Here is a 72,089-nt window from a genome sequence, read left to right as displayed (position 1 = left end):
ATATGACTATTCAAAGAAATATAGTAGGGAGTGATAAAAATCCATGATCATGAGAAAAAGAGACCATCCTCTTCAGAGGATGACTAGCATCAGGGCTATTAGATTAATCTAAGTGTATGCAGACTTTCTAGAGTTTTTCAAGATTTTTAATCCACTTCCAAACTCATTTAGGTTGCAGTCCCCATTTCCTTGCTGGCCGTCAGCTAGGGCTACTCTGTGTTCTGTCACATAGGCCCTCCATCTTCAAACCAGCAATGGCATGTGGAGTCCTTTACTCACTTCAAATCTCTCTGACTTCCTGTTCTGCTTCCAGCTGAAGCAAATTCTCTGGTTTTAAATGGCTATTGTGATTAGACTGAACTCATCCAAATCATTTCCCTTCTCACTACTATAAAGTCAGGTGATTAGTAATCTGAATTGCATCTGCAAAAATTCTTTTTTCCATGTAATTTAACATAATTATGAGCGTGATATCTCATAATATTCACAGTCCTGGGGATTATGGCAGGAAATCTTTTCATCTTTTTTCAGAAAAATTTCTATGTACATTCACATCCATTTATCATATTAAAAGAGTCTACACCATGGTATTATTCAGTGAAAACAACCAATTCATAAACCATGTTGTAATCACAAAACCTTGGCTAATTAGTTAAAGTAAATACAATGATGAAAGCTAAGTTGTGAAAAAAACTTCAATGAATTTGACTTCCGTAAATACATGTATGATCCTGGACTCATTTATTTGTTCACTTTATTCACCTTATTAGTGAGTTGAAAATTACTAAGACAGTTACATCCATATTGTGAACCACTTACCAAATAAAAGCTTTGTATTGTGGGAAATGAATTACCCCAGTGGCAAGAAGTAAGAAAATACAGATTACTTTGTACATAAATTTATAAAGCATTTAGTAATAAGGAAGGAGCTAGATTCTGGAGCATAAGGTCATCTTTATTATTGTTTTTTCCAAAGAAGGGGCTATAGTATTTAGAAAAGAAATTAAGAAGATTTGTTTTTATTTAATTTGTTTATTTATTTTTTATTTTTCTATGGCTTATATAGTTGTTTGCTTGTGTTTGATATAACGTCAATACATGAACCCAAAGTAATTTTAAGGGGTATCAGGATTAATTGAAGATCCTGATTAGTTGAAGGTTAGGAATGACTCCCCCCTCTCCACTCAGGAACAAATATCCTTCAGCACATTCTCCAACAGTCCTCTTCTTTAAAACAAAACAAAACAAAAAACTGTAATAATATACTTGAAGAAATTTTAACAAAAAGAAAAAAATAAAGAATTTCATAGTTCTATGTAAAAGTCTTAGTAACATGTAAATACTTTGAGAAATTGATGCAAAATGTGGTTGACATTAGACACAATTTAAGGGAATGACTGAAGGCAGACTTATTACCTACTCAAAAAGTAACATGTAACAATTATAAATTGAGTGAAAGTCCCTGATTATATTAACAAAAATGTAAGTGAGTTGTGGGATGGAGAGGGATGGATTGTTGATTTGTTGTTGTTCTTTAATTGTTTGGGCGGTTAGTGCATTAGTAATTGCTGCACAACAAATTAGCAGATCTCAATGTCTGAAAACAGTAACAAATTATTTTTTATTCTTCACCCACCATTAGGTTCCAAAGACACTGCCACATTTTCTACATGCAAACCCTGATGCTAGATATTTTCCTCCTTGAAGGGTATGGAGGATGAATTTCTGACTTACTTGTGAAAGGATGCAGAATTTGCCACCCCAAAGTATGCTCCTTTGGCATTAGGATTATTTGGGGCTGGTTATTTTTAAGAAACAGCAGATACTGGAGAAGCTCTGAAAACTCAGTAGAAGTTACCCTATGTAAGAGACATTTACAGTTATAATTGAAATCGCCATTTGTAAGGGTGTTTCTCTCTCTGCACCAGGAAGAGGCTGACCAAATCGCTAGAAATGCCTATCCATGGAGAAGGCAGAGACTTAAATCTGCATTATCATTCCATTCTTTATGGTGCTTTGCCTGATAACCTCCCCTTACTGGCTCCCCTAACCCCAACATATGCTTTTGTCTTTAGCTGGAGATGGTATTTAAGGTGGTGGCTTGGGCCATTTTGGAGAGTTACTCAGTTTTCCTGAGTATCTCTCATGTGTACAGTAGATATACATGTTATTAAAATTCTATTTGTTTTTCTCCTGTTAATCTTTCTTTTATTATTGGGGGGGTCTCAGGCAGGAATCTAGAAAGGTAGAGAGAAAATTATTTTTCTTCCCCAACACTTGTGAAATATCCGTACAAAACAGCCTGACCCAGTGGGAAAGTGACCTGAGGAATCTAGTTTCACTGGTCCAAGCTTGAGGCCCTTGGCTCCTGGCAGAAATGAATCAGAGGATTTGGGGGAGGGGAATAAATCCAACAGATGACTGATCATTGAGTCTGAGTTTTCCACGGATGTCCCTCATGGTTTCCAAAGCCTCTGTCCCTACTGGGACTACTCTGGCTTTCAGAACCTGCAATGTGATGGTTGATGATTGTATGATGATGCAATTTTCCCTTTCCTTTCAGCTGGATATAAGGGAGCCATGTTGGCCCAGGAATTCCCATTTAAAACTCTGCCTGGAACTGAGATTCCTTCTTGTGTCTTTTCAGGCATGTTGGAAATCTCCCCCTAAGTCCATATGACTCTTCTAGGATCAGGCCCAAGACTTATGAGTGGCACTGAGCTTCAGGATTCTAAGAGTCCATAACATCAACTTCAATTTCATCTGAGCCTGGGCTTAGCACAGGGGCTGATATTGATTTATCTATTTGCAATGGGCCTTTCTGTCTCTTATCTTTTTTTCTGGGGACAAAGCCATTGAAAACAGCTTATGTTTGTTCCCATTTTCATTTAGGTAGGAAATTTGAGTATTCTCTGGCAGGACTGGTGGAGTCTTACTTTCAAAGATCTCAAATAATTTGCTGACCTGGGCAGGGTAACTCTTTCCTCTGACTTGGGCACCTGCAATCTTGTCTGCCCGTCGACATACTCTTGGACTTTGGGGCCTCTATCATCCTCTTTCCTAGCATTGGGACTACATTCCTCTGGTTCTTCCTTGTAGCCTGTAGCTTTTGGTGGTCCCACTAGCACAAGCTGCTCCCTCTGGCTTCCTTATTGGCACCCAGCACCTGGGAAGCTGCCAAGTCCCCAGTGGGTCCACTCTAGAGACCAATGTCTGAGATAGCTGGGAGATAAGAAGCCAGCAAGGAGGAACTGTTTGAAGTGGAGTTCAGTAGGATTGGAACTGACAGTACAGTGAAAGTGAAGTCTGGTGGTAGTGATGTACGGAGAATGGGTGATGGAGGGTGACAGTCATGAATCACTGTGATTCATGGGATGGGCCTGAATGGTATGGTAACTAGTAACTTGGGAAATTATAAAGAGGTAGGTAGGCATCTGTGTGGTCCAGGGGCTGCAGCAAGGAATGCCACACACACATACAAACATAACTATGGGCCTGAGAAAGGGTGTAGTCAAGGAAAATGATGAAGTCCAGAGACATAGTAAAGTCTAGTAAGGTGAGGGAATCTGGAATCTCAGTGTGTTCTGTGGAAGAGAGGAAAAATCAAGTTGTGGGGGTGAAAGAAAGTCCCTTGAAAATGTGGAATTCAGCAGCAAAAAGTGCAGTCTGAAAGAGGATGCCTTAAACCTTTTTCACCTGTGTGGTCTCCTCTCTTATCCACCCTAGACTGCTCAGGGATCCTGGAATGACATAGACCATGCTAAAAAGGATGAAGAACACTTTTTGTGAAGTGTCGGCATCTCTGTTGTCATCACAGCTCCTCCCCAGCAAGGTCTCCAAGAGGGAAACCAGAAGACTGGGCTATATGTGGTAAAGGTGGGAGTCAATACATCTTCTCTGGATCTGCATATAACAGCCCTTTTGGAGAGACTATTGGTCGTTTAGATTCTAAGAGCTCCAGGAATGAGTGCACAATGTCAAATAATCAATGGAAATAATGGAAACTCTCACACATGTATGTTTTATCATTTACCAAACACCTTCACACAAATTATCTCACATGATTTGTACAAATACCAAGCTGAACAACTATTATTTCAAAGGCTGAGTCTCAGGTTTAGTACAATTAAGCTACTTGTCCACAGCAGAGTGTAGAATTCCTTCCTCCAAAACCAACCAAGCTTCCTTCACCACATCTCACACGGGCACTATTCTCAATTCCTTCACTCTTTCATTCCCAAGGAGAGGAAGAGCAGGGATATCAGAAATATCCCAAGTGCTGGTGCCTTTCCTGTGACCTTCTCTTCTGGGTCTTTGCTCTGTGAGGGGCAGTTACTCTAACACTGACATCTACAGATAGTGTGCAGGTGGCATGTGCTTTCCAGGACTGGCAAGACTACACTGCACCCTTGGAGTGAGCATGTTGGAAGAGCAGAACCTTATTTAGCAATGCACTGTTTCTGCTATCTTCCTACCTCTGCATTGATGCTGAAAATTGAGAAAAGAAAAGAAAATTCTTAGTCTCCCTTTTCTAGGCTACCTGCAGAATATTCATTTTTATGAATAATGAATTCTTTGTCCTTTGCCTGTTATTTATTTTTAAAGAGATAAACTATTTTCTATTTTTCTAATGTTTGAATAATGCAAAAAAAATGGCTTTCTGGAAAGGGTCCTTAATTGATTTTTGGTCACCAGTCTTCTTTTGAACAGGGCACACATTTGCTCCATCAGTAGAATGCTACTCCCTAAGGTCAGAGATTAGACTATAGCATCCAGTCAGAACCTTTCAAAGGTTCATTTTTGTTCTCCAGATCAGCCCTATCAGAAAGAAAAGACTTGACCCAGAACCACCTCATATGAGAAGGGGGCCAGTGAACAAGTGTTGGTAAACTCTCTTCTCCTGTGGGTATCCCGAATTTCCTAAATATTATAATACATAGCCAGTGGATAACTGTGTTCAGGACTTTATTCTGGAGCCCTCTGCTACACCCACATGGATGGTCTAAGAGATTTAAGTTTCTCTCTAATATCTGCTTCTCTCAACCTGTTCCCATAAATGATAGTCTTTTCTTTCCAAAGAAATCAGCTAAAAGAGTCTCTCTTGGCCAACACAGAACAGATAGTTAGGAAGCAGAATAGGAGAAAAAAGTGAATTTCTACTGTGGGCTGGTCTCATTGCTGTCCAGAGGTTTCATAATAATATAATAAGCCCTAATATCATTTAATTGGATATGTAGAGAGAAAGAATAGAGGGAAGGTGAAAGAAGTAATATTTATATACTGAGAATTTTCTAGAATTGATTTTAACAATCCTTAGTTTGAAGAAACACAATGAATTCAAAAATATATTTCTAGTTTCATTGGAATGGAAACACAGATACTGTGCAATCTCTTCAAAAAACTAAACTAAAGTCATTTTTCAATAAAATTATTTAATAATCAAAACTATCTTTTAGGGGGCTGGCCCCATGGCTGAGTGGTTAAGTTTGCACACTCCACTTTGGCGGCCCATGGTTTGCCAGTTTGGATTCTGGGTGAGGACCTACACACTGCTCATCAGGCCATGATGTGGTGACATCCCACAAAGAAGAAGTAGAATGACCTGCATCTAGGATATACAACTATGTACTTGGGCTTTGGGGAGAAAAAAAAAGAAGATTGGCAACAGATGTTAGTTCAGGACCAACTTTCCTTTAAAAAAAAAATCCTTAAAGGGCTGGCCCCGTGGCCGAGTGGTTAAGTTCGCGCGCTCCGCTGCAGGTGGCCCAGTGTTTCATTGGTTCGAATCCTGGGCGCAGACATGGCTCTGCTCATCAAACCATGCTGAGGCAGTGTCCCACATGCCACAACTAGAAGGACCCACAACGAAGAATATACAACCATGTACAGGGAGGCTTTGGGGAGAAAAAGGAAATAAAATAAAATCTTTAAAAAAAAAATCCTTAAAAAGAAAGGAATGAGCAGAATAGAAAACCTCAAATAGTTGAGACGAACTTAAAAAAAAGTAAACTATCTTTCAAGAATGAATGATGAATTCTGGAAAAATAATAGCAATCGTGGCGGAGTTTAAGAATCCCAATGTAAAATAAAGACAACTCAGTTAGATAAAAAAGTTGAAATTGCGTGACAGCATTTCCCACTAAAATAGGTAACAAGGCATTATGACAAATTCCCAAATACAAGAAATAAGACAAAGTACCAAGATCCATGAGCCGTGCGTGCTATCCATGGCTATACAAGAAGAAGCAGAGGGAAGCCACTGAGCCTCCGAAGGACCTGAAAGCAAGAAAAGCACAAGAAAGTGAATGGATATTCACTGGAAAGCAAAGTGACTGCTTATGGTGAGAGGAAACTGACCAAATCACAATGAGGGGTGAGGGAAAGTTATAAAATGAAAGTAAAGTCAAATAGTATTATTAGGGATAGATAGAACTTATCCAACACAAAGATAATGGATTTTATCCAAGTGGAAAACTGAATGATCAAATAAATGACATATTAAAAAGATGATCCAGGGAAATTTTCCTGAATGGGAACAAAAGGCAAACCTACAAATCAAATAGTCCAGTGTACATATAAGGAAAATTGTCAAGAAATGATTACCATTTAGTTAGAAGAGACTTCATTATTGAACTTGATTAATTAAGAAACAGTTTTTCAAGCAACTAGGCAAAAAGAGTAACCCATTTAATAGGGAAAAATCCGAAACGCGATCACCAACAATTAACCCCCAAAGTCCACAAAGCCAGGTTTAAATATTTCTCAGGAAACTGTATCCTAATAGTAGTATTATTTTCAATCAAGTTGTTATTCTAGTGTGAGGACAATGAGCAAACATTTAGAAGCATTATGATAAAATGACTAAGAAGTATAACTTATGTGCTCCCATCTTTATAAAACAAAAATACTGGAATGTGAAATTCATCTTCTTTAGTGTTTCACCAAGTCAAATGGCCCAGAAAGAGAATAGCTGGGGCGGGGGGGTGGGGGGGGGGATAGGAAAAATTAAAGAACACTCAATATTGTAAAGATCTTGCCAAATGCTTTTCTAAATTCAATGTAATCTCAACCAAATTTCCATCAGGTTGTGGGTATTCATAGCATCATTTTTCAAAATGGTCAAAAACAACTAATTGTTGACCAATTAATGAATGGATAAACAAAATGTGGTGTATCTTTACAAGAGTATATTATTCAGCAACAAAAAGGAATGAAGTGCTGATACATGCCACAGCGTGGATGAACCTGAACACATTACACTAAGTAAAAAAAGCCAGTCACCAAAGATCACGCAATGTATAATTTCATTTATATGAAATGCCCAGAATATGCAAATCCATAGGCACAGAAAGTAGATTAGTAGTTGACTAGGGCTGGGGGTGCTGGGAGGATAGGAAGTCATTGCTAAAAGATACAGGATTTCTCTTTGGGGTGGTGTTTTAAAATTAGATAGTGGTGCTAATTTAACAACCTGTGAATATACTAAAACAAAAACCTGAATTGTGCACTTTGAAAAAGGTGAATATTATGATATGTGAAGTTTCTCTCAATTGAAAAAAATGTGTGAGAAAAACATATTACATATATTAATTACAATCATATATGAAAACATGGGATGGAATGGATAATAGGATTGGCTGTCCGCTCTTGATTTTTTTACCTAATTTTCCATTTTTTAAAGCATGAGGCAAAGTGGAGTAAATGTTCTAATAATAACAATTTCTGCTTTCTGAACCTTATAAAAAGCTCAATAAGCAGGAAAAGGAAAATATTCTGCAATTTGTCTGATAATTTTTTATAGTATTGGCAAATCTCTTTAAATCTTCTTATGCTTCAACAAAAAAGACCTTGAAGGCTATTTTCAAATAACAATATTTCTGTTGTTTATTAGTTGTCATGTTTTATTAAAATCCTAATGGTGATGTTTTAAATTTTCATTATTTCTTTCCTTTAACCTTCCTATGTTGATGCCATTAATTATCATTTTCTAATTAAAGAAAAGTGATATTTATTTTCTAAAGCAAATGTGAAAATAGGAAAAGGAAAGAAAGGACAAAATAAAAATAAACCATCAAAACAACAGAAAACATAACTCCAATGTTACTTCTTACTATACGAAGGGAATTCTATATAGAGAATGATATCTAAAAATTTCAGATAGTTTAGTAACTGGTTTCTTTACATATCAGTTCAGAATATCAATAAATATCCTTCTATAACCCAGTTGTTGATGGCAGAATGGGGTCCAATAGCAATGCCTTTCTATAGGCATTGAGATTGCTTCAATACTATAAATACTACAAACATTTGTGCAAAGTGAGTCTTTGCACATTTATCTTTGTGCACATATCTTATTTTCTTAAGATACATTCCATAAGTGGAATTTCCACATTAAAGGGCATATATATTAGCAAGACACTTTATAAATATTGTCAAATAAACAACTCTAAGTTATACAGTCTTGGAAACAGTTTATTGGTTTGTCAGTTTCTGGAATTCTTGAAAACTCAGTTACCATGTTTTTAAAATAAATATTCTCATCTAAATGACAACACCTTAATTTGTCATTAATTACATGCATATCTCATTTGGCATGTATGTAATAACGTATAATATTGAACAACTTATGTATTATTATGTCACTATTTCTCTTCTGGATAATTGTCTGCTCTATATTTTGTTTGATTTTTACTGGTGCTCTTCTTATAGAATATTAGAACTGGAGGAAAACTTAGATACCGTTTACTCCAACACCTTTCACAGATTCATAGAAAGTTACTTTCCTGAAGTCAATGTGTGTGTGATACTATGTGTAACCTTTCAGTCACAAATAAGAATCTATTACTCAGTAAATAACTTATTAATTCAATCACCTTCTTAACTTCACCACTTGAAAGGCTGTTATGGGTCAAGTCCTGTGATCGTTTCTGAGGTTTCCACAAAGAATAAACATGGCCACAGTCCTCAAGGACAAAAGAGTAGATAGAGATATTGAAGCTGCAAGTGCACATGCCTGCTATATAGAGACGTATATAATCTGATAGGGAGACTGAAAACGTAATAGAAGGATGTCCAATGTTCCTTTGAAGCTTCAAGGGAAAAAAAAACTTCACAGAAGGGATACTATTTGGCTGAGTTGTAAAGTATATGTTTTGGTTTGTAGAGAGTGAACAAAATACTTTTTAATTAATTGGTATCAATATTCGAACATTCAAATTTGTATATTAAAAAAAGAATCGTTTCTGAAATGGAATAAGAACAGTCAGACTTAGGGATGAGTGTGAAGCATCATGGCCTATTTCTCAGAGTATAGCCCTAATATCTGGCTCTTACGTCCAGAAAAATTTCTATGACCTTCTGTCCCTTGAGATCACATTGCTCTTAGGTAGTCTTGTCAATATTTAGTACAAATAGTTCATGTAGTCCGCTACTCAAATCCCTCTCAAAAAAGGTTTTACTCTGCCGTTTTAAATGTCAAATAAAATATTGATAAATCTTCCCTTTTTTCATGATTATGCTCCATGTAACAAGCCAAACAATAAAAAACTATATATTAAAAAATTGAATAGTACCAAGTATTTTCTATATCGATAGTGCCTGAAAGAGAGTGGGAATCCAAGGAAGAGTGAACGGTGTCACAGCCCATTTGTAATAGATACTCTTCCAACACTACCCTCTAATTCCTTTCATCTGCAGTATCCATTATTAGTAATTTGTGAATAACTTTAACCTGGACATTTAAACACCCAGCTATCAATGTGAAAACATTCCATTACAATTGCTTCTTTATAAAAAATAAATTGCGTCTAATGCTTAAAATAAGCTTAATTATGGGTTGGGGTGTTAGGGTGAGAAATAAGAAAAATGAAATGGGTGCTGGGCTCTGTTAATAAGTTTTACACATATGAAAGGGAACACCTCATTGAAATTAACAAGTATACATTAAATTTATGGCCCTTGATTTTCTGGAATTAAATTTTTCAGAATCCCTTAGACTCATTGGGTAGGAGACTAACAGAGCACAAAAACAGCCATTAACAGACATAGACAGAGGTCTCGGTTAACACCAGCCATCAATTCATTTGCTGGCTTAACCAAATATTTATACTCAGCCCCACAGATGCCTAACAAATAATTTGCAGTTCAGTGTAGGTACAAATAAAGAATAAGACAAATATGACAGCACTAGTAGATTGTTTTTATAGGATATACTGTCTTTGAAGTAATATGGTATCATTTACATTATGAATAAGAACGCATCTTGGATTATCTTTAAGAGTATCCTAATACTCATAGTGCACAATTTATTTTTGTTTTGTTAGGGACTTGATATTACCTATTCATTCTAATAAATTTCCTTGAAATTGGACAGAGGGGCTGTTTTGGTTTCTTTCTTTCATTTTGTTTTCCTTTCCCCCATAGAAAAAGACCCTCTGGGATTAGGACAAGCATCATTTTATTACATTTCCGTCTCCTTTGTATCCTTAATTTCAATAAATATGATCTTCTGTTTCTATCTCTATTGTATCAGTATAAACCTTATATTTTGAAGCATTGTTTATTTAAGTGGAATTTGAAATAGTCAATAATAACGCAGTTTTCTTTCTTTTACTCTAAACTCACTTTCCAACCTATAACACTTCATTGCAATTCCAAGTATCCCAGGTGAACTTTTCCCTACAACTCATTTTCCTTTACAAGTGGGAAGCAAAAAACCCTCAGTTGGGTAGTTATTTGCAAGCATTATAGTAATTTTGAATAAATAATGGATGAAAAGTAAATTAAAATAATGAAAACATTTATGAGTAAAACAAATAAAAATAAGGCAAAAACTGGAAAAATATTTAAAACATTCTAAGATCTTTTCATTTTCAGAAATAAAAATAAATTCACTGAATTTCTTCTTTGCAAAGTTATTTAATTTTTTAAAAAGTCTTTATAGTGCTCACTACATAAATAGCAATGAATGTATACCTTCAAACCAGAAGCAGAGGATGGAGGACTGGGAAAGTCTTGTCAAATTAAAAGGTACTATATAACAAATAGAGGATGTCTTCTTAAAAAGATGGGAGATAAACACTGAAACAAACATTAACTTGAAAATAATGTAATACATGAACGTAACATTGAATACAAATATAAAAATTAATAAATTAAGTTTAACGGAAAAATATAAAACATAATTATCATGTAAGTTGGTAGAGCCATTATGGAAAACAGTTACTCAAAAGGAGGTTACTCAAAAAATTAAAACTAGAACTACCATGTGATGCAGCAGTTTCACTTCTAGGTATATATCCAAAAACACCAAAATTGATATCTCAAAGATATATCTCCACTCTCATGTTCGTTGTCAATTCAAAACTGACAAGATATGGAAACAAAGTGTCCCTCAATGGATGACAGGATTAAAAAAATGTGATTTTATATACATATATAATATATATATACAAATACTATTTACCCCCCAAAAAGAAGGAAATCTTGCCATTTGCAACAACATAGATGAACGTGTAGGACATTTTGGTAAGTGAAATAAAATTTGCTAAGAGTGGCTCTTGAGCATTCTCACCACACACACAAAATAGTAACTATGTGAGATGATGCATGTGTTAATTAACTTAATTGTATATGTATATCAAATCATCACATTGAACACTTTAAATATATGCAAATTTATTTTTCAATTATATCACATAAAACCGGGTAACAAAATTCCCTTGAACTTTTATAATGTATATTTTATGTAATAAAGTTAGGCAATTTTTCTACCTTTTTCCAGAAAATATAGGACTTCAGAATCTTTCAACACTAGTCACCTACCCTAGCTTGAATGTTTCTGTTGTTAAGTATTTTTGATCATTTACTAACATCACATATATTGTAATACATGTTTTATTGAATGATGATATTTGTAGAGAAAAGTGCACAAATCTTAAATCTTCAGCTCAGTGAACTTTTACAAAGTGGATATTCTCTACTGTAAACAGGATCCAGAAGCCTGACTCTGTAAGCGCTACATCCATGTCATTTTATTTTGAACTCAACAAATCATTACTACTTTATATAGTTAATAAAGATTATTTAGTCTTCAAAAAATAAAAAGATTACCAAAAATGATGATAATATTGCAGCATTTTGCATGAGATAAACGTCTATTAATTCCTTTCGGATGCAAAGGAAACTACCTTAATAATAATAATAATAATTCATTGGCTCACTCAACTGCTGTCTTCAGAAAGTACCACTATATAATGGACTAAAAAAAATAACTAAGGTCCAGCCTCTATAGTCTTAGTCACTTTTAAAAAATTTTTGCTTCTCTTTGCATGTTGAGCTCTTTATGTCCTAATGAAAATGACTTCTTTTATATAACCATGAAAGACAAGTCCTCCTTAGATTATGCTTAAACTTTGTGGAAGAAATCTTTACTTCTTACCAAAAAGTCATGTGCTCCCCCGGGATCTTCAAGCATCCTGCAGTTAGGTGGTGTCACAGGATTTGTTCTGGCCAACAGAATATGGAGAGAAGTGATGACTCTAGTTTGAAGCTTTGAAGCGTGTGTGAACCCAGTGCACCACCCTCTAGCTTTCATTCCCCATTATGGGAACCATGGTAGTCTCTTGTTGATGATAGGAAGCAACGTGGATTGCTGTTTATAACATGGAAAACTTGCCCTGAGAGAGTTTATCACTTCTTTTTGAACATACAGCCAGATAACAGGAATGTGCTCACACAGAGGAAAGGTTGTGTGAGGACGCAGTGAAAAGACAGTCATTTCTCAGCCAAAGAGAGAGACCTCAGGAGAAAACAAACCTGCTGACAACTTGATCCTGGACTTCTAGCCTACAGAACTGGGAGAAAATAAACTTCTGCTGTTTAAGTCCCCCACTCTGTGGTATTTTGTTATGGCAGGCCTAGCAAACTGAGACATCAATACATAAAAATAAACAAAAGTTTTCTAAATAAACTAATGCTGCTATCTCAAAATACATCCTTAAACATACTCTGTGCTCTTCAAAATAAGCAACTCAAATACCATCCACTTATTGTACCTGTTCCAATTCAGGAACTCTAATTAATACATATTTCTTTGATCAGTTTCAAGTGCTACCCCCTTAAGGTCCATAATCTATAGCTAAATGATAAGATTTACAGGGAAATTCTAATAATCATGAATCTTTAATAGAAAATAGCATTACTTTCAAATACATAAAGCAAAACACCTTTAGCATACATAAATAAATTTGCTGACACTCAATAGCAATGGGAATCTTTAAGACATCTCCTTCTTTGAAGGATAAAATAGACAAGTCTAGATGATATAAATTATATATATGTTATGTTATATGTGTTAAGACATATGTATTAAATTATGGGTTGATATAATTAAGACATATATTAAATTAGGAACATTTCCAATAAAATGTACTTTGATCACACATTAAAACAGACCTTGCTAATCTTTCAAATGGGTTACAGATGTTTTCAAATATTGCTTCTCTCAGCCTTCTGCCAGGTTGGTTAACACCCTTGTCTCTGCTAATTTTGATGTGACATACAATCATTGAAATTTACTATATATGCCACAATGTGAAAATTACTGGGAAATAATACACAGAAAACCTCAGTAAATTCCAAATGACTAATAGTTCAGGCTGCCTTATCTAACTATAGCATAAGAAAAATTGAAATGGTCATATTTTCTCAATGCTTAAGTCTATAAATTTTCATTTTTTTAATTTTCTGAAATTGTGAGTCTTACAGTCACTTTTAAAAAGTTGTAGCCACCAGGCAGAGGAGTAAGTTATAATGGACGGGTCAATTCTTGTGCAACTATGAATTAGACATAGTTTAAAAATAACTCTAAACATAGTTGTCTCTTCTATTTAGGTTTCTGCAATAGTAATAAAATAGAATGTTAAAATGTAAATCTTTCCATCTCAGTTTCAGTTGTGTCCCCAGGAAAAGAATATACCAACTTCTCTTAGACTTCCAAAGTGAGGTACATGGTCACCAAAGCAGGACTTGATAATGGAGATTCTGAAAAACTAGTTTGGTGAGACTTAACTAGCCGCCAATATTTAGCTTATGAAGTAAATGGAGACTCTGAGAAGGGAATTTTTAAATGACTGACATGGTGCAAATAACACCCATTGACTATGGTGAAAAATGTTTTCTCTTACCTCAAATTCAGAGAAAAGAGACTCAGAGAGGTCATTCTAAGAACTTGATATGTTTATACTGGAGCATGGAGTAGAGATACGACGTCTTTTAACTGAATTCCGATTTGTGTCTGAGAAATCTAAACAGCTGATGACTGCATTTGGTTAGATGTTGTGGTGATAAGCAAGGGAATGCTTACTTCTGTAATGGGGGAAGCTTGGGAGTCAAGAGCTTATTGGGGTAAAGAAGGCATGACAGTTTCCCATCAGCCAGATATGAGCCACGTAAGAAAGATAATCATCCTGAAGTTGTCTAGATGATGTCCAGCGTCACTTCTTAGAGGGATGAGACTGCCTCAGTAGCAAGAAGCTGGAGAGGAACTGCCAATGCCTAGAGGCTGAGAAAGTGGCTTAGGCAACTGATTGGAGGAGAGGCACTTACCTCATAGCAAGTGGAGCAGGGATTCAGTGCTAAAGAACTCATCACCCAACTTAGATCCAGTCAACTTTAAACACTTGCCAAACCTAGAGGATCCAGTAGGAAACAACTCCAACAAAACCTGAAGAATAAGACCTTACCTACTCTTACCTCCTCCTGTTTGGCCTGATTCAATCTTAAAAGAGTTACTCAGATACCAGAGTGGTGGGCATGAAACAAAAGCTCACTATACCCCTTGTCCCTTCAAGGGGCCTGTTTGAAATAGGCCTAAGAGGGAGGAGGAGAGAGACTTCAGGTGAATTTTAAATTTAGGCTATGACGTTGGAATCGGTATTTTTGTGAAGTGAGACTTTTGTCAATAGAAGTGTTTTTTAATTACCTAAAAGTAGGTAAAGAAGGCATGTGGCTTGCCCCAGATTTCAGCCGAGGTAGTACACAATAAGCTCCCAGATAATGACACGAGTAGATGAAATGGGATGTATAAAAATAAAGTTGGTCTGATGGTCCTTGCAATGAGAAGTTGTGATTTTAAATTAGCAATACATACATATGGATGTAAACCCATTTAAATTTCAATATCTAACTTTCACTTTAAATTGTCTCTTGAAATGTTATACTAACATAGCATTGAAATGAAAAAAATATTTTGTATAAAGAAGATTGCCCATTGAATATGATGATTTAGGGAAATTTTATGCTTGTGTGATAATATGCACAGCCCTGCTGGCCGAGGTGATTTAAAAGACTGTTCAGTCAGGGAATGTAAAGAAGAATTAGATTGAAACTTTGATTATCAACCACATCTATTATCAGTATTTTTCCTCCAAAATAGCGAATAATTAAATTGATAGTGCCTTTTACAATTATCGGTATTTGAGAATTGAGAAAATATGTTGATAAAAGTTGTAGAAAAAGAATAAAAGTACACCACTTGTAAATAACTCTTTTATTAAACCGTAAATCAAAAGTACTTCTACAGATTACTAGAAATCAGTAATAATGACAACAATAAGTACCACCAAAGGAGGGTGGTAGCTACAGGGGATGCTTTTATTATATGATAAGAGGGAAAAAAAGAAATAACTTGAATTTCAGCATAGAGTTTAAGGTATTAAGAAGGGGACAATGAAACAAGCAAGAAGTAAGTTGGAGGAGAGGCTGGCCCAGTGGCATAGTGGTTAAGTTTGCACACTCTACTTCAACAGCCTGGGGTTCATGGACCTGGATTCTGGACACAAAACTATACACTGCTCATCAAGCCAGGGTAGGTGGTGTTCCACATATAAGACAGAGGAAGACTGGCATAGATGTGAGCTCAGTGACAATCTTTCTCAAGTAAAAAGAGGAAGATTGGTGATAGATGTTAGCTCAAGGCCAATCTTCCTCACCAAAAAGAAAAAGAAGAGAAAATTGGGTCATAATAAACTCACCCCAATTTTGAGTTATAGATTGATTATGGATTATTTGCATTGACATTTCTTGGCATAATCACGGCAGGATTTATTTATAGCCAGTTTCAGGAGGTGCTTTTGGTGGGGGAATTCACCTGTGGAAAATAAAAGAGGATTCTACAGGAAGTGATATGGTATTTACTTGCATTCTTGCTATATAGACCAGGTTTCAGCCCTCTTGGTTGGAGGTCAAAAATTATTAGAACTATTCAAAAGTTCTGCCTTATGAAATCTGGGGCACAAATATACCTACTACAGTGCTCAGGATTCAAAGTGTGACAGAGTTGTTGAACAGACACTTCCCTCTGTCTCTCCATGGAACCCACTTTGGGCACCACCAGGAAAGGAAGCTTTGAAAACATGGAGTGCAAAAGCAAGAATCATTGATGATAAAGGAGGATGATAAGACCTCTCTGAATGGCCTTTCAGGCATAAGATTTAGAAAAGTAGGATCTAGAGCAGGAGAGAAATAATCAGTTCTGAGGTAGAAAATAGCTTAGTGCATCAAGGAACTGAAAGAACCAATTTGGCTGGAGCAGAGCAAGGACATAAATTCCATGCAACGAGAAGTAAGAGGTGGGCAGGAGTCAGATTATCTGGGGCCTTGTGGACTCTGTTAAATGAAGGTGCAATGGACAATCATGAGGGACTATTTACATAAGTCTAAGATTTATGAATCCAAGCAGGGAAATTATATTATTTTCCTTTGTGTTTCTTGAACTATATGTAAACACAAAAAGGAAACACTCATTCAATTTGGTCAATGACATACTTTGTTATTCTGAAAGGTTTCCCAATAGTTGAGAACTTCTTAATTAATTAAACTCTATTATATTTGCCTTATTTTAGATATTGCCTGATGTACCCATAAGACATTCAGAATTATCAATGTAGATATAATTTTATCAAACTTGAAATATCAAATATAAATGTTATGTCGTTGTAACCTCTATCAAATCTTATCACTCCTTACAATCATTCAAATTCCAACGGCCCATTTGTGTTTTGCTATTTAGTAAGCCATACTAAAACGTGTATCCTCATTATACACTTCACCCGATTCATCAGTGCACATGCTACAAGTGTTCACTCAACAGTCAGACAATTATTTACTACAGTCTTGAATTTATAGCTGAATATCTACAAATTAAGGAAAGCAGTTGTTTGCAATGTATAATGTTAATGATGCATGAGAATGCTTACAGAAGGCTGAACTAATAAAGTTTGTTTCATATCAGCCCATTAAATGTATTTCCTTGGTTCGAATTGGCAAACAAACCAATAAAAGACCAAAACAGAATGAGGAAATAAAACTTCTTGAAACATTGTTATTCTTTTAAAATAATCTCTTTGTAGTATTAACTTGTGTGCTCTACAATGTGATTTTCATTGACACATATTTTTCTCTAGTGTCTTTGTTATGTATTTATTGCAATTTTATAGCACCATTTCAAGTTGATAGAATAACTGCAGAATATGTACTTCATAAGTGTAAGCATATTTTTCCTAAACAGATAAATGTGTTTAAACATATATATCATACTTTCAAACACACACAAACTTAAATCTACAGTTCAAAATTAATAATTGTTTTGCTTGGTTTTTCTAATACTCTCTTAGGATGGTAGAACATTCAGATTTGAAGTAATTTAACAAATTATCTAATCCAACACTTACATTTTATAAATGAGTAAACTATAACCCATAGAAATTAAATAATTTGTCCAATATTACATAGCAATCAACTTGCCTATTCCGTGTCAAAATATCCAGTTTGTATTTTTCTGTACATACTCCATTCTTCTCACCCACTTTTCTTTCCTCTCTACTCTTTACAGAGTGAAGTGTGTAGCAAAAATAAATGTCTTAAAAGATAAATAGAAAACAATATTTATTGCTACAGTCACTACATTTAAGACCTTTGATTTTAGATTGGAACATTAAGGCGGTTCTATAAGGATACCGTCCAAATCTATAGGTAATTTAAAATTGCAAAATTTTGCCTGGAAATCATATTTTCATTTATTTAACAAAAAATTAAGATTCGCTTACTATATGAGAGGCACTGCGCATTTTCCTGAGAATATAAAAGCCAACAAGGCAGACATGTTCACTATAGAGTTTATATTCTAGTGAAGGAGACAAAATAAACGAGTTAAAATTCACTTAAAATGTCTATTTGTAAACAATACCATTGGAGGAAGGAAGGTTAGTGGGTGTTGATTTAGAAAATTAGCTACAATTGGCAAGGAAGGCCCTCTTTCTACAGGCTGGTCAGAGAAGCTCTGTCCCACAGGTGTATTTTATTGAGGCTGAGAACAGTGAGCTGTGTGGTCAATGGGGTCAATAGTGACACAAGATGAGGGAAGAGCTTGAGTTACTGGTGAGAGAAAGTCGAGGACATATTTGATGACCTTCTGATGTCCAGTGCATTTGAAAAGTGGTAAGCAGGGAAGGGCGCATCACTGGAGGAGGTATGGAGGACTCATCAGTAGCAGCCATTTCCTCAGAATGCCCACTTTTCTTTCCTCAGGCTTATGTTAGAGTAATGTTACCTCCCTAACTTCTCTACTTTCCTCAGAGAGGACTAGAAATTGGAGCGGCCTTTGTGTCTGATTAGTCTTACCATGAGTCAAATCGTATTTGTACAATTTGCATTTTAAAATGTTAGAACATTTGTCATTTTATTTGATCCCCGTATCAAGTTTCTGAGGCAGCCAGATCAGGACTTTAGAGTGGCATGTACACAAGAGTGAACTGAAGTCAAGGGTGAAAATTTTTCTTATTATGTATTTTTGTTATCCATGTTTTAACGCTACTCTAGTGAGCCCCTTGCATTTTTGTATTTTGTTTTCATTTTCAAGTGTAACTACCTTGCACTGTGGTGTGCAGAGATTCCTACCTTGAGGAGACTCCCTGGTGTTATCAAATATCCTTTGAGAGCAGTTTTCAACTGCCACATTTGCTAATGTCAGCTGTTTTTGTGACTTTTTCTGACTCTCACATAAAAAGCCATTTTTATCTCTGATAAACCCTTTAGTTTCTATGAAATTCCCTTAGTTTTACATTGGAAAGAAAAATCATGAAATATTCAGTCATACCTTCAGCTATTCTCTTAGAGTCTTCAGTGAGTATGTCCAGAGGGATTCTCCCAGCATAGAGGAATTGCTCATAGGGACTCCTGAAAGATAAAGCCCCTGATTCCCAGCCTGGCACCGTGCAGGGAACTCTGTGCTAACACTGCATTCTTCTTCATAATGAGCTCCCCCAGAAGACACAAAGTAGTAAAGTCCAGGAATCGCTGTGATATTTCATAGGTCCTTATACTAATAGGAAAAGGTAGAGTCACAGAAGAACACAAGAACCTTCTGACCTTCCCTATGGTGTTATAATATACTTGGAGTTCCTAAGTAGGAGAAGGTTATTTTCCTCTGTTTTTATTCCTAGAGTTCTAATATTTTCCATTAGGCAGAACTAGAACCCTGGAATACATACATTTGCTTTCTAGATAGGGCCAGTTTATACACAATCATTCATTCACTTATTTTTTTTTTAATTAATGTTATGATAGATTACAACCTTGTGAGATTTCAGTTGTACATTTTTGTTAGTCATGTTGTGGGTACACCACTTCCCCCTTTGTGCCCTCCCCCCACCTCCCCTTTTCCATGGTAACCACCGATCAGATCTCCTTATCAATATACTAACTTCCGCCTATGAGTGGAGTCATATAGAGTTCGTCTTTCTCTGACTGGCTTATTTCGCTTAACATAATACCCTCGAGGTCCATCCACGTTGTTGTGAATGGGCCAATTTTTTTTTTTTTATGGCTGAGTAGTATTCCATTGTGTATATATACCACATCTTCTTTATCCAATCATCAGTTTCTGGGCATGTAGGTTGGTTCCACGTCATGGCTATTGTAAATAATGCTGTGATGAACATAGGAGTGCAACGGACTCTTGAGATTTCTGATTTCAGGTTCTTAGGATAGATACCCAGTAATGGGATGGCTGGGTCATAGGGTATTTCTATTTTTAACTTTTTGAGAAATCTCCATACTGTTTTCCATAGTGGCTGTACCTGTTTGCATTCCCACGAACAGTGTATGAGGGTTCCTTTTTCTCCACAACCTCTCCAACATTTGTCGCTCTTGGTTTTGGATGTTTTTGCCAATCTAACGGGTGTAAGGTGATATCTTAGTGTAGTTTTGATTTGCATTTCCCTGATGATTAGCGATGATGAACATCTTTTCATGTGTCTCTTGGCCATATTCATATCTTCTTTTGAGAAATGTCTGTTCATGTCCTCTGCCCATTTTTTGATCGGGTTGTTTGTTTTTTTGTTGTTAAGCAGTGTGAGTTCTTTGTATATTATGGAGATTAACCCTTTCTTGGATAAGTGGCTTGTAAATATTTTTTCCCAATTAGTGAGCTGTTTTTTTGTTTCAATCCTGTTTTCCCTTGCCTTGAAGAAGCTCTTTAGTCTGATGAAGTCCCATTTGTTTATTCTTTCTATTGTTTCCCTCAACTGAGGAGTTATAGTGTCCGAAAAGATTCTTTTGAAACTGATGTCAAAGAGTGTACTGCCTATATTCTCTTCCAAAAGACTTATTGTCTCAGGCCTAATCTTTAGGTCTTTGATCCATTTTGAGTTTATTTTGGTGTGTGGTGAAAAAGAATGGTCAATTTTCAATCTTTTGCATGTGGCTGTCCAGTTTTCCCAGCACCATTTGTTGAAGAGACTTCCTTTTCTCCATTGTAGGCCCTCTGCTCCTTTGTCGAAGATTAGCTGTCCATAGATGTGTGGTTTTATCTCTGGGCTTTCACTTCTGTTCCATTGATCTGTGGGCCTGTTTTTGTACCAGTACCATGCTGTTTTGATCACTGTAGCTTTGTAGTATGTTTTGAAATCGGGGATTGTGATTCCGCCGGCTTTGTTTTTCTTGCTCAGGATTGCTTTAGCAATTCGCGGTCTTTTGTTGCCCCATATGAATTTTAGGATTGTTTGTTCAATTTCTGTGAAGAATGTTCTTGGGATTCTGATTGGGATAGCATTGAATCTGTATATTGCTTTAGGTAGTATGGACATTTTAACTATGTTTATTCTTCCAATCCATGTGCAAGGAATGTCTTTCCATCTCTTTATGTCATCGTCAATTTCTTTCAAGAAAGTCTTGTAGTTTTCATTGTATAGATCCTTCACTTCCTTGGTTAAGTTTATCCCAAGGTATTTTATTCTTTTCGTTGCGATTGTGAATGGGATTGAGTTCTTGAGTTCTTTTTCTGTTAGTTCATTGTTAGTGTATAGAAATGCTACTGATTTATGCACGTTAATTTTATACCCTGCTACTTTGCTGTAGTTGTTGATTATTTCTAATAGTTTTTCTATGGATTCTTTGGGGTTTTCTATGTATAAGATCATGTCGTCTGCAAACAACGAGAGTTTTACTTCTTCGTTACCTATTTGGATTCCTTTTATTTCTTTTTCCTGCCGAATTGCTCTGGCCAGCACCTCCAGTACTATGTTGAATAGGAGTGGTGAAAGTGGGCACCCTTGTCTTGTTCCTGTCCTCAGAGGGATGGCTTTCAGTTTTTGTCCATTGAGTATGATGTTGGCTGTGGGTCTATCATATATGGCCTTTATTATGTTGAGGTACTTTCCTTCTATACCCATTTTACTGAGGGTTTTTATCATAAATGGGTGTTGGATCTTGTCAAATGCTTTCTCTGCATCTATTGAGATGATCATGTGGTTTTTGTTTTTCATTTTGTTGATGTAGTGTATCACGTTGATTGACTTGCGGATGTTGAACCATCCCTGTGTCCCTGGTATAAATCCCACTTGATCATGGTGTATAATCTTTTTGATGTATTGCTGTAATCGGTTTGCCAAAATTTTGTTGAGGATTTTTGCATCTATGTTCATCAGTGATATCAGCCTGTAGTTCTCCTTCTTTGTGTTATCCTTGTCAGGTTTGGGGATCAGAGTGATGTTGGCTTCATAGAATGTGTTAGGGAGTTCTCCATCTTTCTCAATTTTCTGGAACAGTTTGAGGAGAATAGGTATTAAGTCTTCTTTGAATGTTTGGTAGAATTCTCCAGGGAAGCCGCCTGGTCCTGGACTCTTATTTTTGGGGAGGTTTTTGATTACCGTTTCTATTTCCTTACTTGTGATTGGCCTATTCAGATTCTCCATTTCTTCCTGATTCAGTTTGGGGAGATTGTAGGAGTCTAGGAATTTGTCCATTTCTTCCAGGTTATTCAATTTGTTGGCATATAGTTTTTCATAGTATTCTCTTATGATCTCTTGTATTTCATTGGTATCTGTTGTGATTTCTCCTCTGTCATTCCTAATTTTATTAATTTGCGATTTCTCTCTTCTTTTCTTGGTGAGTCTGGCTAGGGGTTTGTCAATTTTGTTAATTCTTTCGAAGAACCAACTCTTTGTTTCATTGATCCTTTCTATTGTCTTTTTTGTTTCAATATCGTTTATTTCTGCTCTTATTTTTATTATTTCCCTCCTTCTACTGACTCTGGGCTTTGTTTGTTCTTCTTTTTCTAGTTCTGTTAGGTGTCGTTTGAGGTTGCTTATGTGAGCTTTTTCTTGTTTAGTGAGGTGAGCCTGTATTGCGATGAATTTCCCTCTTAGGACTGCTTTTGCTGCTTCCCAAATGATTTGGTATGTCGTGTTCTCATTTTCATTAGTCTCCAGAAAAAATATGATTTCTTCTTTAATTTCTTCAATGATCCATTGTTTGTTGAGAAGCGTGTTGTTTAGTCTCCACATTTTTGCACCTTTCTCTGCTTTTTTCTTGTAGTTGATTTCTAGTTTAATAGCATTATGATCAGAAAAGATGCTTGATATTATTTCACCTCTCTTGTATTTATTGATGTTTGCTTTGGTTCCCAAAATATGGTCAATCCTTGAGAATGTTCCATGTGCACTTGAGAAGAATGTGTATCCTGCTGTTTTTGGATGAAGTGTTCTATATATATCTATTAAGTCCATCTGGTCTAATTTTTCATTTAATTCTATTATTTCCTTGTTGATTTTCTGTCTGGATGTTCTGTCCATTGGTGTTAATGGTGTGTTGAGGTCCCCTACTATTATTGTATTGTTGTTGATGTCTTCTTTTAGTTCTATTAAGAGTTGCTTTACAAATTTTGGTGCTCCTGTGTTGGGTGCGTATATATTTATAAGCGTTATGTCTTCTTGGTGGAGAGTCCCTTTTATCATTATATACTGTCCCTCTTTATCTTTCTTTATCTGTTTTGCTTTGAAATCTACCTTGTCTGATATTAGTATAGCGACACCTGCTTTCTTTTGTTCATTATTAGCTTGGAGTATTGTTCTCCATCCCTTCACTCTGAGTCTGTGTTTGTCTTTGGGGCTGAGGTGTGTTTCCTGGAGGCAGCATATTGTTGGATCTTGTTCTTTGATCCATCCTGCCACTCTGTGTCTTTTGATTGGGGAGTTCAATCCATTTACATTTAGAGTGATTATTGAGATGTGGGGGCCTACCACTACCATTTTGTGTCTTGTTTTCCAGTTTTCTTCAGTTTCCTTTGTTTCTCGTCCCATGGTTTAATCTGTTCTGATGTAGAGCTGCTACTCTCTGTTGTTGTCCTTCTACTTATCTCCTCTGCTCTTGGTTTTGTAGCCCCTTTCCTTTTTTGGATTTTTCAGGAATGAGGGTTTTCCTGAGGATTTCCTGAAGAGGAGGTTTTGTGGCAATGAACTCCCTTAATTTTTGTTTATCTGGGAAAGTTTTTATTTCTCCATCGTATTTGAAGGATATTTTCGCTGGGTAGAGAATTCTCGGCTGTAGATTTTTGTCCTTCAGATTTTTGAATATATCATTCCACTCTCTTCTAGCCTGTAAAGTTTCTGCTGAGAAATCTGCTGATAGCCTGATGGGGGTTCCTTTGTAGGTTAGTTTCTTTTGCCTGGCTGTCCTTAGTATTTTCTCCTTGTCGTTGACTTTTGCTAGCTTCACTACTATATGCCGTGGAGTTGGTCTTCTTGCATTGATAAAGTTTGGAGATCTATTGGCTTCTGTCACCTGAAGATCCATCTCCCTCACCAGATTTGGGAAGTTCTCAGCCATTATTTCTTTGAATAGGCTTTCTGCCCCTTTCTCCTTCTCTTCTCCCTCTGGTATACCTATAATCCTTACGTTGCATCTCCTAATTGTGTCTGATAATTCTCGGAGAGTTTCTTCATTTCTTTTTAGTCTTGCTTCGCTCTCCTCCTCTGCCTGCAGCAATACTATATTGCCATCTTCCAAATTACTAATTCTTTCCTCCATATTATCAGCCCTACTGTTCAGAGCATCTAGATTTTTTCTTAATCTCCTCTATTGTGTTCTTCATTTCCAATATTTCTGTTTGGTTCTTCTTTATCGTATCAAACTCTTTTGTGACATAGCTCCTGAACTCGTTGAGTTGTCGGTCAGAATTCTCTCTTAACTCATTGAGTATTTTAATGATGGCTGTTTTGAAGTCATCATCATTTAGGTTATATATCTCATTTTCTTTGGGATTGTTTTCTGTGTATTTGTTCTTTTCTTTCTGTTCTGGAGATTTAATGTATTTTTTCATATTGCTTGATGTTGTTGATTTGTGCCTCCGCATAGAGATAGAGTTTAGTTGCTCCTTTCACTTGTTTCAGGTGCTGCGGTGGGGGAGCAGCTGTTTATACTGCACCAACCAGGAACCCTGTCCGCAGTTGCTAACTGGGCCTGGGCCCCTCCTCGTAGTCACAGTGGTCCTTTGGATTCCCTCCTCTGCCATGGGGGCTGTCACAGGGGGGCTTCAGGCTGCTGGTGCCTACTGTTGTAGCCCACCTAGACATGCTCCCTCCTTGGGGTCTGCAACAGTGTTATGGGCTTTTCCAGCGGCCAGGGGTGGGATCACTTATATTTGTCGCTCCATCGCTGTCGGCACCCACAAAATCTCACTTGTCCACTATGGGTCGCAGGAGAGCTATTGGCATCTTCTACAGTCTGTGGTTAGTTCACCTAGCTATGCTACTTTTGTCCCGGGGTCTTCCAGCCTTGTGGCTGCCGGATGGGTGCTTTCTATTAGTGCTGTGCAGAGGCTTTCCCTGAGGCTGCTGTGAGCCTGTAGGGTTTCCCCCTAGGCTACGGAGCTGGGTCACTGGAACTCCCCCCAGCCCCAGTCGTGTTCCCCAGGAACTCGGGGAGCCCTTTGCCCTGTCTTGGGGGGATAGCCGGAGATCCTGATTACAGTGGTAGCTGGTCAGCTGCTACCCTGCCTGATATTCTCCTCTCCGGGACCCTCCTGGTATTGTGGATGCTGGGCGTGGCCCCTCTGCTAATAGCAGAGAGACAGTTTTGTCTGCTGCCCGGGCAGAACTCTGGAGCCCATCTTCCCCTCTGGGGCGCGGAGCCGGCCTCTGGAGCTTCACCCAGCCCCAGTCCTCTCCAAGATCTCCGGCAATCCCTAGCCCCACGGGGCAGGCAACAGCAGCTGGAGGTCACTTCACCCTCTGGGATTCTCTCCAGGACTTTCCCAGAGTTGAATGCTGGGCGTAGCCCCTCCGCTAATGGCAGACAGAGAGTTTTGTCTGCTGCCTGGGCAGAACTCTGGAGCTTCCCCTCCGGGCCGCAGAGCCGGCCTCTGGAGCTTCCCCCAGCCCCAGTCCTCTCCGAGATCTCCGGCAATCCCTAGTCCCACGGGGCGGGCAATGGCAGCTGTGGGTCGCCCTGCCCTCTGGGATTCTCTCTGGGACTTTCCCAGAGCCGTGAATGCTGGGCGTGGCCCCTCTGCTAATGGCAGACAGAGAGCTTTGTCTGCTGCCCGGGTGGAACTCCGGAGCTTCCCCTCCAGGGCGTGGAGTCGGCCTCTGGAGCTTCACCCAGCCCCAGTCCGCTCGGAGATCTCCGGCAATCCCTAGCCCCACCGTGCCGGCAGTGGCAGCCTGGAGACCTCCGTACCCTCAGTGACTCTCTCTGGGACCCTCCGGGCGCTGCAAATACCAGGCACGATCTCCCCGCCAATGGCGGGAAGAGACTCTCCCCACGGGCCCGGGTGTGCAACTCCAAAGTTTCCCTCTGCGTTTAGGACTAATTGCGGGGGGTTTAGGTAGGGTTCTGGTCACCTGTTTCCACCGTCACTCCTCTGTTGTGTGCTCGCTCCTGCCCTAGATGTGTGTTGATCTTCTGGGGGCGTCCGTTGGAAGAAAGCCGCTTGAGGGTACTAGGCTGTTCGGTCGGGGTCGGAGAGTTTTCACCTATTTCCACATCCTCCCGGAGGAAAGTCCGCCCGCCTTCCAATGTAAAGTCGTGTGGGTCTCTCAGACGTCCTGAGATGCTGTCTGGATATCCTTTGTTAAGTGATAAGTGTCCAAATAATTGTAGACTCGAAGGGGGAGAGACAAAGAGGACTACTCACGGCACCATCTTGGATCCCCCATTCACTTATTTTTTATTGAGATATAATTGACATATAACATTATATTAGTTTCAGTTGTCCAACATAATAATTTGATATTTGTATATATCATGAAATGATAAGCACAATGTCTAATGTCCATCACCATACATAGTTACAATTTTTTTTCTTGTGATAAGAACTGTTAAGATCTACTCTTTTAGCAACTTTCAATGTATAATACAGCATTATTAACTACATTTACCATACATCTCTAGGACTTATTTATTTTATAACTGGAATTTTGTACCTTTTGACAACCTTCATCCATTTCTCCGACCCCCCAACCCCTGCCTCTGTCAACTACCAATCTGCTCTCTGTATCTATGAGTTCAGTTTTTGTTTTGTTTTGTTTTTTAGATTCCACATATAAATGAGATCTTGTGGTATTTGTCTTTCTCTACTTGATTTGTTTCACTTAGCATAATGCCCTCAAGGTCCATCCATGTCGTAGCTAAGGGCAAGATTTTGTTCTTTTTTATGACGGAATAATATTTCATTGTATACATATAGATATATATATACTGCATTTTCTTTATCCATTTATCTATCAGTGGACACTTATATTGCTTCCATGCCTTGCCTATTGTTAACAATGCTGCAATGAACACAGATGTGCATATATCTTTTTGAGTTAGCATTTTTCTTTCCTTTGGATAAATACTCAGAAGTGGAATTGCTGGATCATATAGTATTTCTAGCTTTAATTTTTTGAGGAACTTCCATGCTATTTTCCATAGTGGCTGGACCAATTTATATTCCCAACAACAGTGCACAGGGGTTCTGTTTTTTCCACATGCTCATCAACACTTGTGATTTGTTGTCTTTTTTACAATAACCATTCTAACAGGTATGAGATGATATCTGATTGTGGTTTTGATTTGCGTTTCCCTGATGATTAGTAATGTTGAGCACAGTCATTCATTTATTAATTGAAACTGATTTGAGCACCTTCTATTGTGAGTACTATTCTTAGTGCTGGGATTACAAAGAAAGATTTATAAAGAAGAAAAATACAGAGAAATTGTTCTATAGGAAAATATAGCAAGTAATGGTAGCCAAATAAACAAATTTAAAATCAAATATAATAGGAGCCACCCCGGTGGCACAGTGGTTAAGTTCACACATTCCGCTTTGGTGGCCCAGGGTTCACTGGTTCAGATCCTGGGTGCGGACCTACGCACTGCTCATCAAGGCAAGGTAGGCATCCCACATATAAAGTAGAGGAAGATGGGCATGGATGGTGGCTCAGGGCCAGTCTTCCTCAGCAAAAAGAGGAGGATTGGTGGTAGATGTTAGCTCAGAGCTAATCATCCTAAAACAAAATCTAATTTAATACATGCTGCAATGGTGGTATGCACAGCATAATTTTGGATCATATAAGAGGTCCCCTTGACCCAGACTGTCTAAGTAAGTTGAATCCTGAAAGATAAGTGCAATGGACTGAATGTTTCTTTTCCCCCCAAATTCATATGTTAAAATCTTAATCCCCAATGTGATGTTATTTGAAGGTGGGACTTTTAGGAGCTAACTAGGTCATGAGGGTAGAGCCCTCCTGAATGGGATTAATGCCTTTATTAAAGGGACCCCAGCGAGATCTCTCACCCTCTTTCTGCCATATGAAGATTCAATGAGAAAATAGCAGTCTGCAACTATGAGGGGCCTCATCAGAACCTGACCATGCTGGCACCCCAGTCTTGGACCTTTTGCCTGAAGAACTATGAGAAATAAATTTCTGTTGCTTACAAACCACCCAGTCTGTGGTACTTTGTTGTAGCAGCCCAAATTGACTAAGACAACAAAGAACAGGTTAAAATTGAATCTCAGAAATTAAAGCCTTTGATAGATTTTATATTAGGAAATCTTAGTAATAATAAGCAAGAGACATAACATAAGTGTTACTGAAAGTTTGGTCTCTGATGCTGATGCCAATCCTAATAACGAGAACAGAGTCTTGGGTGAAAAACGAAAGGCTTTACTTTGCCAGGCAGAGGGAGCAAAGCAAGGGCCAGTGCCCCAAAATTTGCTTGCTCCCCGTCAAGAAACGAGAAGGGGTTTTTATTTGAGGTTTTAGGTAGGGGAGGGGGACCATGGACTTCTTGGTCAGCATTTTCCCATCAGCCTATGTCAGGACTGCTGCCCTCAGAGGAGACAAAGGATTTCTCAGATGAGTGTCCTTGGCTGTTTATCTCCATGGTGGAAGGTAGGCTCTGACATCAGAAAGCTGAGGAGTTGGGCCTGGGAAGCTTCAGTTTCTTGATGTTCTCTGGACATTAGTTTCTCTGTAAAAGAACTTCAAGTTCCTGTGATTAGCCACAACTTTAGTGGGAGCCCAGCGTGAGGTCATCTGGGCTTTAAAAATTTCTAACTTCTATTTGGCTCTAAAGCTCAGGGAGTCAGAGGTTAAAGAAACAAATATTTACATATGAGTGTATCTAAAGAACCAGGGACCTGGGAATGTGTGCCTTCAGTTTTAACCCATATAGCCTGAGTTCACTGTAGGGGAACCAACATCAGGGCTGATATTAACTAAGAGCAGGTAACATAAGGAGTAAAATTTCAGAAATTAGATTGCCCAAGTGTAACCGCAAGTTCAGTCTCTGAATCCGATGCCAATCCAAATAACAAGAACAGAGTCTTGAGTGAAGAGGAAAGGTTTTTACTATGCCAGGCACAGGGAGTAAAGCAAGGGCTCATGCCTCAAAAATTGCTAGCTCCCAGATGAGGAATGGGTAGGGATTTTTATTTGGGGTTTTGGGTAGGGGAGGGGGCACATGTAGCTTGTGCAGTTTGACATTTTCCCACCAGCCTGCCTTTGGCCTTGAGAGGCTGCTTGCAGCGAGGCAGGGGGGATGGTGAGATAGGAGCATGGCAGGTGGTCATCCTTCGCCATTGTCTCTTGTCTCGTCTTCCTGTTTGACGCGGGTTCCAGCGCCAGGAGTCGAGGAGTTGAGGTCTGGGAAGCCTCCGCTCCTGGATATTCTTGAGACAGCGGCTTTCCTGGCAAACTCAAGGCCACATGATTAGCTAAACTTTAGTGTGCCTCCAACTCCAGGCCACCTGGGCTTTTAGCAATTTGTAACTCCCATTTAGTTGTAAAGCTCAAAGAGTCCAAGTTTAAAGAAACAGGTATTTACATATGAGTGGAGCTAGAGAAGCAGGAAAGGGGGTGGTGGGTTTTAGTTTTAACCCCATATACGCTGGGTTCAATGTGGGGGAACTGATATCAGGGCTGACGTTAAGAGCCTGTAACACAAGGACAATTTAATCACATGCCGCTATTATTTCAGCATTAATTACTGCCTAAAATAATACTGTTTTGCGTCTTTTGCTCTTTTTCAGACTTTTGGTATAAAAACATCCTTGTCTACATTTGTACCAAAATCTCTATCAAACTTTCTAGTAAGCAACTTTATAGTAAAACAACTATTATGTTTGTTTTATTCTATCAAGGATACACAGAATAGATCTCTCTTTTTGTAGTGTCAAAAAAAAGGTTATTTTAGCCTAAATTTGCTGCTGTATTAATTTTTAAAATTTGACTTCGAAGGCAAAACCCAGAAAGTAGCTTCCTGGCTCCAAAGTGCTTGAAATCTACTTACCCTTTCTTCTGTCACCCCACAAACCTATATCTCTCCATGTTATTCTCAAAATTGTTCTAAGGATCACAGTATATATCTTTAACCCATCACAATCTACTCAGAGTACTCTCCCACAGCATATAAAATGGAAGAACACTGCAAATCTGTCTTGTACACTATTATTGCCGTATCTGTTACATCTACATAAGTTATACACCACACAATGGTGTGTTAATATTTCTTTCTTTAAACATTATACTTGCCAAAATACTTTCAATCCTTTCCTATAGATCTAGTGGTATTTCCCTTTAGCCTGAATAATTTTCTTTAGCATCTCTTTTAATGTAAGTCAGCTGTCATTCTATTTTTGTTTAACTGAAGGTGTCTTTTTAAAAATGTTTTTCAGCACTTTAAGAATAATGATTCAGTGTTCCCTTTTCTTCCTGCCTCAGTTGTTTCTGGTGAGAAGCCAGCATCATCCATATCACTGCCCTTCTGTATGTAATGTATTGCTATTAAGCCCATCCAGGCAACTTTTAATTTCTGTTATTAGAATTTCAGAGCTAGAATTGTGACTTTGGTTTTTTATTTTATTTTTCTGCTGAGAATTCTATCTATTCATATTTATGAATTATGCATATAATTTTTAATTCCTTGAATATATAATAATTACTTTAAAGGTCTTGTGTCTTAATGACAACATCTGGGTACTCGCTGATTTGATTTATATTGACCACCTTTTTTTCTTGAATATTGGTTACATTTTTCTGTTTCTTTGCATGTCTAGTGATTTCTGATTGAGTAAAGAACATTATTGGTAGAGAACATTGTGAGTGATATTTGTAAAGAGTCTGTATTCTATTATGTTCCTAAAAAGAGTGAATATTTTTCTATGAGGAAGTTAATTTGTCTGGACCCAATGGGATCCAATGTGTCTTCTCTATGTTAGACAGCAGCTGAAATTTCTGCTTACTTTTTTCAGCTTCTGGTTGCTACATTTTGCTAACTCCCTATGTTACCCCAAGCATTTATAGATTATCAGACAAACATATAGCTACACGAATTTTGAATGCAGATTTTTGGTCCTGTCCTGTTTGTGGCTTCCTCCCTTCTAGAATGTCCCTCCTTGCTTTCTGCCTCCTGTTTTAGCCCCTAACTCTTTCCTCTGCTCTCAAACCAGTAAGCTTATGGTTTTCTGCCTGGAGAGCTGCGCTGTCTTAGGGAGTGCCTTCTGCCACAAAGTCACAAACACAACATTCACTCACAACATTTCATCTTTGAATGGTAGATGCCCCTTCAGTTTGTGGCAGCATTCTCGTTTGCTAGTAGATTCAAATTTCCAATAGGTTTGTTTTTAGGATTTTGCATTATTTCCTCCTGTGAGAATGTTGATACTAACAAGCTACTCTGCCATTACCCTAGAGGTTCTTTTTATAAATTGTATCTTTTTCAGTTGATTGAATCTTGAATGACTTGAATTTATTAAGGATGAATCTCTGTTTTGTTTACCTAATCAGTTTATATTTATCTAGTCTAATTTTTTGTTTTTACTTGCTGATATCTTTCTAGTTGCGGTTAGCATCTTTTGCTCAGAGTGTTTCAGATTGATAGCTATTTCATGTAAATTTAATTATCAATCTAGTTCTTCAGCTTCTTTTACTGTAGTTAGGAGAGAGCCAGAGTTATGAGTAATCTCAGCAGTGAACTTTATATTTGTGCCTTTTGTGTATGTGTAAATTCTTACCATGGCCAAGGTTTCTATGTTCAGCTTTCTTCACTAGATTCGTCTACAAGAAGGAAACATGTTGTAGTTACCTCAGCTTCCTTCCTAGTTTATTTCTGGCATGCATCATCTCAGGAATAAATCCCCGTGCCCTGTTGACTTTCTGTTTGGATTAGCTACAGCATAAACCCTGACAACTAATATTTAATTAAAAGTTTTAACGAGGTATTATTTACATGATATGAAATAATCCATTTAAAATGTGCAATTTAATGAGTTTTGGTAAATTAATATAGCCGTGAAACATCACCATGTTCCAGTTTTAGAACATTTTCTTCACCCCCAAAGTTTTCCTTATGTCAGCATACAATCCTCATTCCCATGCCCCACTTCAAAGAAAACACTCACCTGATATCTGTCTCTATAATTTTAAGTTTTCTAGGAATTGCAGTTAAATCAAGTCATACAATATGTAGTCTTGAGTTTAGGTTCTCTCACAACAACGTATTTTTGAGAATCATCCATGTTGTTGCATGTCTCAGTAGTTTATTCCTTTTTATTACTGGATAGTTTTCCATAATATGGATATACTACATTCACCAGTTGATGGATACTTGTGTTTTTCCAAGTTTTTTGTGTTTATCAGTTTGTTTGGTTTTTATATTTTTAAATGCTGTACATTCAAAATGGTAAAAAGATGCCAGTATTATTTTTGCAGTCTGATACAATATCTTCCTTTACCTCTCCAAATTATATGGATTTGTGTGTAATTTTATTTTGTTTCCACTTATTTCCCAGTAATAACACAAATTCTTAAGAGATTTGATAGTATCAGCGCATCCATTCAGTTTCTGTAGCTGATATTTCTCGAGTGTAAACAATCCCCTTTCCCACCAGGAAGAATTATTATTTGCTTGTTTGCTTGTTTGTTTTAATATTTCAATATTTCGTCCCTTTAGAGTCTGTGGCAAGAGGAAGTTAGTACCCTGCTATTTCTTTGAAAGTACTTAATTCGGTTTCCCCCAAGATTTGATAGCCAAATTTTCTGTAATGTTATTAAGTTTATGTAGGTCACAGTCTGTCTTAGGTCTTTTACAATAACACTTAATGAATATGACATTCAAGCAATTAATTACTATCACTAACAAATTATGCCTGAAGGTCTAGCTCACACTAGTGACCATCAACTAACAGTACTACATAAGGTCTTCATCCGTTGGGCGATGGTTTTCCGACAAGATATACATCAAAGTGATGGGTCAGCAGCTCCAGAAAACCCTCTCATCCAATTTTCCAGCTTTGGAGGAGTAACTGTGGGAGCCATTTTTTATTTCATTTTCATATTCGTTAGCCATAAGGGCCAAAGACAAGTAACTTTTGAATAGCACTGCATCCCCCACCATGGAAACCACCAGAAAGAATGCAAACAAAATAATTACTTTATGTTGAAAATCAAAATTTAAAACAAATCATTCACATATGACTTAAATGACATACAAGTGGAAGGGAAAGTAGTCTAGCTCTTCACATGAGAGAGACAAGATCCACTTGGAGTGACTCTGTGGGCTCCATCTATGTTTTGATTTTAAAATCTTGAGATCACTGCTACTTTTGTAACATATAAAACTTGCAAGTTGTGTACATCTTTTATCTCTTAAAATGTCATTTCTTAGGATATCCGAAGTTCTAGTCAACTATACTGATTCATTCCAAACCTCAATTGTGTGTTGCCAAACAAAAACCATGTGCAAACAATATTGTACATATATAAGTTGTATATATTGTACATATATTATATACAGTGCATATGTTGCACATATAGAGAGAGGCAACTGCAGGTGGGATTGTGAAACTGAAGCATATCTTCAACTTATGATATATGTAAATTTTCTCTAGAAGCAGGATGCCATTAAAATGGGAAATGTTAGTAAGGTTCTAATTTATGTGTTTTGTTTTTCCCCCCCTATCCTATTTGATTCAGGTGATCATAATGTATTTCTTTATGGCTCTAAAAAAAAAAATTGCCAAAATACTTTTCATATATTTAAAAGTCACTATAAGTAATATATCTTAGTAGTCTTTCAATGGAAAAACTGAAGCATTATCAAATACAATCTTATTATTGTATTGCAACACTGAAAATAAAATAAAGCAAAATGAAATATCACTTACACTTAATTACTTACAGTAGCATAGTTCACTCTCAAAACTCCTCCCTTCTTATGTGCAACCTGAAACAGTTCTGACCGCACAAATCATCCAGAGTGTCTTATTTGTCCCATTCTGCCCAGCTTTTGCAGTTATGCTACTCTGGCAAATAACTTTTAGTGACTTTTCCTTCTCAAGTGTTTATTTGACCCTTAAAGAAAATGTAAGTAAAGCAACGAAGAAACATACCAGTCATGTCACTTAGACTTAAGTGAGAATGGATAAGGGACTTTTAAGTACAGTTTGCTCCTTTTTCTCACACGGGAGATAACTGATGAGTTTGAGAAAATAAGAGGAAAATTTTTCTGGCAATAGGTAATATTTAAGGAGTGAAAAAACACTTTTTTCCCTCATTTTACTTCACCCCAAACCACAACCTAAGCTTGTGCAGGTGTACTCAATTTGCTTCTATTTTTTTTTTCCAGTAACTGTGAAAGATACACAAGAATGGCTTATCCGTCTCATTTCCAATTCTTTGCGATATTCCCCTTGGCAAGTTAGAGGCTAGAAAATTGAAGCTATTTTTTCTATAGTCCTTTACAGCTTATGTGCTACAGGTAGCCTCGCTTCTACCAAACAAATAATCATCTGTGAGATCGTGCAGGGGTAAGGGAATCTTGAGAGGTGTCCCATGAACAAGTTCATGAAGTTTTTGCACAGGAGTGCACACATTCCTCCCACTAACATTTTATTGGTCAGAGCAAGTAACATGCCTGCCTTAATTAGTTGCATGAAGTATAATTGAACCAAGGAGGGGCAGCTAATGTTGAGAACAACAATAGTACTTTTAGCAGGAGAATGACATGCTCTTATTTATATTAGGGAATGGATTGTAAGGAAACAAGAATGGAAGAGCAAAACTAGTTAGGAGATTATTTCAGAAGTCCATGCAAGATACGGTCATGGCTTAAACAGAGCAGCTGGTGATGGAGAAAATTTAATACATTCTGTTGGGAGCATCAACCTGACTTGCTGACAGAGTAGATGTGGAGGATCAAGGAAAAAGATAATTCAAAGAGGACTCTGAAATTTTTATTTCATCAAATATTGTCAGCATTAACCCAAGAAAAAGTAGGATCCAGGAAAGATAATTCACTGTGGAAGAGAATGAAATGTCCTCCACAACTATCACAGAAAAGGTGCCAGAAGAAGATGTGTCTACACAATGTGTCTCCCAAAGCACTAAGGAATATAATAGATCTATGCTGTATAAAGTGATCCAGAGCCAAAAACTGTGAATATTTTATAAAGATATTATAATTTTGACAACAAAACATAAAGAAGAAAGTGTAAAAAGGGAGGCAAATATAGACTACAAATTGAAGGTGGATTTATTTGAAAAATCTAAATGCATACTAGGAAACTAGATTCTAAATAATGTTAACAATACACAGTGACCAAATAGTCTCTAATCCAAGAACGCAGCTGTGATTCAAAATTTAGGAAATCCCTAATAAAATAATCACATAACTCAAAAGACAGTATAAATCATATCACCTCTTACTTCTCTTTGTCCTATGAGGTTTACCAAAGCCTTTGTTCCTGGAATTTCGTCTCAGAATGTTTGCCTAACTAGGCAGTTAGACAATGAAATTCAACTACTTTCCACCCAATTTTCCCCAGCCCAAGTCTATAGTGAATAATTTATCTCTCAGTGATCTGCAGAGTAATGGACTCTCAGTTTAATGGACCCCCAGCTTCTCCATGCGGGATTGGTTACCTTGGGTCCTTCCATAGACAAGGCAATAAGTCTTCCTCAATTATTTCATTTACATTTCTTGCTTCTTTATTCACTATCAATAGTGGATAAAAAAACTGGAGATAAATGCATATGGTAATCATTGAAAGCAACAAACAACACATACAACTGATGAAGCTACTAACATTAATTTATTCACACATTCATTCCTTCACGTTTAATTATTCACACATTCAATGAATATTTACAGTGTTCCTAGCATGTTCCAAACACTGACATAGGTTCCGGGAGTGAAATTTCTTTCTGGGAGTGAAGAATCTTATTGTCTTAAAAGTCTATTCATCTGAACATAGGGAGGATGTATTTCATAAAAAAAGAAAAAGACTAAGACTCAAATGAACTGGAAACAAAAAATTCACAAGATATTTTTGATACATAGGTAGATCAATAGAATATGGGATGTGATAATGTAGCCAAGTGTTTGGCTAATAATCTTGTATGTGGACCACATAAGCACAGTATGGATATATTGTACTAAGAATAGAAAACAGAGAACAGGGGCTGTCCCTGTGGCCAAGTGATTAAGTTCATGTGCTCTGCTTTGGCGGCCCAGGGTTCACAGGTTCAGATCCTCAGCCTGGACCTATGCACCACTCATCAAGCCATGCTGTGGTGGCATCCCACATAGAGGAACTAGAATGACTTACAACTAGGCTATATAACTATGTACTGAGACTTTGGCGAGAAAAATAAAAGAGGAAGATTGGCAACAGATGTTGGCTCAGGGCCAATCTTCCTCACCAAAAAGTATATGTTTAAGAAAAAAAGAAAAAGAAAACAGAGAACTTGTCTAATTTGTTTTCATATCAATTGTGGTTCTATCAAAAAACATATGGCTCAAACTTAAATTATGATAATTCATGGAGGATTTAATAAAGGGACTAATTGTAAAGATATAAGGAGGATGTAGGGAAAATACAAGATATACTGTAGCCCTTCCTGGGGCTAGGGGCAGTGTGGTTGTTACATCCTCAGATCCAAGAGACATGGTGAGAAGGCTCTTAAAATAGTCTTGGAGAAAGGACTGCAGAGAGCGGCAGCCAGCCTAAGACAACCCAACATTCAGACTTCACTTCCCTTTTTTCCCCACCAACCTCTCATTGGGCTTCCCACTAGCCAAACCTAATTAGAAGCTAGAGAAAAAGTTGATATAGTCACTACAGATTAGCTCTCCCTAAAGAAGAGAAGAGGGAGTAGGCCTGGAGGGGTAAAAGATGGATGATTTCTGCCAAAGTCATCTCAAATATGATGTAAATTTGTAAAAGTTAAATTTATAACTAAATATGTGATTATACTTTCACAGTCACGAGTCACATTATACAGTTGAAAATTCACAGAGCATTTACATTAAAAAATATTAATAACTCCCTAAGCAGCATTTATGTGACATTCTCCTGTAATTGGAGTATCCTGTTCCCTAGCACCCCTCCTCTAGACAAACAGGAGGTACCTCACTACGGAGTCCACGTCTATGTCAGCAAACAATTATCCTGATAGCTCTAAAAATTCCACGAAGTGAATACTCTTCACAGTCCTCTTTGCTTCTGCTTTATATTGGGACAGGAACACTTCTCACCTGCCACCAGAACAAGCACCATGCAAACAAGCTACAGGCTTTATTTATGAAAATAGTTGACAGAGAGAAGTAGCCTGAAAGACGAAGCCCTCTGTCTCTGCTGCTAATGTTAGAGGAAGTAGGGTATCTACGCCACATGCCTAGGACTGAACCTCTTGCTTCACTTGATGCCATTAGCATAACTGCAGATCTTGCCTAAGTTGAAATGATTCTTCAAAGTCTGAGGAGACAGTTATCCACAGCCTGTGCTCTTCAGCTAAGGATGTTCCCCACAAAAACATGGTTTTGGTTCACACTGCAGTTTACCTTGGGCACAGTCCTACCCTGGGTTCACTGCCTTCTAGGTGGAGATTCACTGTTTTTTTAATCTATCAGCATTAGCTCATTTATTGATATCATTGGATTGAGCTCTACCATTTTATATTTTGCTTTATATTTATAAGACTTCTGTTTTGAAAACAATAATATCTACTTAAATTGAAGGATATCATATTGCTCTAGTGACCTGCCAAATGCACCTTGAAGTAATTAAAGAGTCAAAAATCCTATTACTCATCTTTTTCCTTATTCATGCATTTGTTCACATAAAAGTTATTCATATATTTTTACTTTGTGCCAAACACTGAGATGGTTACTAGAGTGAATAGAACATATTTCTTGCCCTCAAGATCTCAGAATACTGAGAGAGGTAGACTTACAAAGAGAAAACAAACAACCAGAAAAGGCTAGCAGAGGGTTGCCTCACTTTTATTAACATACCCATGATATCTCTAGTTTGCCTGGGAGAAGCGATAGAGAAGAAATGCTGTCCATGGAAGTCTTCGCTTTGAAAATGACAGATTAATTGAATCTTGAAGGACGACATAAAAAGTATCAGAGATGGAAAGAGGAAAAGTAAAAGGTACAGGACTTCTTAGGCAGGATCAGAATTTGAAAATGCTGAATGTTGGGACCAGGATATAGCTTGTGAGCATTGTAACGTAAGTCTCACCTCTAGAGTGACAAGCCATAAGCCTGGAAAAGTAGACAGGGCAGTGGATCGTGAAGGATCCTGTGCGACACTAATACCAAATGTTTTAGATTTTATTGATTGTTTACGACCTTTAAACCTTTACAGTTATATTCATATAAAATAACATTTTATAACAGAAATGGTTTCCTTGTCTCATCACTAAATGGAACAATTGAGATCATTTCAGTTTAATTACATTCGAAATGGACAAATTCTAAAATGCCTCTATAATTTAACTAATGTAATATTTAGCTTTTAAATTAGTCGGTGTTATGGAGTCCAATGTCTTAAATTTATTAATTAAAATAATGGTAACATTTTAAAATATTGATGGTTGCAAGATATATTATCAAACCATTCCAGATGGATAAAATAGTAATTTTATCTGCTACAAATGGAAAATGCTAATAAGAGAAATTGAATCTCCATGAGCCAAATCGTTAATAAAACTGCAAGCAAGTTCAATTTAAATATATGTTTTAACGGTGCTGATTATCTTCAGATTTGTAGCTACTCCCTAATGATAAGAACAACATGTATAACATCTTTCAATAATAATTATAAAAATACTACTAATTATTACTAACATTTATTGAATGTTTCCTGTGTGCCAGGCACAGCAGTAAATTTTATATTCTTTATCTCATCTAATTCTCCCAAGAATTAGATGAATTTTGGTGAGGAAGATTGGCCCTGAGCTAAGATCTATTGCCAATCTTCCTCTTTTTGTTTGAGTTGACATCTGTGCCAGTCTCCATCTATTCTTTGTATATAGGATGCCACCACAGTGTGGCTTGATAAGCAGTGCATATGTCCACACCCAGGATCCGAACCTGCGAACCTTGGGTGACGAAAGCAGAGCACATGAATTTAACTGTTCTGCCATTGGGCCGACCCCATTATCTGCATTTTAAAGGGGAAAACTCTGAGACACAGAAAGTTTAAATAAGTTGCCCAATGTACTTTAGCCAGTAATTGTTAGAGCCCTGACTCAAAGCCATGTATTTCTGCTTTCACAGGCCAGGATGAGCAAAAGACTTGGGATAAGCTCATTTTTCCTCTAACTGTGGTAACCTATTTCATGTTTTGTAAAATATAGTAATCTGCTAAATTAGGAAAAAATAAAGAGTTAATATGAATTCTGTTAAAGGGAAATAATTTCTTCTTCCCTCTTACTAAATCAATTTCTACTCTGAAGCATGAAAATTAATCAGGTTTATCACAGTATGCCTAACCATGGGCTGTTATTAACAGTCGTAAAATTATCAGGACACAGAGTTTGACTTGATAACCTGGCGTGAACAAATTTCCAAAGGTTGATTTTCATGGTGCATACATTAATATTCCAATTTATTTGTTCTCAGTTGGTTGACTGCTGATTCCAGCAGAGGAGAAAAAAGAAATTCATAAGGCTACTTCTTTTTTTCTTAGAATAATATAGCCTTTAGTCACATTACATTAGCATGATGAAGTATGTGTGATAATTTAGTTATACAAAGTTTACATTCCATAAACACTGTTTAGATTCAAAGTAATTTTTATCATCAGTTAAAAGTGTTCTTTAATGGAAAGACAAATTGATTGCCTATTTTGACTTGCTTTTTAGAATCAAAATAAGCCTCTCCTATTACTGAGCATAAGAAAGTTGCTTCACCAACGTAGCTTACTGCTTTATAGATGCAGATTCAATACCTCTCATGGCAAATAAGTTTAAGGTTTTAAAACCAAAAAAGAAAAACCACACATATGGATAGCCTTGAGAAAATGAAGAAGATATATTGTGACCAGGGTTGAGCGGTGGGGACCGCTAAATCTTACCTACTGATATTATACTACAGAAGATAGGCTGTAGAGATATATTTTTCTTGCCACGAAAGCATTTCCTTTGAAAAAAAATCATGTAGAAAGAATTATCAACTATTTCTCTAGCATAGTAAATACTAGAATTTTCCCGCTATCAATGATACATTTTAAAGATCATCATAATGCCTTTATATTCTTATACTGTGTTTGCTTATTGTGTGTAAAGACTCCAGATGTACAATATATTTTACAATATATTTGAGACACTAATAAAAATAAAGTAATGATATATTTGGGCAAATTCTTCTAATGCTCACTACATCTGTCCTATCAGACACACACTTTAAATACATGAGGACTATTGATAACAACAGATTTCAGAAAATGATCAGAAATTTGAACCAGAAGAATAAACATTAAGGTTGGGGATAAAATTTAGGGCCTAGGTGTAGAAAGGAGTGTAACCTACTGATTTTCTTTCCTCTCTACCCATCCATATCCCATGGGATAGCACTCAAGTGTAGTCCCACCAATACCCTCAACTTTCATGCCACATGCCTTCCATATATAACCAATGAACACTCCAGCCATATTCCTACTTTACAGTTCTTATCATTGCTATATATATTTACGTAATTGTTTGAATATATATCCTTTTAAATTCGTGGTGTTAAACTTTAGCTAAATCCCATGATACTTGTTGAAAATCTTATTTTTGCTTGACTCTCTAGTCATTTCCAACTGCCATTTTCCTCAGTGGTATCTTCAAACTTCCCATGCTTTCTTCAAACTACTTCTCCAATTTCTTACATTCTCAAGATGCCCTGCAATCTTATTTAAGTAGCATCTGCGTGTATCCAATGTGATGTCCTATTCTCTTGCTAACTAACTTATTTGCTTATCATATTTTTAGTATTTCCCTGCATTTCATCATTTCTGACAAGGTCTGTGAATAGCAATGATGCCATCCCTGAGCCTGGACATCCATATTTAAGGTTTACTACTGCTAGGAGGCTTGGGGAGTCTTCAGGCAGAAAGCAGCCCCGTGAGAAGTGCGAAATGATCTACCATTCTGCCCACCACCACAAAACAATCAAAATAAACAAGAAAAACAGAGAGCGTCAAGAATCCTTATTACCCTTTGGCTGCCTACAAATTCCCCCATGAACAGAGATTGTAGCATCTCCTGAAAAGGTACATCACTTCTCCAATTTTTATCCAGGAACTTCAATGATGGAAGCAGTGACTCTAGTAACACAAGTGGCACGTGAGTCAAATAGGCTCAAATCTAAAGTATTTTGTTTTTGTTTTTTTTCCATCCACATTTGAATTGAATTTCAGCCCATAGCCCCAAGGCAGGAACAAGAGAGTATCCGCTAAAAACTTTGAATCCAGGTAATAGATTCTGAACAACAGTAATGAATTCTGAACACCCTCCAGGGCAAATAGGGGCCTGAGATGTGGGAGAGGAATGAGACTGGTTCATGGGCATAAAGCATAGAGCCACCATCATCTGGTGGAAAAAACAGGATTAAAGAAAATAAATTGCTACTGAAGAATCTGAAAGTACTGGGCAGTGAGGCAGAAACTAGAAATGAAGAAATAGGGAGAAAACCACATACATGAAGCCAATGCTAAAAGGTGTTGAATTAAGGTAATAGAAGAGGCCTGGTGAGATTTCCTGTGGCACTGGATGATAAACACAGTTGATTTTTCTGGGGGCCTATGACTTCTGGATTGCAGGAAGAGAACCTGGTTGACCTATTTGAAAGTGACGCACTTAATTGCTGCCTTTCCTTTTACATTGTAAATCCTTGAAAATGGCTCAGATGTGTCATCCTTTTAATTATGCTAGTATCCTTTCTGAAATAAGAGAGATTGACAGATAGCCAGAGTTTTAATCCTTAATCACCTTCCTCCTGAGACCACAGGACTCATCAATAAGCCAAGGATGTGTTCCCCTCAAATCCATACAGTTCGTTATTACAGATATTGTCCACCATTCCTTGTGCACACTCTCAAGCCACAGCTGAGTTGACTACCTGAGCTATGGGATAGCTTTTGTCTCTCTGACCTAAGATCTATGCAGCTATGCATCACTTGACGATAGGGATACATTCTGAGAAATGCATTGTTAGGCGATTCCATTGTTGTCCGAACATTGTAAAGCATCCTTACACAAACCTAGATAGTATAGCCTACTACACACCAACACTATATGGTACCAATCTTAAGGGACCACCATCATATATGAGGTCCATCATTAACTGAAACATTGTTTTGCAGCACAGGACTGTTATTTGTTAATTCAATAAATACTTACTGAATACCTATGTTTTGCTAGGCATTTTCTATGCTGACGGTTACAAATAGAAAGAAAATAGGCCTATTCTCTGACGTCATTAAAGTCACAAACAAGCAGGGAAGAGACACTGTTAATTGTGTGGATAGATTAGCTAAACCTTCCTATGATGAGAATGGAAATAGTTTAATCCAAGTTGAGGGGCAACCTAGTACCATTTTAGTGATGCCCTGAGGTCTTAAGTGGGAGAGGAAACATCCATACAATCCTTATTACAATAATTTAGGGATAGGGAATATGGGCCAGTAAGGTTAACTGATCTTCTCCACATGCAGAATTAGACTATACTGTCTCCGATGATAATTAGCACTAGTTTTCATATTAAATGCTTACACATAGGTGAATAATATGAAAATAAGCCTGCTTGTAGTTCTAAATGGTAAGTCTCCTGATCTAGAGCTGCAGGGCCCAAGTGGATTAGAGCCCCTGTTCTCAGGAACCTATGAGTTGGGGAAAAGGCTGCCAATGCTGATCCAGATGAAACCCAATGAACAACATTTTTTTCTAGAAAATAGGAAGAAACAAAAAAAATGAACCCCCTTGGGGCTGGCCCCGTGGCCGAGCGGTTAAGTTTGCGCGCTCTGCTGCAGGCGGCCCAGTGTTTCGTTGGTTTGAATCCTGGGTGCGGACATGGCACTGCTCATCAAACCACGCTGAGGCAGCGTCCCACATGCCACAACTAGAAGGACCGACAACGAAGAATATACAACTATGTACCGGGGGTCTTTGGGGAGAAAAAGGAAAAAAATAAAATCTTTAAAAAAAAAAAAAAAATGAACCCTCTTCCTATAGAAGGCTAGTTGTTCCTGAGAGAGAGAATTGGGTTGCCACCTTAGGGGGGGTTATGGTGGAAAAGGAGAAGGGCACCTGTGGAGAGGAATCCAGATCAGGAGTGGAAGTATTCCACAAAGGATCTTTTTTATTAGGGGTAAGTCTGGAAATACTTTCCCTTGAGATTTTACTTATTTGTCTTCCAAGCCACTATTCCCACTTCTCTGCTAACAGTATGCTAGAACTTTTTAAGAAAAATACCCAACCCAATCATTAGATAGAGTTCTCTTATTAGAGCTTTTTTTGTTTCTTATCTCCAAGGATTAAGGGAATACAATAATGGAGAGGTATAGATTAGCCAAAAATGTCAACCTTTATTCTTTATATCCTCTAATGCCCTTCTGGAAGTATCCAACCTTTTGGATTATCTAAGCAGATAGATAGATTCTATTGATGTGGTAGAGGTTTGGGGTCAGGGTGGTGAGAGGAGGGATGGGTATGTTCTGCTCAAGTTTTCCTACAAGGCCTTGAAGAGAAACTGGATAAAGGAGCATGCAACTTTTCGTGGATGATGATTCAAGCTCGCTGGAGATTATTAGTATCATAAGAATAATTCATGACCTAGGAAGTGTCTAAGAAATTACAGGTGCTGGGGCCTAGAGCAGACCACTGAAAAATATCCCACAATGGCATGTTGGTTATTTTGAATTAAAGTTGCTTGAGAAGTAGAAGAGTGCAAAAAGGGTACTTTGACGCTACACTTTCCCCCTAGAACAGAAAGGTAAATCTTCCATGGGAAAGATACTCTCCCTGCACCCTTATCACCAGAGATAGGGAATTCAGAGCCAATAAACTTGTATAAACAAACTTTACTACTTCTCTACTAACTTAATATCCCATGCCCAAACTCTGCTTAAATTTCTTACTAATTAAGCACCCGAACCTAAGTTTCTTTGTCCTGTCATATACTCACAAATTTATTGTTTCTTTGTGTAAAAATATATATAAATTGCCTGCTTTGTTCACTCTCTGAGCATCATTTTTATGATCTCTCATGTGCATGTATTAAATTTATTTTTCTCCTGTTAATCTGGTCTTGTGTGAATTTTATTATTAGCCCAGCCATAAGAACTCAAGAGAGGCAGAACAGGGAACTTTCTCCCTCTTCAACACAGGCATGGGGAATTATGTATAAGTTTTATGAAACTTCTGTGAGTAAATGAAAACCATCTTTTGAGAAGATAAAGAGAGGGCGCTGAGTAAAACCCAGACGAAAAGATAGTTTTTAAATTGGTTAAACTAATAGGATAAATTACAGGAAAAAGGAGAGCTCACAGCTGCATTCAGAGCTCATTTGGACTCTACATTATTTTCATGTTATCTGATGCTATCTCTCAAATTCATGGGTAAGTCCTCTTTAGTCAAATCACGTTCATATGTTCCCAGGCTCTTTTTGTCTGGGAAAGTTTTAAAACAGAGGGGAAGAGAAAAGGTGGAAGTTAATAATCTACTTGTTGAGAATATTGCTGCTGAAATTCCTACTGAATAGCTTTGGTTATGCATACATCTTTCCAGCCAGAAGGTTTGCAGCAAAAGGGAGAAATCAAGCTTAAGAAGATTTCAGGGTGAGAGCAGGAACAGGTGTCACTGGGACAGATCAATACAATTCTCTCCTCTCTCTCTCTCTCTCTCCTTCTTCCTGTCAGTAGAAAAGGAGAGGCCTATGATAAAGTTCCCTGAAAAGGTATGGCAAATCCAAAGCAGGAATCTTGGTGATCAAGAGCACAGCCTGTTTGGAGGGAGGGGAAAATGGTGCTTGAGATAGTTCAAGAAGCAGAGATGTTGTGAGGATTGTAAAAGTGCTATAATCAAAATCAAGTGTTCCCAGTGACTTATCTAGTTGAGAAAGAACAGGAGGAGGGCTCATTGCCACTCTCCCAGTTCCCTCCTCCTACTTTTGCTATTGCCGCTCTCTATAAGGAATGATTAAGACGGAGAGATATAAGAAGGAAACAGATCTCCATTAATAGTCAGGGCACAACTCAGGTCTTAATATACAGAGAATTTAGCGAAGCCTCTGACCAACACATGACTACCCCAGACTCTCAGATGGTGTTTTAACCTCTAAGCAGAGTAGATAGAAGATACTTCCAAATGGGAGAGAAAAAAATCTGCAGACCAAATGGGGCTCATGGGTAGGTTTATGCCAGGCCAGAGAACAAAGGCTGACTCACAGACATGGTCCTTGTTTCTCTAACGATGACCTCAAGCTCTTTCTTTTCAATATTTGTTATATTTACTATCTTAGTTTTGTTTTTTGTTGTTTTTGTTTTCTCTTCAGTGATCTTTTATAAAAATGACCATTGTTTACAAGGAGAGGAGGGGGAGGAGAGCTAGTCGAACTAGGAAGACCTGTCTCCTGAAGCTAGCCCCTCTGATTTAAGTCACGTCCTCACAGCTCTCAGAGTGCTTCCAACACCTTTCCTCCTTGAGAGATTTCATCATCATGTCATCAGTCTAAGTTATCGACCAGCTCTGCCCTTTTAGCTAGCTTTTGGATGATCTCAATTATTTTTCTTACCTCCTTCTGGATTATGTGGCCCTGAATTAATCACTAAAAGTACAAAGGTGTCAGCATTAAAAATATACAGAAATGCTTGACATTGTTTTAAGGGTTAAGCATTTCCCAGGAGAATACGCATGAATTTATAAAACCTCTGAAGTAAGGATCCAGATGAATTCACTCAGGGAAAGATTTACTTTAAAAAACAAACAAAAAAAGCAACCAAAATTTTAGTTGTCTGTCCCCAAGGTAACTGGAATTTCTAAATAAGTCAGTAGGAATTCCTCATGGATTTTGCAATGCTTCCGTGTGTTTTTTATTCTTTTGAAGACAGACATTTCTCACTTCTGTCAATCTTTTGTGGTGCGAGATAGCTCATTTCACAGATAAATTGTTATTATAACTCACAGTGGAATCCAAAATAATCCAAAGCACAGTAGTAGAACAATCCTCTGGAGAACATGGAGCCAAATAAACCACATTTTGTAGCATTTCTCACCTCACCATGGAAACATTTCTATCCAGGTGAAATAAAGATAAATACCAAAGTCATCCATAATTCATAAGAGGGCAATATGGAAACTAAGAAAAGTATATAAATGAGAAGAATTGGACTCCTTAGGTTGAATATGGTGGTGTCCTCAAGGAAATCAAATGAATAAAAATAAATTATCCCTGGAGTATTTATATTATAAACCTTATTTTAATGGATTACGTCACAAATATTCACATTACTTTAAAAGAGACATTTAACGAGCAAGCAGAGAAAAACGATACTGAAGAAGAGCATTCTCCCAGGTGACAGAGAATACAAGATTCATCCTGGAGTCAAAGAAAATGTTTCAAAGAGGAAACACTTCCAGAAGGGTTAAGGAAGATAAAACCTGAAAAGCATCCTCTGACCTTGGCAAATTGATAAGGGGTTCTGAGAATTAAGGCAAACTTTCTTCCTTCCCATAATCCTTTTGAAGTATCTTAAAGTAATTGGTTTTGCAAGATCAAATATCTGCATTTTCCTTCCCCAGTTAATTGATTTAGAATATACTGCTTTAAAAAAAATGCTTCAGGCCTCAGACTCTTTTACTGCACCATATGTAAATAAGGCAGGGGAAGGAGATGTTTATAAACACACACAGGCACATGCACACACACACGAGAGAGACAGAGGGAAAGAAACAGAAAGACAGAGAGAATTTGCTGAACTAAGAGACCAGGATCTAGATTTTTAAAAAGTATCCTTAAACTGTATTAATTTAAAAAAACTTTTTTTTCCCTTTGAGATTGGAAGGATATAGAAAAGCATATAAAGAAATATAGGTAAGTTCAAATGTGGGAGTCAGAAGACAAAACATTAAGGAAATTCATACGTAATAGACATTTTTCCTGTGAAATAGGAAGGCAGATGATCTTTCAAAAATTATTTGGTAGATGTATGATTCAAGCAGAGAAACACACGTTTAAACTAATTTATTGAGGGGAATTATAAATGGAACCAAACAGAGACATATAGTAGTATTGGTTTGTTAACCTGAATTGTGATAGACTGAGTTGTCTGTCCCAACTTTTCAAACCTTTTCTTTTGCCCTTTAAATTTGAAGGTCCTCCTCCACTCTTGACTTTGACCTCAGTAATATGACTTGCTTTGCCGAGGATTAAATGTGATATGAGCAGAGACGTGGAAATCACATGCATTGTTAGACTCCTTGCCTTGATCCTCTGCCACAGATCTGAGAAGAACTCTCATCTAAGGAGGATGAGAGACCTGTGGGGCAAACCTGGACCGATGCATAGATAACACTAAATAGAATCACCCCATGTGACATACAGATCTGTGAGAATAAACAAATTGCTGATAAAGTTTTGGGATGGCTCGTTACACAGCATTACTGGAGCAGTATGATCTGATGCGTATGTCAAGGATCCAGAAGAATTTAAAGAACACAAAATTGTGGTAGCCACAACCTAAATAGCTATATAATTTTCTCCAATAGTGTTTGAGATCCCAGGTGTAGATATAGAAATAGGCATTATTGAATTGACCAAAGATTTGCAGCGAAGAAAGGATATAGCAGTTGAAGGTAATGGTAGAAACTGTTTGAAGTGTTATACCAAGAAAATTTAAGATTAATATAATGGGAATAAATCCTTCAGGAGAGGCCTGATCGATTGAGGGAAAGAACTCTCAAAACCACTTAAGAGACCATAGTTCTTGACATGAATAAATGTAGAGAATAAAAAAATAATGTTATGTGAGAACAGGATATTGAGTTAAGAGAATGGAACATAAGAAAGTAAAAATTCTGAAGTGGAATTATTCTGAATGATAAGTTCAAACCTGTAACCACAAGAATGATGGGGTTGTAAATTGTTGAGGTTTTGAGACAATGAAGGGTCTAAGTGATTAGATATGTTAGCAACTGATTTCTTTTAGCTATTTCTGTATAACAATAAGAGTTAGGTAGAATAGCAACCAGGGAATAGAGGCAAAATTTTTGCTCAATGAGGGATATGACAGGGAACCAATAAAAGACAACGCTAAAAAGAAATTGCTATAGTCAGTAAAAATGAAATAATAAGGAAATTTCAGCCATGTGCATTGAAAAATTATGACCTAGAAGCAACCTGGAGGAATGGTGATTTCATCCTCGTATAGTTATAATGGGATATTTTCCCCTTATTTTTTAACTTTTTTAGGGATTATAATGGAGATGCAGAAAAATGCACAAGTCATAAGTAAACAGCTGGATGTATTTCCACAAACTGAACATGTCTTGGAACCAGCATTGAGATTAAGAAACAGAAAATTATGAGTGCCACAGACACCCTCACATACTTCTTTCGAGTCACCATGTCCTCCAAAGGGAACCATCAACCTGATTTCTAACAGTTTTGATTCGTTATTCCCCTCTACTTTATATAAATGGAATCATACAATATGTATTCTCCGTTTTTTTCCATTCAATACTATGTTTGCGAAGGTGTATTTTTAAGATTATTTATTATTGTATATTTGAAGATCATTTGTTCTCATTTATTTATCATTCTACTGTGTGAATATATCATTGTTTATTCATCCATTCTATTGCTGATGGGCTTTGGGTAGTTTCCACTTTGAGACTATTTCAAATAATCCTTCTACAAAAATTCTAGTGCATGTCTTTTGGTAAACATATATGCACATTCCTTGATGGATACATAACTGCTGTATCATATAGTAAGAATATGCCCAAATTTTGTAGATACTTTCAGTTTCTTAAATGACTGTATTGATATATACTCCCACCAGCAGCATATGACAGTCTGCTTGCTCCACAACTATGACAACACGTGGTGTTTTCTATCTTTCCCATTTTAGCCATTGTGGTGAGTATGCAGTATATCATTTTGCGGTTTTGATTTGTTTTGTCTTTATATACAAGGCTCAGCTAAAGAACAACAACAATAGAAACTGTATTCCAAAGTGAGATGGGGAAATATCTTGGGGAATTTTAAGGGGAAGAAAAAAAACCTAATTATTTGAAAGTTAAAACCCACAACAATATCAGGATGTAAGTAGGTCGGGAGTGGAGGATTATAGGAGAGGATTTTTGGACAGCTCTTGACATACTGTCTTGGGAGGACTATTGATCCATCATTTCAAGTCTCAAGCAAAAGGCTCCAATAGGGCCTGTCATAGAGTTTTTAATCAGTTTCTTGTATTTTGGGAGACACAGTAAACTAGTGGGTCGCTGTAGCCTGAAAAATAGAAGAATAGCTTCTTTGATAGCTGACTTAAGAAAAAGTGGCAAAACTGGCCTCCCTAATAATGTATCCGTATTGGTTCATTAATTGTGACAAATGTACCATAGTAACATAAAATGTTAATTATAGAGGAAACTGAGCAGACAGTGGAGTATACAGGGACACTCTGTGCCATTTTTGCAGTAATTCTATAAACCTAAGATTGTTCTAAAATTAAGAATTTATATACAAAAAGAGAAGAAGCATCAGTATTTTCAGTGACTTTAATATGGGCCTTATGCAAGAAAGTCACCACGGTGTCACATTAGATTTGACCCAAGAAAAAGATGGAAGTAGTCCCAGGTATCTAGGGAATGAGGAAAGACCCAGCTGCTGCCAGAAGAGAGATGCATCCATCCACATAGGCAAGCGCCGATGAGCAATCCCAAGTGACTGAGGTTATGTTAGTTTGCAAGGGCTGCCACAACAAAATACCCCTGACTGGGTGGCTTAAATGACAGAAACTTATTTTCTCACGTTTCTGAGGTTGAAAGTCCAAGATCAAGATGTGAGCAGGTTGGTTTCTTCTGAGGCCCCGCTCCTTGGCTTGCAGATGGCCACCTTCTCACTGTGTCCTCACACGGACTTTCCTCTGGGCACTCACATCCCTTGTGTCTCTTTCTGTATCCAATTTTCCTCTTCTTATAAGGACATCAGTCAAAGTTGATTAGGGCCCACACTAAGGGCCTCATTTTAACTTAGCTACCACATTAAAGGCCCTATATCCAAAATACAGTAGTGGGGGTTAAGCCTTTAACGCATAAATTTTGGGGGGACACACTTCAGCTCATAACAGGAGGGAAAGGGAGAGAGTGTGGCAAAAGACCCACGAACGCACCCAGGAAAGGAAAAGCCCCTTTCGAACACCTTGTCTAGGGAAAGCCAATGTTAAGTCATTGTGACCTCAGAAAGGATCAGAATACATGCTTAGCTAGATGAAGCAGAAACACTAAGTAGAAAAAGAAAAAAGCAGCTAACCTAGCCTACCTTCACCAAAAGTAGTCTTCTCTCTTCTCCACAAGTCTCCGGCAGGCAATGCAGGGACAGTGAAGAACGAAAACTGCTATCCTGAAGAAAGAATCAAGTTTTGATTACTAAATGGGTCTGAACAGTGTGCTTATGGCATCAAGGTTGTTTTGAGACCTGAAGTGCACGGAACAATTTGTTTCTGGAAGTCATAAGGATTTGCTAAGTTTTTAATCTAGGAATCAGGGGAGAACAAGACCCACAGAGCAAATTTTAAAATGGAGTGGGATTAAGAAAATGATAAAGCAAGCCACAGATCGGGAGAAAGTCTTCACAAGACACATGTCTGATAAAGAACTGTTACCGAAATTTCGGTCTCTAATCCCAATGTCAATCGAAATAACGAGAACAGAGTTTTGGGAGGGAAAGGAAAGCTTTACTTTGCCAGGCAGAGTGAGCAAAGCAAGGGCTAGTGCCCCAAAAGTTGCTTGCTCCCCATTGAGAAACAGGTAGGGGTTTTTATTGGGGGTTTTAGGTAGGAGAGGGGGACCATGGACTTCTTGGTCAACATTTTCCCATGGGCCTGTGTCTGGGGCTGCTTCCAGCAGAGGAGACTAAGGATTTCCCAGATGAGTGTCTTTGGCTGTTTATCTCCAGGGCGGAAGGTAGACTCTCATGTCAGGAAGCCAAGGAGCTGGGCGTAGGAAGCCTCGGTTTCTTGATGTTTTCTGGACAGTAGTTTCTCTGTAAAAGAACTTCAAGTTCCTGGGATTAGCCACGACTTTAGTGAGAGCCCAGTTTGAGGCCATCTGGGCTTTAACAATTTGTAACTTCTATGTGGTTGTAAAGCTCAGGGAGTCAGAGGCTAAAGAAACAAATATTTACATATGAGTGTAACTAAAGACCCAGGGAACGAGGATGCAGGTTTTTACTTTCAACCCCGTACCTGCTAGGTTCATTGTAGGGGACCCAATATCAGGGATGATATTAACTAAGAGCCGGTAACAGAACTAGTATCCAAAAATACACAAAGAACTTCTAAAACTTGACAAAAAGAAACAAATGCCCAATTAAAAAGTGGGGAAGAGGCAAATGGCATGATCATCTATGTAGAAAATCTGAAAGAACTGACAAAAAACTCCTGCAACTAATAAGCAATTATAGCAAGGTTTTGGGATACAAGGTTAATTATTTCTTATATACCAGCAATAAACGAGTGGAATTTTAAATTAAAGACACAATACCATTTACATTAGCAACCCCAAAAATGAAATACTTAGGTATAAATCTAACAAAATGTGTGCAAGGTCTGTGTGAGGAAAACTACAAAACTCTGATGAAAGAAATCAAAGAAGAATGAAATAAATGGAGAGCTATTCCATGTTCATGAATAGGAAGACTCAATATTGTGAAGATGTCAGTTCTTCTCAACTTGATCTAGAGTCTTTGATGCAATTCTAATAAAAATTCCAGCAAGTTATTTTGTGGATATCAACAAACTGATTCTAAGTTTTCAGAAAAGACATATCTGATAAAGGACTCTTATCCAAAACATACTTAGAACTCTTAAGACTCAACAATAAGAAAACAAACAACCTGATTTAAAAATGAGGCAAAGGCCATTAATAGGCACCTCACCAAAGAAGATAGATAGATGGCAAATAAGCATACGAAAAGATGTCCAAAATCACATGTCATCAGGGAAATGCAAAATAAAAACAGCAGTGAAATTCCACTAAACACCTATTAGAATAGGCAAAATCCAGTTCACTGATAACACCAAATGCTGACAAGGATATGAAGCAAGAGTAGCTCCCATTCACTGCTAGTGGGAATGAAAAATGGTACAGCCACTTTTGAAGACAATTTGTTACAAAACTAAATATATTCCTACCATATGATTCAGCAATCATCCTCCTTGGTATTTATCTAAATTAGTTGAAACTGATGTCCACACAAAAACCTTCACATGGTTGTTTATAGCAGCTTTATTCATAATTTCTAAAACCTGGAAGCAACCAAGATGCCCTTCAATAGGTAAATGGATAAACAAGCTGTGGTACATTCGTACAATGGAATATGATTCAGCACTAAAAAGAAATGAGCCATCAAGCCGTGAAAAGACATGGAGGAACCATAAATGCATATTACTAAGTGAAAGAAGCCAATCTGAAAAAGCTACATATTGTATGATCGCAACTATATGATATTCTGGAGAAGGCAAAACTATGGAAACAGTAAAAAGATCAACTCTTGCCAGGAATTCAGGGGAAAGGAGAGAAGGAGAGAGAATCAGGGGATCACAAGGGCATTTATTAAAAATCACAAGTCCGTCAGTATAAAAAAAGAAGCAAGTTAAAAAAAAGAGAGGGGCATGGGCGACAAAAATAAAACTCTTTCATTATTTACCACTGTTAATTTTGATGTTTCATCGTGGGTGGCGTATAGAAGATCAAACTGCCTCCCCTAGAAAGCTGGGTAAAAAAGGTAATCATCTTGGGAAGCTCGAAGATTTCAGATAACATTACGAGTGAAAAGAACTTTCTCAGAAGATCATGAGAATTTATACACATAAATAGTGAGATATTTTGAAACATACAGTTTAAAATGATGGAGGAATGTTGACTGTGTGACAAAAAGGGACACACGAGAAAGAATTACAGAAAAATAAATGAACAGCAGCCATAACCAGAATCTTCCATTTTGGCCCTTGTTTTAGGTTTTGAATAATAAATGGCTGTTTCACGCCCAGAAGGCCACAACCTGGGTTAAATCGGAAATGTGGAAAGGAGATCGCCGTCTCTCGCACAGACAGTACAGTGGTGTAGACAGCAGCTGGGAACTCAGCTCAGGACTGCAGCAGCAGAGGCAGTTGTGGAATCATAGCAGTGTCTGCTTCCCACCTCACATGGGATGTGAGGATGAAGTCAGACGTGGGTACCGATTATTTACGTGGGGCTATCAGTGGTCTACATGGGTTAGTGAGTGAGACTAAGGGAAGGAATATGAATTACGAATCATAGAAATGTAGCTCAAGACGTTCCACTTGAAGAGACAATCCCATACAAAAGGTTTTCTGATCTGAAGAGTGTGTAAACTCAGAAAAGTTGGTGGAATGGTAATAACCTCAGGACTTTGTATATCTTGAAGTTTGATAGAATTTTAATTTCTCTTTAAGATTTCTTTGAGTTAGTCATAGATTATTCAAGTTTGAAGGAAGATTGAAGGTTACTGAGTTCACATCTTTCAATTTAAAGTAAGAAAATAAAGCCAAGAGAAGTTAAATAACTTACCCAAGTTCATGGATCTATTTAATGGAGAATATGACTCCAGGATTCTAAAAACTAATTATATCTGTATGCTCTTTTAAAATATGTGTCTTTTTAGTGGCTGACTGAGATGTTTCTGTTATGAAATGTGATCTTAATTTATCAAATATTCTATTGTATAGCTTTCAAGGTATAACATATAAATTAGTCTATGAATCAATTTAATATATAATGTACTTAATTAAAATACAAAGATGACAATAAAGTACCAAGTATGACTTCTGGGCTGAGAATATTTCTTTTAAATAAACTCTTTCCCTTCACTAATATTCCCAAATTTCTTTCTCATTAGCATATATTTCTATCCAATAAAAACCTGACCCCTCCCTTATCACTTTTAACATTTTCAGCTTGAGAGTTTTAGGGATGTTTTGGTTATTCACAGACCCTTCATGCTGCTGGTGTGAAAGAGGCTTTCATGTTGTGTTATATATGTCCTTATTGCTGTGTCAGCTTTGTCTCTGAGCTGCATCTTTTTAAGGACTTTTTAAGAGGTTTACTTGATAATTTAACTGTAACGGAATATGAGCACAAGTGGCAGAATGTCTGTGGACAGGGAAGACTGACAGAGTAATGGGTAAACCATTTACTTTCCAAAAATAAGCAAGGTAATTTTGGTAAATAATTATGCAAGCTCTGAGTCTTTGGAATGCACACCCTACATATATATACTGTGAATGAAACTGGGACTCCTCTCCCTTGTCTAACAGGTGAATCTAGCAAGCAAGCTGCATAGGCTTAAAGCCAGTACAGAAATCCACGCTGTACTGTGAAGCAGCCATGCAGGCCATCCTACACCTATGTTGGAATAACCTTGCAAACCCGCACCTCATGACTGAAGATGCCAGCTTGACAGATCTACAATAGGAAGGGATAAAGGGAACCTCACTCTCACATTTCCCAGCTGCATTTCTTAAAGATTGAGGGAAAAAGTAACAGTGCTGGTCCTTGCCTCCACATAACACCAACATTACAAGCCTTGTTTGATGTATAACCAAAAAGTTCTTGTTCATGTTATCTTTGAAGTATATGAAATTAGATGTGTAAACCCTTTCCTGCACATACACTGCTTTGTTAAAGGGAATATAAACTTCACGAGACCTGTAGACCTCAGAGTAGTTCCTCTGAATACTCTGTTGGACCATTCTCAGGACTCAAGTTCCTCACCTTGATTATCAAATAAACTTCTTTAATTAACCTTTACCCAGACTGTTTATTTCAGTTGATAATATGCACAGATCAAATACACACACATATTAGAATAAATGCATACACAGTCTAAAGCTAAATATATACAAAATAATATTAGCTTTAGAGTGGATTAATTGAAATATAATATGCGGAAAAAATGGTATAGCAAACTCATTATAGTTTCCACTCGTTACACCACATCTACTGTGACTGCTTCTGTAAGTAAAATTTTGGAAAGATTTCCAGAATAATTAAGAACTCTTTCCAGATATTTGAAGGACAATCAAGTAAAGAAGACATAAGACTTACTTGTCAGAATATAAAATCTAGAATTAAAACCAATGGGTAGAAGTTACAAGTTATAGTCAATACAACGCTGAATTTTCATAGACATCATTGTTTAACAATAGAGTGAGATTTCTCGTGAGGAATTTAACTCTGTGGCTGAAAATGCACAGAAGATTATTTGTAGGGAGACCCATTATAACTCTAGGGTTTTGTGGTAGATAATTATATATGAGACAATACCACGTATAACTTCTGTGTGCACAGATGAGTATATTTAAATTTACTCTTAGGCCCCCTTGCATTTCATTAATAAACTTAAGTAATTTGTTTCTTTAGCCATGTTGAAGTTTCTGAATATCATGTTTAATAAGCATCCTATATGATTACAAATTTTGTTAACTAGTCAAAGAGTATACATTAGCTGATACTTCATTTTTAGAGATAATTTTATTGGAATAAATAACAGTCTACTAATACTTTTATCATAGTAGCATAATTAAGTTCAAAGGCATATCTACCTAAAAACACTATCATGAGATTTACTATTAATTTTTAACTATATGTCGTAATAGAACTATTTCAGCCTTTTTCTAAATTTAAATCACTTTTTACTTATCTAGACTGTTAAAAAGGTTTATAGCTCAGGGACCTGATGCTTCACCTATGCACTTTATCAAGACAAATTTGTACTAACTTTATAGCACTTTGTAATTCATAGTAATATCCTGGGTATAGGATGTAAAACAAATATATCTTTAATGAAGAAGTCTCATCTTGTAATTATATTGATCAAGTTATAAAAGAATATTTCTCTGTTCTGCATATAAAGCATTGCACATATTTTGAAATAAGCTTTATGCATTTCAGTATTGAGTAATAGATCCAGAACAGATCCAAAGTTATATGGAATCTCTCATAAGAACCCAAGATTTCTTTTATAAGTATGCAACATATTTTATATTAGAACACACATGAAAATACTATATGTCACTTAAAGTTTTAAAGCAGCTTTAAGAGTTACCTAATTTATTACAGTAGACTAGCTCATGAGTGGTTAAAACTGTTTTTGCTCCAAAATATGATAACTATCTAGAGACTCTCTTAAGATTTAAAAGTATACGTATATTTTCTATAATGGTAAACCCAGTCAAGATGTTGATAAACACTAATGATTAAAGAGAAAACATGTTAGAAAACATGAAGCACTATGAAAATACAGGTCAAATTTATGTTGTCACTTCAAGGGATAGAGTAGGGCAGTAGGACATAGTTGGAACCTGTAGACTAAGGCTATTAATAACATTGGGTGGACCAGGATCTGAAAACAAAGAGAGAGAGAAGGATAGCAAGAGAGAGATGTGGGGAAGGAGGGAGGAAGAAAGGAAGGAAAGCAGGAAAGAAGGAAGGAAAGGAGGGAAGAAGAAAGGGAGGGAGGAAGGAAGGGAGGGAGGAAGAGGGAGTGAGCACAGGTAGGCATTTTTATCTGAGCAGCCCTGAAAAATAGAGTGTAGTGTTAATTACAGGTTCACAAACCATGATTCATTCCGGCCAACTTGGGTATGAAAATGTAGCTATTTTTCACAGAGATGTTTTTCATATTGTATCATATCATGAATGCTTTTTATGCTCAAAATACAATGGGCAATATGAAGTATACTGACCTTGGCCCTATTTTCAGGAAAATTGCAAACTAAGGTGAAAGTATATATAGAAATGAACGTAGGTAAGAACAAAAGAAGAAGGGACATACATATAAATGACCTAGCTCATTTCATTTTAAAGCACATGCTCAAATATAATAATTAATTTTTAATTTGCCATATTTATCAACAGAACATGTGGGCTAATACATGTTGCTTATCATTAGAAAACAAATTAACCACTAAATCTACTGATAGTAACACAGTATTTAACTTATATTAAGTGCTTATTATGTGACAGAAACATTATATGCAGTTTTACATTAGACTCGCACAATCCTAGGAAAGGTGATATTAACTCCTTTGTTCAGTGGGAAAATGAGAAAACTCATGATTAAGAAAAGTATAAGTATGTTCACCCAGCTGCAAAATGTTAGCGGGTGGTTTCAAATTAAATCGAGTGTGTTTAGCGCAAGCTGATAAGTACTGGGTACATAGTCTTTCCCCCTCGGGGGACCAGGCACGCTGGTTTGTGGAAGACAGTCCACTTGGCACCTGTCTCCCCTGTGGAATTATCAATAGAGCCACCTTTCATTTTCACATGTTTTGATTTAGGTAACAATATATGGACATTCTAATCTTACTCCATATTACTAGAATCAACCTATTTCTACCTCAAAATTCAAAATAATATGTAGACGTATGTGTGTGCCCACATGTGCATGTGTGTCTGTGAGTGTGCAGTTTGCTACACTACCGTAAAGGATGAAAAATGACCATCCCATAGCAGTTCTTTTCTAAATTTGATGTTTTATTCCTCATTTTCAAGAAATCTATTTAATAAAACCTGAAATAGAAAGTAGGTAATTATGTGCTGAATCAGGATTGCAAGTATAATCAATTTGAATAATTACAATAAAAACTTAGTCTTCTGTCTATAAAATATGGCTTTAATAAAATTCATGAATATTTTTCACAAAATGTAAATTAAATTAATATTCATATGCTGGTTAACTGTGTACAACACTCAATAATATTAGGCCCACTGAATATTGCTCATTCAGGAAATAGCAATTTTTGTTCTCTAAATTTTGATATGTCAATATCAGGTGATTTGATATAAAATATTTTTTAATCTTTTCCCATTTGACATATGATTTTATAAATAGAATGATAAACGTATATGTTTAAAATGATTTAACACACTGTATGGAATCAACTTTATAAACTGCATCAGACTGGTAACCGAAGTGTTTGTACACAAATGCTAAATAAAAAAATATATAAAATTTACTTTATATTTATGCCTAACATATCTTATATATCTATAGTGTACATAGTCTTACTAAAGTCTATTATACATAATTTACAATACACATGTGTATTTCCCATATTAGCATTTCATATATTATTTGTATAATGTGTATTGCTAGAGACTAACATTTATTGAGCATTATATTAAGTGCAGGGCACTCTTCTAAGCACTTTACATTTATTTTATCATCTCATCCTCCTAATGACCTATGGTTGTGAGGCACTGTTATATTCATGATCTCAGGATGAGGAAACTGAGTCACTCCCCAAGATTATACCACTATTAAGTGGTAGGGCCAGAAATCAAATCTGAGCCATTTGTCCACACTAATCTCCCTCCATGGGTCACACAGGCAAAACTGAAATTCATACACATATCTTTTAATTTAAAAACTAATGTTAACTCCAAATTTTCCCATAATATTCTGAAGAAAAACGATTTTCCCATCTTCCTTTCCAGCGGCCCTCTGGTTCCATATCCTCTGATCTATTCCTGTAACTCACTCTTGTCTGTAGCATGGGTAAATACCCATCAATTTAATCAACACCTCCATTCAGGATTGGTTCACTAATTGAAGAGGATTTTAAGTTTGGATACAGTAGTTAGTTTTTCTGTGCAGTTTGCTTACAGTTCACACGAATTTTGCCACCAACATTTATTTTGTCTTTTCTTTTACTAATATTTTACAGTCACATATCTGTGCAAATATTAGATTTCAGGCAGTATAAAACATTTAAACTCACCTGTTATGCAAATATTTTTGTTGCACATATTTGGCAAAAGATTTGCCTCTCTCCTATGTGAGAAGAATATAGAGGGGTCATGGTTTATGGACTTCCTTGCTGGGATGCTGTCAAATATTGAGAAATATCTCTAAAAAGTCTTGCTCCATTACCTAGAAATAAATTATCTCCTATGTCTTACCACAACATGTTATTAAACATTTCTTGTGGTTACTATTAGCCTGGGCTTTTCTAATTTAACACAGTTTTAGATATTACGTGTGTGTTTGTGTGTATGAGTTATATAAAACAATTATTGCATCTATTTAATTATTTATAATGATGAGAATCCTTTTTGGATTTTAAGTGTTTCCTGGAATCTTATGATTACTTATGTTTCCATTTTATGTGAGATGAGAAGAAATTGGAAATGAGAAAAATCCTGCCAATTTTCTGACCAAGTAATTGAACGTACACGTCTTCCAGTCCAAGCACCTAAAACATTAGAAATTTACTCTGTATTTAATAAAAATGTTATTTGCATTAACTTCTATTAACATTTAAAGTATCTGTGTAATTTCAATGTTTGTCTACCTAAGATTTCATGGAGAGTTAGGAATCCCAGATTTATAATTTTTGATTCTTAACAGTTTAATAAGAATCTGATTGTTTCCCTCCTCAGCAATCTTGCCTTTTTCTCCCCAAATGGGCTCTCCATGATTCACTAGCTCTGAATATGTAGTCACATCAGACAGGCCTATAGGGGAGTGAGGCATGCACCCAGAGGACCTATGATGGAATCTTTTTAACAGTTGAGGTTTCTTCTGGCTGAATATTGGAAGCCATATCTAATTTTCTACTAACTTAAAAAGCTAAATCACTGACACAACAAAGAGAATATAAAATTTGTTGTTTTTTTTTACCAACTCGTTCAGTATCACTTAAGCAACATTAAATCAGATGAAATCAGAAAAAATTCATTTGGACTAAGGTACCTAATATAAAATGTACCTCTAAAGTTGTCCAGGAGAGGAGTTCTTTCTTGAAGGAAAAATTGAAAAAATAGTTGCTATTCTTCACTATAATTGCTGTTTATGCCAGTACCATAAAAATATATTCTAATTTTGAATCTGATTTTAAAACATTTTAAAAATGTTTTTTTAAAAAATCTGATTTTAAAAATATTTGAAAGAATCCATCGAAAAAAAGAATCCACACTCATCCAACTCTCTTGCCAGTAGACACAAATAACACAAGTTCTCTTCAATAAAGGGATGCCCACTTCTGGTTTCAGCTTCAACATGTAAAGAGTTTGGAAGTTGCCACTCCTGTACTTAAAACAAGAAAAATCCAGATACACTGAAAATCAGCAGCTTCCTTTGGATTCATCATAGGATGGAAGTTGCAAGACAAAGTACCACCCCAAAAACAGGAGAGAGAAGCACATCCAAAGCAACACTGACGAGATCTGCTTACCTGGGGCAGAAGCTCCTGGAAGCATAAGCTTGTGGGAACACTTAAATGGCAATTTTGAAGACTTGCTGGAGATTGAGGGTGGACTGGCAGCGGGAGGAAAAGAATAATCACTATGAAATACACTCAGAGAATTTTCCACAGCAAAGGCCTGTACTCCAGGGGACTATACTGGAGCTTTTTCCCAGTTGGGGAAAGGAAATTTCTTCCACTCTAGCCACCTCTACTTTCCTGTATTACATAAGGAAAAAAAAATTTAACAGAGGTCAGGGATTTAAGAAAACAGATCAGAAACACTGCAATCAGGGAAAGGAGGAGAGAGTGAAGAAAAAAGCTGTACTACATAGAGAAACACATGTGAAGATCATAGCCCTGAGACACAGGCTCATGAAAAGACTGAGATTTAATCAGAATATTGCAGAATGCTCCCTCTCCATCTCACCTAACCACCATACCAAAAGGGATTCCGTATAATAGCAGCAAATTGCAGCAGAAAGAGCTGCAAGACATAGACTCTCTCTCAGAAGGAGTACTTATGGAAGCCCAGAGTCCTGAAGAGACAACAAGCACACAGGATGATTTTAAAGTCTCCAGAGTCTCTAGTTATAGTAAAAATTTTAAAAAGCCCAGTTGCTAGCCAGAATAAAATAAATCCTCACACTAAATGCCCGTTTTCTTCAGTTTATGTTACCCAATAAAACATATCTAGCTTTCAACAAAAAAATTACAAAGTGTGCGAAAGGCAAGAAAAAACACAAAGAGACAAAGTAATCGTCAGAACCAGACACATATGATACAGACGTTAGAATGATCAGACAGGGAATATAAAATGACTATGATTAATATGTTAAGGGCTCTAATGGAAAAAATATACAACATGAAAGAACAGATGACTGAGGTATGCAAAGTGTCTCTAAAAATAATAAGAAGAAATGCTAGAAATGAAAACACACTGTAACAAGAATGAAGAATGTCTTCTATAGGTTCATCCACAGACTCAAAAAGGCTGAGGAAAGAATCTGTGACTTTGAAGGTAGGAAAATAGAAAATGTGAAATGCAACGAGTAAAAAGAATGAAAAACCAAAACTAACTTCCAAAGATGGTGGGACAATATAAAAAAATATAACATATGTGTAAATATAATACCAGAAAAAGAAGAAAGAGAGGATAGAGAAGAAGAAATATTTGAAATAATAATGGTAAAGAACTTCAGAAATTAATGATGACCACCACGCAACAGATTCAAGAAGCTTAAAGAACAGCAAACACATGCATAGTGAATAAATGACACCTAGGCATATCATATTCAAACTGCAGAGAATCAAAAATGAAAAGGAAACCTTATGAGAAGGTACGTGAGAAATTTTGATCTATACAAAGAAAGGAAAAGTATCATAGAAGGAATAAGTGATGGTAAAATAAAATAATGGTTATTCTTTTTTTATTGAAGTACAGTTGGCATACAATATTGTATTAGTTTCAGGTATACAACATAGTGATCAAACATTTATATACATTGTGAAATGATCACCTTGGTAAGACTAATAACCATCTGTCACCATACAAAATTATTACAATATTGTTGACTATGTTCCCTAGCTATGCATTACACCTCATGACTTCTTTATTTTATGACTGTAAGTTTGCATCTCTTAATCCCCTTCACCTATGTTGCCCTTCCTGCTGCCCCTCTCCCTTCTAGCAACCACCAATTTGTTCTCTGTATCTATGAGTTTTTTCTGTTGTTTTGTTTTTTATAGATACCATATATAAGTGAAATCATATGGTATTCTTCTTTCTCTGTCTGACATATCACTTAGCATAATACCCTCTAGTTTCATCCATGTTGTCGCAAAAGGAAGAATTTCACTCTTTTTTTGTGGCTGAGTAATGTTCCATTGTGTATATATATATATCACATCTTCTTTATCCATTCATCTACCAAAGGACATTTAGATTCTTTTCATATCTTGGCTATTGTAAATAATGCTGCGAGGAACATAGGGGTGCATATATCTCTTTGAATTAGCATTTTTGTTTTTTTCTGATAAATACCGAAAAGTGGAATTACTGGAACATAATACATATGGAGGCTAAACAACATGCTACTAAACAACCAACAGAACAACAAAGAAATCAAAGAGGAAATCAAAATATACCTTAAGACAAATGAAAACAGAAACACAATGATCTAAAATCTATAGGACACAGCAAAATCAGTTTTAAGAAAGAGGTTTATATTAATAAAGGCCTATATAAAGAAACAGGAAAAATCTCAAATAAACAATCTAAGTTTACTGCTAAAAGAACCAGAAAAAGAACAAACAAAGCCCAAAGTTAGTAGGAGGAAGGAAATAAAAACGATCAGAGTGGAAATGAATGAAATAGACTAAAAAACAAAAGAAAAGAGCAATCGAACTAAGAGCTGGTTCTTTGAAAAGATAAATAAAGTTGATAAACCTTTGGCCAGAGTCATCAAGAAAAAAAGAGAGAGAGCTCAAATAAATAAAATCAAAAGTGAAAGACAAGTTACAACCTACACCAGAGAAACACAAAGGATCATAAGAGATTACTACAATTATATGCCAACAAATTGGAAAAGCTAGAAGAAATGGATAAATTCCTAGAAACATACAATCTTCCAAGACTAAGTCAGGAAGAAATAGAAAATCTGAACTGACATTACTAATAATGAAATTGAACCAGTAATAAAAAAAAAACAAAAACTAACAAACAAAAGTCCAGGACCTGGCTTCACAGGTAAATTCTATCAAACATTTGAAGAAGAGTTAATACCCATGCCTCTCAAGCTATTCCAAAAAATTGAAGTGGAAGAATTGCTCCTAAACTGCTTGTTATTCTTAATTAATCTAAAAGTTGTGTTTCTTAAAAAATAATACAGAATATATTCGTTGATAACACATATGGATACTTTAAATGAATGACAAATATTATAAGGAAGAAAGAGAAGTGTCTGCGAATATTACTTAGGTATAAATCTAACAAAGTATCCACAGGATCCATATGTGAAAAACTATTAAATAAAGATGAAAGGCATCAAGGAGTTTCTAAATTAATGGAGATATATCATGTTTCTGGATTGGTTCGCTTAATCTTGTCGAGATCTCAATTCTCCCCAAGCTGATCTATTGATTCAGGCCAATCAAAATCTCAGCAAGCCATTTTGTAGATCTTGACAAACTGATTCAAAAATTTATATGGCAAGATTAGAGACCTGGAATAACCAATACAAACTGAAAAAGGGCAAAGTTACAAAACTCACACTATCTGATTTCAAGACTTAGAATAAAGTTAGAAGAAATAATATAGCACAGTGAAGTAATAAACATATAGCACAATAGGATAGAATACAGATCCCAGAACTGGACACAAACATAGTCAATTTATTTTTAACAGAGGCACAAAGACAATATAATGGAGAAAGGATAGTCTTTTCAATAATTGGTGTAGGAACAATTGGACACCCATGTGCAAAAAAAGAAAAAGAATCTAGACATAGGCCTCACACATTACATAAAAATTTTCTCAAAATGAATCATTACAACATGCAAAAGGATAAAACTTCAAAAGCAAAACATAGGAGAAAATCTATGTAACCCTGGAGTTTGTGATGAATTTTTAGATGCTATACTGAAAACAGGATTCATGGATGAAAAATCAGTAAGTTGGATTTTATTAAAATTAAAAACTTACTCTCTAAGATATTGTTAAAATAATGAGAAAAACAATTTATAAACTGGCAGAAAATATTTTCAAAATATACGTCTGGTAAGAAAACATATCTATCATCTATGAAGAACACAAGAAAACAAACAACCCAGCAAAAAAATGGGCAAAATATTTAAAGAGACCTATCACAAAGGAAATATACAAATGGAAAATAAAATAAACATATGAAAACATGCTCAACATCATTTGCTATTAGGGAAATGCAAATTTTAAAAAATGCAATGCCACTGTACATTATAATAGGTTTTTATAATGCCTGAAAATCTGAAAACTGACAATACAAATTGCTGGTGAAATACAGAGCAATAAGATCTCACATTCACTGCTGGTGAGATACAAAGGGTACAGCCACTTTGGAATATGGTGTGGCAGCTTCTTACAAAGCTAAACGTGGCCTGACCATATGATACAGGAGTAGTGCTCCTAGGTATTTCCAATTGATTTAAAAACTATGTCCACACTAACATGTGCATGCGAAGGTTTGTAGAAGTTCTATTCAGAATCACTTTTCAAGATGTATTTCAACAAGTGAATAGATATGTAAACCGAAGAACATCCATAAAATGGAATACCATTCAATAGTAAAAAAGGAATGAACTATCAAGGCAAACAAAGGCATGGATGAATCTTAATTATATTTTGCTAAGTGAAAGAAGCAAAACTATAAATTCTATATGCAATGTCATTCCATTTATATGAAATTCGGTAAAAGTAAAATTATAGAGACAAAAACATGTCAGTGGTTACCAGGGACTTGGGAGGGCAGTGAAGGGGTTGATTAGATGATTCACAGGGGATTTTTTAGGGTGGCACAACTATTCTGTTTGATACCGTAATGCTGGATACATGACACTATGTATTTGTCAAAACCCATAGAAATTTACTTCACAAAGAGTGAACCACAATGTATGAAAATTAAATAAAAATAATTTGGGAGGTTCAGCAATCTCAGAATGGAGTGGAAACTGACAAAATAATCTAACTGTGTTACAATTGCGTGAAACAATCGCGCTGAAGAGGATGGGGGAAAATATAGTGACAAGTAACTTTGGAGAGTGTGGGGACTGCATGACTAAAAGCAAATGAAACTGTGAAAAATAACCATTGTATTAGTTGATAAACTTTCTTCTTACAAAGGTAGAGGTTAACAATTCTAAAACCACAATATATGTATACTAGAATTGAACAATTAAATGGCCGGTCGACAGTGGAAACCAAATTTCTAACTGCTGGATTAAGAGGTTACAGATAGTAAGAAGAGAATGTTAGAATGACTCGTGCTTATGATTTAGAGTTGGAGACATCACATACATTTATATTTAACTTAATATAGATACAGATGGATGCATTATAAATATTTATAGATATGTGCCTATGCATGCATTAGTATACACACATATATTACTGTGCTTTGTCAGCTGTGAGGGCCTATGAGCAATGACACTCCAGTAGTAAAGAGTACATCTAGAGATCAGATCTTATTTTCTAATACCATTCTCCAGTAAAAGAAATGGGATCCTTGGAGAAATGGCTGATTCTACAACTCTGGCAAGAAATACTCAATGTGGTCCTGGAGCACCAGAAAGCATGGAAGTACTCTAAAACAAAACAAAATAAAAAACACTTGTAAATGTTTTATATACTTATTGTATATGTGATATATTTATAGGGTATAAATAAGACATAAGAATCAACTGAAAGAGCCCCTAATGGTCATATCTGGAACAATTTGAGGAAAAAAATAAATGCAGCATTGCATTATAATCCAAAGTATAAAATAAATATTTGTGAGCCCATACTACTATAAACATATGATTGAATAAATAAATACTTGGAAGAGGAGATAGGCAAAATTCCCAGATAGAAGAATGCCAAATGATTTACTTAGATTTTTTGCCTTCAAGGAAGTGGAGGCTAACTTTCCACTTCTTAAGTGTGGGCTGCACATAGGAAACTCTTTCTGAAGAGAAGGGAAAGGAGGGGAAAGGAAGTACTTTACAGTGGAGAAATAAAGCAAATGGTAGCACAGCCTGGTGATCTAGGTTGACGTCAACAATGATAATTCGTATTGACAGTGCACATCTTAACTATGATGTACTGAGAATGGCACTTTATACCTCTGTGATCTTCCTCACAAAAAGCAATAACTTCAGTCTAATCATGAGAAAAATATCAGAAAAATCCCAATTGAGGGACATTTTACAAGATATCTGACCAGTACTCCTTGAAACTGTCAAGGTCATCAAAAACAAGGAAAGTCTGAGAAACTGTCATAGGAGCCTCAGGGAACATAACTACTGAATGCAATGTGTTCTCATGAACCTTATCCTGAAACAGAAAATGGGCATAGTTAAAAACTAAGGAAATCTGAATACAGTATGGACTTTAGTTAATAATAACATACCAATATTGTTTCCTTTATTGTGATGAATGTACCATGCTAATGTAAGATTTCAATAATAAGTGAAATTGAGTGTGGAATAAATGGAAATTCTCTGTTCATATATGGATGTGTGGAAATCTTTGCCACTGTTCCCTATATCTAAATCTATTTTAAAATAAAAGTTTATTACAAATTTTGAAAAAAAGATACCCAGGAATGACTGACAGTAAGAAGGATTGAAGGAAGTAAGGTTTAAAAATTCATATATAAGTTAGTAGACAATTATTTTAGACAAAAAGGACTATCATCTGAATTACAGTATGATAGATGTGGAACAGACCCTATTATTTAATCCTATATCCCATTTTATACAGTTTTATGAAGAAACTGAGCACATGAGAAATAAAGAGGCTTGGTCAGGGTGATACTTTTATATTATTTCTGGAATCTACACAGAAACTGATTTCTTGAAGATGATATTGCTACTTTTCACTTTCTAAAACTCCCTAGTCTAAGAATTGTTAAAATGCTTTTATTTTTTCTGAGTAGGACATTTACCTGAGGCTGACATTTTAATTTTGTTAAATGCACTATGGAAAAAAATTTTCAGGATAACTTTATTAAACCTAAAATAATAATAAATTTGAGGGTATTGCTTTCAAAAAAAGGAATACCTCCTCTGTTATTCTTTTGTTAACATTTACATCTATATGTGACAAAATGCCATTCTACAGTTGTGTATTTGCATAAGAAAGTTGTTTGAATAAGTGATTTTATTTATATATTTGGATCTGCTGAAGTCTCTAGAATAACATTTTCCCACCATTATTCAAATGAATTAGTTTTTGTAAATAAAGTATCTTCTTGTATAAAAATTTTAAAACCAAAAAATGTCAACAGCAATCTTATAGCTTTATGGAGCTTCCAAAATATTCTAGAGTAACAGAATTTTATAACATTTCTAGAAATGCTATTCTATGATTTCAAATCCGTAAGGGAATATTTCGAGTCTTGTAGAAGGTAAAGCTAAAGAGAAAGTATATATTCTTTCTCTTTTCCTCATCTGAGGCCTGGGATCTTCATTTGGCTTCTTCATTTTGGCTAATGATTTAGCAGTGCAGATAACCTTTCCTAGATATATCCCAAGGAAAAGCTAACAGTCTTTTGTTAAATGGTTTATTCCAGTGATGCTTGCATGGGTGTAAGCACATGGCAGAAAAGAACCTCATGCTTTTAAACCAGAGTCACTATTTACTTCCAAGTCTAGATAAACAATTGATATTGAGAACTGGAACAATTCTAGAAGCTGAGAGCAGTTGGTCTGCCTTTTCATATTTTCCTAGTATTTGCATGTAAAAGACTCCCATTAGGGTAGTTTGTTCACATTCAATATGGAGTTCCCCTCCTGGGCAGCATTGTGCCCAAAGTCAGCTTAGAGGTGCTTGGCTTTCCTCTTATCATAGCTACCTCTTTATATAGAGTTCTCTTCACCTCACACACTGAGCATTCATCTGATTTGAAGCCAGGAAACAACTTCCCACTCTCAGTATGAGACACTGAAGCTTACCCAGAAAAGAAACAGAAAATGGGCATAGTTAAAAACTAAGGAAATCTGAATACAGTATGGACTTTAGTTAATAATAACATACCAATATTGTTTCCTTTATTGTGATGAATGTACCATGCTAATGTAAGATTTCAATAATAAGTGAAATTGAGTGTGGAATAAATGGAAATTCTCTGTTCATATATGGATGTGTGGAAATCTTTGGAGTTGCAGGTTCTTTGAGTTTCCATGGCATATCTACAGTAAGAAGTGATGAGGTAATGAAATAAAATTTCCTTTGACGTCAAACAAATTCATATGCATTAATCTAATATTAGCCCATAATTAAATCCTTTATATAGTAGATAACGATTGTTGTATGTATAAGGAACAAGAAAGAATTCATTGTAAAGGGGTTTTAAGTTTTGTAATTTTATGAGCATGGCCAAAAAGAGCAGTGTAGATATATGTTGTTCACCAGATCATGAAAATAGCTTTTTGTGCAAACAGATTCTGAGTGATAGCATGGTCTGTAATGGTATTTCACTTATATTCAGTTATTTAACCCTGTCACTGTTTCTGCAATTTCTAGATGAAGGAAACCACTGCATATTCCAAGCAGGTCTGCTCACCGACATGATATTAATGAATAGTGGCACCACATCAAGTTTGGAGGAGGACCAGCCACAAGGAAGTTATTTATGTAACTTATTATTCCAGCCTGCAAAACAAGAAGAAATGGTTCTTTAACAGCCAGAGCCAAGAATTCACAGAGCAAGGAATGTCTTATTCCTAACAAATCAATATAGTGAGGCTTTTCACTTCATTCTACAGGAGTAATTAAAACATTTGCATCCAAGGGGATCCATAGGACATGATGCATGACAAATTTTAGCTGCCACCCACAACCATCTCTAAACAACACTATTGCCAAGCATTTCCAGAAATTGCAGCCAAAAGGGACAAGTGAAACATAAAGCAGTGTTCTTCATTAATTCATGCAGAGGAGCTCTACAGTGATGGCATATGTTTTGGTGGTATATTTTCTAACTGAAATGAAGTAATCCATAAAGTGTCCACAGGAACAAGCTACCTAAGGTTTTATCATATACTCACAGAGAGTTGTCTTAGGGGTTACAGCTATGAAGTCCACAATTTTGACTTAATGGGTTAAATAAGTCTTCTGTTGCTGTTTAACTTAAATTAATAATGTACACAATGTAAAAAATAAAATAATAGAGAAGAATTTTTAATTGAAAGATCTTCTGCTCCATCCTACTCATCTCAAGTCACTCTCTTTAGATGGAAAAACCTACATTTAATAGTTTGTTTTTCATTTTCCAGCGGTTAATTTGATCTCTCTAAATCATATATGTGTACAGCTCTTTACTGAGTTATTGATTTTATAAATTACTTATAGGTTTCCTACTGAGGTAAATAAGAATTTGGCTTAATTATACTTACCCTTCTTCTCTTTCATATATGCCTAGATACGAGGAGATTGTTTACTAAAATCTGCCGTTAGAAATAAGTCACCTTATATATGAGTCCTAAAATGCTCTCTTATTTTAGGCCTTTTTCTTTATTAGCTTGTTTTGAACAAAGTGAAATATTTTGAGAAAAGTACAATATAACCTCAGTTGTCCAGGATGCTTAAAGAAGTCTGGTGGTGTGAATAAAAGCAAGAAGCAAAGAAATACAAGAAAGAGTTAGTGACTATCATTGTATATGACATCACAATAAGTGCTAGATGTCTTTATAAATATGTCTTTGAAGCTCATTTTCAAGGCAATGGAAAAATTATATTTTTGTTATGAAGAAAATATTTCTTTAGAGTTATACATTTTAAAAATGATCATAATACTTATAATATTATGCAAATGGTACTTGGAACTTGAACTAACTTTTCCAGTGACAAGATTACATACGAATTTGAAAGGTACTGCATTTCAAGTAATTTAGATGGAATTGAGAATGACATGCCCTGAGAGCCTGTGCTAGATGATTAGAAAAGCAGTTTTAATGGTGACAAAGACAGGTATGTAGAAGATGCAAGTGAAGAATTTGAATAAAATTGTTTCATAAAATTTGAGAATAAAGAAAAGTAAATCTGTATTTATATATTACTTACATAAATGATTGTAAATACACAATTAAATTGAGGAATGAAATATTCATCTAAAAATTTATTTGTAGTAAATCTGGCCAAAACATTTTTTTTTAATTTCTCATTTTAAAAAATGAGGGATTACTTTATATTTGGATTCTCTCTCCCTTTTCTCTCTCTCTGTCTCTCATATATATATCACAGTTGTTACTCTTTGTACTGGTTACTTGTTTAATATATTTATAACATACATTTAATTAATATATTAATTAACCTATGTCATTATTTTCAAATATTTGGTGTCTCTCCCTGAAGAAAGATTAAACCTCCAATCTTGTTAAAATCATGGATGTGAGAACAATGTGTCACTTCTGGAAATAAATTTTAGAAGCAGTTTATAAGTCATGCTCTCTTTCTTCCAATTTCAGAACAGCTAGCACTGACCCAGACAGGATAGCTCATCAGGCTGGGTGCCAGCGTGAAGGAAACATGGAGGAGCCCACAGCTGACCCACAGAACAAAGGTAACAGGAATCAATTTGAACCTTTGTTGGTGTAACCTGGTCAAGTTTTAATGACATAGAAAATCATTTTTTTTTCTATAGCATGGCCCAGTTCATCCTGATTGATATATATGTTAATTTTTATTTCATGAGGTAAAGACCGCAGACAGTTTCTGAGGGCTTTTCACAGATATGATTGCTCCTACTATTCTCTATTATCCTCTACCTCTTTTCATTGTATTTCATGGTCCAATTTAGGCCAGCAGTATTTCACTTCCATTGTCAAGAATGGAAACACTTTCATCCTGGGTAACCACATGTAGCAGGTTAAATAATGACCCCCCCACAGATATTAGGCCCTAATCCCTGAAATCAGTACATGTTACCTTATTTGGGGGGGGGGGGGGAGTCTTTGCAAATGTGATTAAATTAAGGACCTTGAGATAAGAAATTATCTTGGATTTTCTGGTAGGCCCTAAACACACACACACAAGTGTCATTATAAGAGAGGCAGAGGGTATTTGACTTTCTCCTTCTGACTTATTTCACTTAGCATAGTACCCTCAGGGTCCATCCATGCTGTCACAAATGGCCGGATTTCATCATTTCTTACGGCTGAGTAGTATTCCAGTATATATATACACCACACGATCTCACTTGTAAGTAGAAGATAAAAACAATGACAAACAAACACATAGCAACAGAGATTGGATTGGTTACCATAGGGAAGGGGGGAGGGGGAGGGCAAAAGGAGTGATTAGGTTCACATGTGGTGATAGACTATAATTAGTTTTTGGGGGGTGAACATGATGTAATCTACACAGAATTTTAAATATATTACGATGTACATCTGAAAGCTATATAATGTTGTCATCCAATGTTACTGCAACAAAAAAACAAAGGACACATAAAAGCCTACCCATCAAAAGTAAAAGAATAAAAAAAGAAAAAAGAGAGGCGGAGTGAGATTGGATTGACACAGAGGAGAAGGCACAGTGAGGAAGAAGCAGAGAAAGACTTGAAGATGCTGGCCTTGAAGAGTGGAGTATGTGGTCACAAACCAAGGAATGCTGTAGCTACCAGCAGCTGGAAAAAGTAAGGAATGGATTCTCTCTTAGAGGTTCCAGAGAAGTGTGGCCTTATCCAGACCTTGATTTCAGCTCAGTGAAACTTATTTCAGACTTCTGGCTTCAGAAATGTCAGAGAATAAATTTCTGATTGTTTTT

Source organism: Equus przewalskii, chromosome 26 (genome assembly GCF_037783145.1).
Source record: "Equus przewalskii isolate Varuska chromosome 26, EquPr2, whole genome shotgun sequence".
Taxonomy (NCBI): Eukaryota; Metazoa; Chordata; class Mammalia; order Perissodactyla; family Equidae; genus Equus; species Equus przewalskii.
Note: the sequence above shows the minus strand (reverse complement) of the source record.